Here is a 61,950-nt window from a genome sequence, read left to right on the forward strand (position 1 = left end):
TGGCCCAGAGTCTGCACCACTATTCAATCATAGCTGACATGATTCTCAACCTCATTCTGTCTTCTCTCAGTAACCCTGGATTCCCCTAATCAAGAACCTATCTTGGTCTTAAAGACACTCAATGACTTGGCCTCCACAGCCTTTTGAGTCAATAATTTCCAGATTCACTACCCTGTAGCTGAAGAGATTTCTCAGTTCTCAAGGGTCACTCCTTCACTCGGAGGCTGTGCCCTCAGGTCCCAGTATCTCATACTAGTGGAAATATCTACACATCCACTATTATGCAAGTTTCAAATCAGATCTCCCCCTCATCCTTCTAAACTCATGTATAGACCCAGGCCCTCAACTGTTCTTCATCACAACCCCTTCAGCCGCAGGATCAGTCTTGTTGTGTTTCAACACCCAACCCGATATTGGGCCAAAACTGCTCACAATATTCCAAATTCGGCCTAAACACTCTTACACAACCTCACAGTACTACTGTTCACGTATTCCTAACCCCTTAAAATGAATGCTAATGTTGCATTGCCTTTGTAAATGCCAACTGAAACCACATGCTAATCTTAACAGAATCCTGAACCAGGGGCTCCAAAATTCCTTTGTGCTTCAGATTTCCAAAACCTTCCCCCATTTAGTAAATAGTCTATGCCTCTAAACTTTCTAAAAGTAAATTTACACTTTCCCACTTTGCCCCGTCCTAAACTTTCTGCAGTATCCCCACTTCCAACTCTACTACCCCTCCACCTATCTTTGTGTGACCTGCAAACTTGGCAACAACACCCTTAGTTCTTTCATCCAAATATACAAACATGAATAATTTCGATCCCAACATTGACTGCTGTGGAACTCCATCATCACTGGCTGTTCTCCTGAAAAAAAAAGCCAATTTTCTCCTCCCCACTCTCTGCCAGTCAGCCAATCCTCTATCAAGGTCAGTACCTTGCCCAGAGCATTATGGGCTCTTATCTTTGCAATTCATGGGTACTCCTAATTTTCTCTCCACCCACTCTATTTGCACATTCACTTTTACTATCAATTTTCCTCCAGTGGCCTTGCGTTGCACATTTCAGCATCTGGCAGTTTCATTTATCACATGAATGCCCTGTATAGAATTGCTTCCTTCTAATTGGAAAGCATTTATCCTATAAAATGAACTTTCAGCAGAGCCAAACAAATTTTAAATTGCTGGATCCATTTTTATGCTCCAGATCATCATTACAATTGTTCACCAGACAGGCAATTTCTTAAAAAAGTATTTATTAGTAGGAAACTTGACTGTGCCATGGGTTTCTATTTAACTGAAGAAACTGATTTTATTACATGGTAGGTAACATGACTATTTTAACCTGTCACATAGAAAACTATTCAATATCAAATACCAAAAGGAAAAATAAAAACTTTTAAGTAGTAATTTATTACACAAAATGGTGTATACACTAAAATGAGAACAAAAGCATAAATTCTTAAATATACATCTTCCTGGAATGCATTTACATGCCAAAAAAAGACAAAACCTTGTCCATCAATTTTATTGACTACCTAATTATAGTTCCTTATACAAAAAGGAATATTTTAAACATGCAATTATCAAAATATGCATGAAACATTCCATAAGACCACTCGTACTAAAGACAGGATGGCAGTTCAGATAACTGGCAGTTCTTTGCAGCACTGTATGCAGGGGAAATAAGTCTCCCTCCCCTTTGGCGTCAGCAGCTTTTTAAAGCAGTCTAGAATAATATATCTAATCTTCTTTTTCAGACACGATCTCAGAATTCTCATCGAGAGGTGCTCCTTCTGTAGCCTGCTCTGGCTCAACTTCCTGCTCTGGCACAGCTTCCTGGTCATCAGCACTCTGTGCAGTTAGCTTCTGTTTGAAATTATAGAGAAATGATAGTCAGAATAAAAGAAATTAGCCAAACTAAAGTAGCACTGTTTAATACATCAATCATGCTTGCAGACTAATTAAAGAAGGGGGTAATGCAACTTGTAGAAACATGCTGACAACTAGGACAGTTAATTAATGGAACAGGCACAATTAACATTTCAAAGCAAAAATTTAATTTGTACACAACCCTGGACTTACCAGGACATCCACAAAAATCTCAATAATTAGAGTTCATCATATAATTAATTAGTTTGTGCATTCATGCAAGATGCTCAGTGTAGGAATGAAATCAGTACAAAAAACAGACTGGATATATTACTGGACAAGTAATTCAATGGTCTGCAGTGAATGTTCAAGTTCACGACAACAGTTTGATAATTCAGTTAGTAAACTCAAATCAGGAATATACCAAAATGACTAATGGTGATCATGAACCTAATAACTGCTGTGAAACTGGAACTGCTTCAATCAGATGATGGCCTAGTGGTATTATTGGTAAACTATTAATCAAAAAACTCAGTTAATGTTCAAAGGGCCTGGGTTCAAATCCTGGATGCAACCTGTAATCCCAAGATGTCCTTCACTTTTTCCTCTTAGATGGATAGTAATGATGAACACTAGTTCAATGAAGACTGCATATGAGCTTCAGTATATGAGCTTCAGTAACTCAAAGATCAATGCAAATCTGGCAAAGCTACAACACAGTACTACACTCACTTCAAAAACAAAGTGGGATGCTGTAGATTGAGCTATACAATCACAAAAAAAACCCAACAGACCAGATCAAAACTCTGCAGTCCTAACATAGTTGCAAATAGAAACAGAATTAAACAATCACCTCTATTAATACCCTACCTTCAAATATGGCAAGTTCAAGACAAGTACAAAGAACAAGGCTAGATATGCAGCCAACTTCAACCAGTAGCTCAGTATGTGGCCAGCTTGAGATCCTCAAAAATGTGGTCTTAAAATTTTTTTACTGTGTATCCTTTTTTTACCAAATAATGCAAATATACTCTAATCTGAAGTCATAATAGACTCAAAACATTACCACTGTTTTTCTCTGCAGAGATGCTGCTAGACGTACTGAGTTTCCCCTGCATAGTTTGATTCAGATTTCCAGCATCACAGTATTTAGATCTTACTTACTGCAAATGTAATGGGCCCAAACAATAACCTAGTTGTAGAGCTGGAGATAACTAAATCTGCAATTAACTGCTTCTGGACAGCTTTAATCCTGGCTTTCAGACATGGAGAACTCCACACAAAAGACAGGAAAAATCTAAGCCAACTAATCACCCAATTTTGTAATTAAAAACTTACAGAAGTGATAAAATGAATGGTCTGCAATGCTATCAAAATGATGCTCAGTTTGGATTTCATGAGGACCATCTATCTTTAATATTTCATGAATTCTTGATCCAAACTAGATTTAAAAAAATTCCAGTGAGGTAGTCAACTTATTGCTTTGACAAGTCAGCATTTGACAGGGTGCGGCATCAAGACACCCAAGTAAAACTGAAGTTGAATATGCAACTTCGGGGAAACAGTCGGCCAAGTGGCCTCTCTCACCTGCTGCACCATTTGAAGGTGGTCATGACTGATTGGAGTAGAAGCTACAATCCTCTTTCCTGCTTAACTATTGTATTCTGATGCCTAGCTAATCATGAATCTGACTGTTTTGATCGTTCTCTGGGGAAATGAACTTCATAGACTTGCAACCCTCAAAAGGATTTTCCTCAACTTTGCCCTCTACCAGTCAGTATGGCCATCCTTCTTAGTTCCTTTTTTCATCCTATATATTTTGGTTCCTGCAGCCCCAAGACTTCATCTAACTGCTTCTTGAAAACATTCAATATTTTGGCCTCAACCACTTTCTGTGGCAGAGAATTCTAAAGACTTGCCATGCTTGGAGTGAAGAAATTTCTCATCTATCCAAAATGGCCTTCCTCTTAGCCTTAGACCATGACCCCAGTCATCAGGGATATCCTTCCTGCTTTTATCCAGTTAGATCCATTGTATGTTGTTTCAAATATGATACCTCAAGTTAGAAACAAAGCAGTTTAATAGTTGTAAATTAAAAGTTCAACTGTGACCATATTTAACTTCAATTTCTGGTGAAAATGACGAGGATGGCAAAACAAGATACAAACAAAATGAATTAAGGGTTAATTTGGGTCATTGAGAGACTGAAGAACAGTAACCAAATCATCACTTTCACCACACAGTAAGTCTTCTCACCTCAATCAGATCAGCCATATACTGCACATGCTCTGCTAACTCTGCAAGCTCCTGGTTCTCTTTCTGTAACTTCAAAATGTCTTCATCTTTATGTTCAATTTCTTTATGCAGCTGTAGGGGATGTTCAAAAGGTCACATTTCGAACATTTTCAAGTTTAGTGTTAATTTAAAATAAATAACCTACAATGGTAACAAGGGTACCTACCTTTTCATTTTCTTGTAAAACTTTGAACAGGGCTTTCCTTCGCTCTTCTGCCAACTCCTTCCAGTAGATGGAACTTGGATTAGCTATAAAAATTAGCAGAACACTTGGTTAAATAAGAATTTAAGTTGACTGCACAACGTTAATACCTTAATTTATTTTGAAACAGCTTTGGAAAATTAAGTAAGTATACTTTTAACTAGAAGTTGATATGCTTCTTTTGTCATGGCTTGACTTTCTGAATTCTCATCACTGCATTCTGTGTTATCTTGAGCAATCTGTGTGCGCGATTTCTTGCAGTTCTTTGGTTGATCATCATTCCAGTGTTTTCTTTTGGGAGTGTGCTTGTAGGACTGCAAGAAGAATACAAACCATTACTTGACATCTTGTGCTTTTACTACCAAAACAATAATTCAGACAAGTAAAATATACTGACACAAGTCATCCTTAAAAAGGAATGAAATACTAAAACTGCAATAAAGCATTTCCAAATTTGAACACTTAAAATCTTTGGACAAAGGATCATAATATTGATAACAGTTCTCATCCTCTGTTATATGCCAATTTTACCTAGAATGTAAGTATCAAGCAAATTGACCAATTTACAAAACGGCATAAAATTCTCTGGTCAAGAGACATTGAGGCACCAATGAAGCTATGAACTTCTCAATTATCTCAACATGCAATTCAAGAAGCTTGCTCTGTTGCACGCAGCAGATTTGAGGTGGCACCAATACATGGTGACTGAGGTCTCTACAGTAGGTCTTATTCTTATGTATCTTACAATCACTCTGCTCTTTTAAACCTAAATTCTGCTATACCTTCTCTGCAGCCGTAACATTCTATGTGCTGCTCTGTTCTATTATCCTTCTGTACTTTTAAAGTATGATCTGCCTGTACTGCACAGAAAACAAAACTTTTCACCATACCTAGGTACATGTGACAATAATAAATCAAATCTCCAGGGAGGGTCAGCTAATATAAGTTGGGGTGAGGTTCTGACTCCCAAGGTATAAAGCATTTTCAAAGAAAAAAGTGCATTCCAGAAAGTGGGAAGGGTGGTGAACTCAGTCCGTTCTGCTAGTTTTTTAATTTCTCTGAAAATGACATTGAAAACTGTCCCACTTACTGGCTATCAAGGATGTCTGGACATTAACTTTCAATTTCAGCCTGAACGGCTGGATTTGTATGCAACTGAAATAAAGCCCTTCATTAAAATTTTACAGGCTCAAAATTTAGAAAAACATTTTCCAGAGTATCTCCAACAGAAATATGTTTTGACATAAAGACTGACCAGCCTGACATCCTATAGCCAGTAATCACTTGCAAGAATCTGCATTTAGCATATGGATATTGAGATTTGATGCAAACAAATCTGCCCTTTATGTCACAAATGAAACGTGGATTATCAACTACTCAACCAGATTTTGCAACAGCATTCATTCCATGTTCCTTAAAAGGGCACTGGCCCTCTGCTAATACGTTTACTTACAGTAGCAAGGTTTTTGCAAATGCTGCAAGGTTTCATTTTAATGGAGATTGCAACAGTTTCAGAATACTCCTGGTTTAATATTGCTGTTTTAACATTGAGTACACTAGCAAAGTTTATTGTGGTACTGTTGTTCCGACTTGGCTTCGACAATTTTCAATCCTACAGCTAGGGTCTTACGATGGACAAAAGTTTTGCAAAGCATTGCAAAGAGCTTTAAACCCCATTTAATGTTAAAGCCAGTCACATACCTCATCAGCCTGTGACACCCTTCAAGATGGAGTTACTGAGGAAATGGCGTTTGTGGACAGTAAAGACGTAGAAACTAAAGCCCGTAAGGAACTAAATAACGAAGACAGCGTGACTAATGGGAAGAGTAGGCAGGGAGCAGATCCAGAAGGCAAAGGGACAGGTGGTCTGACATGCATTTGTTTTAATGCGAGAAGTGTACGAGGCAAGGCAGATGAACTTAGGGTATAGATTAGTACCTGAGAGTATGATTAGATTACCTACAGTGTGGACATGGGCCATTTGGCCCAGTAGGTCCATACTGACCATCCAAACTGTAACCCACCCAGACCCATTCTTCTACATTTTCCTCTGACTAATGCACTTAACACCATGGGCAATTTAGCACGGTCAATTCATCTGACCTGCACATCTTTGGATTGTGGGAGGAAGCCAGAGCACCCAGAGGAAACCCACGCAGACACAGGGAGACCGTCTGTGTGGAGTTTGCACAATCACCCGAGGCAGAAATCGAGCCCAGGTCCCTGGCGCTGTGAGGCAGCATTGCTAACCACTGAGCCACCATTATTGCTATTACTGAGACTTGATTGAGGGAAAGGCAAGATTGACAACTAAATATCCTTGGATGTCAATGCTTCAGATGAGACAGAGGTGGTGGCATTACTGGTCAGAGGATATCAGAGCTGTGCTGAAGGAGGCCACTAGGGAGGATTTAAGTAGTGAGGCAATATGGGCACAGCTCAGAAATAGGAAGGGTGGGGTAACAACGTTGGAGTTGTAGTACAGGCCGTCCAACAAGTATGAGATAGAAGTACAAAAGTAGACAGATTATGGAAAGATGTAGAAGCAACAGGGGGGTGATGATGGGAGATTTTAATTTTCCCAACATTGACTGCGATTTACTTACGGTTAGAGGTTTAGATTAGATTAGATTCCCTACAGTGTGGAAACAGGCCCCTGGGCCCAACCAGTCCACACCGACCCTCCGAAGAGCAACCCACCCAGACTCACTTCCCTCTGACTGGTGTGCCTAACGTTATGGGCAATTTAGCATGGCCAATTCACCTAACCTGCATATCTTTGGACTGTGGGAGGAAACCCGCTCAGACACTGGGAGAATGTGCAAACTCCACACAGACAGTCACCCGAAGCTGGAGTTGAACCTGGGACCCTGGTGCTGTGAGGCAGCAGCCACCAAAAGGAGCATCCAGAAGGGTTTTATAGATCAGTGTGTAAATAGTCCAACTCCGGAAGGGGCCAAAGTGGACCTGGCGTTGGGGAATGAGACCAGCCAGCTGGGTGAAGTTTCAGTAGGGGATTACTTCAGTCGGTGATCACTACACTAAAGTTTCAGAATACTCATGGACAAAGACAAGAGTGGTCCTAAAGGAAGGGTGCTAAATTGGGGGTTGGGGACAACTATAGCGACATTTGGCAGGAGCTGGGGAATGTGGACTGGGAGAAGCCGTTTTACGTTAAAACCACATTAGATATGTGGGAGGCGTTTAAAGAGAGTTTAGAGTGCAGGACAGACATGTCCCTGTGAAAATAAGGGATAGAAATTGCAAAAGCTTAGGGAACCATGAGTGACAGGTAAAACAGAGACTAGCTAAGAGGAAAAAGGGCACATACATAAAAGGTCTAGGTGACTGAAAATAGACGAAGCTTTGAAAGAATAATCAGGAAAGTAGGACAAATCTGAAACGGGGAATTAAGAGGACTAAAGGGGTCATGAAATATCTTTAGCAAACAGGATAATCTCAAAGCCTTTTATTCATATACAAGGAGCAAGAGGGTAACTAGAGAAAGTGTTGGCCCACTCAAGGGCAAAGGAAGAAAGTTGTACGTAGAGTCAGAAAGTGGGTGAGATTCTTAATGAGTACTTAGTCAGTATTCACTGAGGAGAAGGGCATTACGGATGTTGAGATTAGGGATAGATTTTTGAATACTCTAGGTAAAGTTGACATAAGGAGAGGTAAAGTTGACATAAGGAGAGGAAATGTTGGGTATTCTAAAAGCCATGAAGGCGGACAAGTCACCAAGTCTGGATGGGATCTATCTCAGGTTACCAAGGGAAGCGAGGGGAGAAATAGCTGGGGGCTTAACAGATATCTTTGCAGCATCCTTGAACACAGGTGAGGTCCCAGGGGACTGCAGAATTGCTAATGGTGCTATCCTTCTTAAACAAGGGGACAAAGACAATCCAGGTAATTATAGACCAGTGAACATAATGTCAGTGATAAGCAAGCTGCTGAAGAACATACTAAAGGATAGGATCTATTTACATTGGGAAGAAAATGGGCATACAGTGATGGACAGATTGTTTTGAGCAGGAAAGGTCATAGCCTACCAACTTGATACAATTCTTCGACGAAGTGACAAAGTTGATTGATGAGGGAGAGCTATAGATGTCACATACATGGAAGGAGTTTGACAAGGTTCCCAAGGTAGGCTGACTGAGGAAGTGAAGTCGCATGTGGTCCAGGGCATCCTAGCTAGATGGATAGAGAACTGGCTGGGCAACAGGAGACCGCAGTAGTGGAAGGGAGTTTCTTAAAATGGAGAAATATGACCAGGGGTGTTCCACAGGGATCTGCGCTAGGACCACTTGTTTACAATATACATAAATGATCGCGAGGAAGGTGTAGGTGGTCTGATTAGCAAGTTTGCAGATTACACAAAGATTGATGGAGTAGTAGATCGTGAAGGAGACTGTTAAGAGAATGCAGCAGAACATAGAATGGAGAGTTGGGGGAGAAATAGCAGATGGGAATTCAATCTGGGCAAGTGGGAGGTGATGCATTTTGGAAGATCAAATTCTGGAGCGAACTATATGTAAATGGAAACATCCTGGGGAAAATTTATGTACAGAGATCTGGTGTTCAGGTCCATTGTACCCTGAAGGCTGCACTGCAGGTCGATAGAGTGGTCAAGAAGGCACAGCATATTATCCTTCAGACGGGGTATTGAGTACAAGAGTTGGTAGGTCATGTTCCTATACAATCGTAACTTGGTTCAGCCACATTTGGAGAGGGTGCAGAGGAGTTTCGCCAGGATATTGCCTGGTATGGAAGACACTATAAAGAGGGGTGGAGTAGATTAGGATTATTTTCATTAGAAAGACAGAGGTTCAGGGGGTACCTTATTGAGGTCTACAAAATCATGACGTATCGACAGGGTGGATAGCAAGAAGCTTCCCCCTCAATTACTAGGAGTCATGAGTTCAAGGTGAGAGGGAAAAAGTTTGAGAGAAATATACGGAGAAAGTTCTTTACGCAGAGGGTGGTGGGTAGCTGGAACACGTTGCCTGTGCAGGTGGGAGAGGCAAGCACGATAGCATCATTTGAGCTGTATCTAGATAGGTACATGAATGGGCAGGCAGCAGAGGGATACAGATCCTTGGAAAATAGGCAACAGGTTTACACAGAGAATCTGGATCAGCACAGGCTTGCAGCAGCAAAGGCCCTGTTCCTATGCAGTAATTTTCTTTGTTCTTTGAGCCTAGCTATGCTCAATCAGTACTATAGGTACTGCAAAGTCACTGGCAGTTGAGGTATATCTAACATGAATCAGTAGCTTGAAGGTTGTACAGAAATTGAAGAATTTTTTAAAACGTAAAAGTGGTACTGTGATGAAAATAATGAAATTATTTTGCATTTGTACACTATGCAAACTAAATTATTAATATTTCAGCTTATTGCATGCCAGCCCTTTTGATCTGTGCAACTCTAATTTAAAGAAACGATAATTAGCAGTTTTGTATTCCAGCTAAACAATTAACCTAAACAGCAGAAATTTACATATCACTTACCTCATTTAGCCTGCCAACAAGTTGATCTGAAGTAGCAAGCGGCTGAATCACTTGTAAAGTTCGCCTCACCGTTGTGTTACTTGCAGCTCCGCTAGTAAAGAAACTCTGAATGGAGAGGAGAAGGAAATTAAAAATATTAACATTTAAGTTTGAAGACTATTCAAAAGTCTATATCACAGAACATTTGCAGGACTCAAATGAAGTTACGTTTAATTGTACATTTTTTCCTACTTAGAATCATTTGAAAGGCTCATGTTACAGGAGCCACAGCAGCCGGACAACCACAAATTCCTTGTTCACAGTGGAAATGAAGGGGGAAAAAAATGAAACACCAAAAATCCCACTTAGTTTCTGCTAAAATTACTTAATATTTCAACAAAGAAACTTATACCTACTGTACTGCAAAGGGTTCATATCTACAGAGCCCATACAGGGAATTCCCAATTTAGGAACAACTTATATCCACCCTCATTCGGGAATATAAATTTTAAAAACCAACACAAACATTTCTTGTACTTTGAATGACTATATCGGCCTGCATGGTGTTCCAACTGGTGTACAAATCAACCTGTGAATGGACGCAACAACTGAACCTGTTAGCATATTTAAGATAATCTGTAGTTAGTAAGCAAACAGGGCAGCACCTTTGTACTATGCCAAGATTGTAATGAAAATCAGCACATCAATTGAGGTCATGGCAGTGGCAGTGTCCCTACTACTTTGACAAATCCCACCTGCCTCCAAGGTGGTCATAACAATCCAAAGAGGCTGAGTTTAAAGAAAGTATCAGCACATCAAGTACATAGCAGAACAGACTATCAGCCTCAATGATCAATGCTGATATTAAGTTCCACACAGGCTTGCTCCAAACCTACTTTATCCAACACCACCTTTACATCTTATTTCTTTTCTCCATTCAGTAGTTATCCATATCCCCCTAAAATCCATTAATTGTATCTACCTTACTCCATCCAAGGAGTAGAAAATATCTCAAGTTCCTCAATGGATTTAAGATGACCATCACATTCATGAGGTTGATCACGAAGAGAATATTCCAGGAAATTAAGTCAGTTTGTGATGGTAAAGTTTAAAAAAAATTGCTGAGACAGATTATATCTGCACTTGTAGAGCTATGGATTAATCAGGGACGGTCAGTCATATTTTACAAATTTGATTTTTTTTTGAGGCAACCAGGATTGGAGGGCACATGTGCTTTACCAAGGTTTTTGATAACAGCTCTCAGGGCAGACTGGTCAAAAAAGAAAGAACTGATGGGATCCAAGGCAGCGTGGCACATTGGATCCAAAACTGGCCGAGTCTGCAGAAACCCTGAAATAGACTCCCAGTTATACATGCATCCCTCTACCATCACCTTTTGCTTCCTGCCCGTGAGACCATGCTATTTGTGGTGTACAAAATGGACTTAAACATGTGGGATTATGATCTGAAATTCATTGATGATGCAAAATTGGTAGTGGCAAATAGTGAGGTTATCAATGGTCCAGTCAGTTGGGCGAAGCAGCGTCAAATGCAATTTGAACCAAAAAGAGGGGTATTGCACTTGGGGGAAGGCCAACAAGGCAGAAAAGTTACTATGAATGGTAGGACCCTGTAGTGGAGATTAGAAGATCTTGATGCACTTATCCACAGACTGCTGAAGGTAATAGAGAAGAGAGATAAGGTGGCATGTAGAATACTTGCCTTTAATAACACAAACAGAATACAAAAGGCAAAGAGGTTATGCTGGAACTGAAGAAAATACTGGCGAGGCCACATCTAGAGTAATGCATGCAGTTCTGGTCATACTGTGGGAAAGATGTGACTGCACCACAGAGGAGGGTGCAGGATTTACCAGGATGTTGGAGGGGTTGAACTGAGCAAAGTTTGGACAGGTTGATGTTGTTTTCTTTGGAGCAGCAAAGGTGGAGGGAAGATTTGACAGAAGTATACAAAATTATGACATGCAGAGTCAGCACTTTTTTCATTAGTAGGGGTGTCAATAATCAAGGGGCATAGACTTAGAGAGGAGGCGGCTTTTAAAGAACGCAAGAATGTTTTCACCCAGCTGATGGTGAGAGCCAGGCACTCACTGACTGAAAAGGTGGTTGAATGAGAAACTCATAACATTTAAGCAGATTTAGATATTCACTTGCACTGTCATGACCTCCAGGACAATGGGCCAAAAGCTGAAAAATGTGATAAATGTGTTCAAACATCTCATGGACCAAATGACGACCTTCCGTTCTGTAAATGCCCAAGTTACAGCATGTGGGAAAGGAACAGAATAAATAGGAAGTAAACAGGCATGTAACAATACTATTTTTCAAACTTGGTCTGGTCTTACTCCTGTAAATGCTTAGGAGCAGGGCACCAAACTGTGACACTATCTAGTTTAAAATACCACAATATGCTTTAATGTTCACCAATGATATTATGTACATCCAAGTACCCTGCTTAACAAAAAACAAAAAAGTTAAGTTTTCAAATACTAAACTAACTTCACAATTAAGTTACAAGATGTACCAAATATTCATTTAAAATAGTCCAAAAGCAATTAGTATCACTAATCTAACCAGAGATTTTGTGGTATAATATCCCTGCCTCTGGGCCAAAAGAATCAGTTTCAAACAAGACTCTAGAACTGGATGGCAAGTTGTGCTATCGTGGCGCCGTGGCTTAGTTGGTTAAAGCGCCTGTCTAGTAAACAGGAGATCCTGGGTTCGAATCCCAGCGGTGCCTAGGTTTCATTCTGGGCAGCACGGTGGCACAGTGGTTAGCACTGCTGCTTCACAGCGCCGGAGACCCAGGTTCAATTCCTGCCTCAGGCGACTAACTGTGTGGAATTTGCACATTCTCCCCGTGTCTGTGTGGGTTTCCTCCGGGTGCTCCGGTTTCCTCCCACAATCCAAAGATGTGCAGGTCAGGTGAATTGACCATGTTAAATTGCCCATAGTGTTAGGCAATGGGTAAATATAGGGGTGCGGGTCGGTGTGGACTTGTTGGGCCGAAGGGCCTGTTTCCACACTGTAATGTAATCTAATAATCTAATCTTATCAATTTGTAAACCCTTTCTACATGTATCATTGGTGAGTTCATAGAATCCCTACAGTGTGGAAGCAGGCCTTTCAGCCCATCAAGTCCACACAGACGCTCTGAAGAGCATTCTGCCCTCACCCACATCCCTTATCCTATCCCTGTAACCCTCATTTCCCATGGCTAACCCACCTAGCCTGCAAACCTTTGGACTGGAGGAAGCTGGAGCACCCGGAAGTGGTGGAGGCTAGTACAATTGCAACATTTAGACAGCATTTGGATGGGTATATGAATAGGAAGCGTTTGGAGGGATACGGGCCAGGTGCTGGCAGGTGGGACTAGATTGGGTTAGGTTGGACTGAAGGGTCTGTTTCTGTGCTGTACATCTCTATGACTCTAAATCCACTCAATGAACCAAGGCGTGAATTGAACTTGGATCTTGGTGCTGTGAGGCAGCAGAGTTAATCACTGAGCCACTGTGCCAACTGTGAACAGCAAAGATGTCCAGTTTCTTTTTGTTACGTGGCTGACTGAAGAGATTCCCAGTCAGCCATGTAACAAAAAGAAACGGGACATCATTGCTATTCAGTTTCAGACTACAATATACAAATCAAAAAAAGTGCATGCAGCCATAACAACTTTGATCCCTTGTGAAGCTGGCAAGCTCAATGTGAATCAAATTAATGGCAACAGCAGGACTTTAATCCACATACCAGGTGAAGTGGATTTGGGTCTTGCTTACTTGCCCTACTCACGTGGGTATTGTGCCACTGCACTGAGCCTACATTTGAACAGAGAACTTGAGGGGGATGAAAACCCAGGTCATACAATTCTACGTGAAGTGCATCACTACTAACAAACCAAACACTTCACAAAATCGAAACTACAATTAGTTCTATCATTTTAAACCAAACACTCACCATAAAATGATAGAGATTGGTCTTCTACTTTACACGGTCATACACTGCAACTAAAGTGCACGACTAAGCCATTTGGCCCAACAGATCCATCTGCGTCACAAGTCTCCTCCTACCCTACATCATTTCGTCCACGTTATTTTCACTTGTATATTTAATGCCCCATTGCATCACAGTTCCAAATGGTTTTAAAATAAAATCCTCCACTCAACTAGCTAAATTTCACAAACCCCAGTGTAAGTTATATTAAAATAATCTTAGACCATTAGACCTAACAGCTGAAATTAGGCCATTCAGTCCATCGAGTCTGCTCTGCCATTCAATCATGGCTTGATACTTTTCTCAAAATCATTCTCCCGCTTTCTCTCCATAACCTTTCATCCCCTTGACAATCAAAAACCTATTTACCGCATCTTAAATATACTCAGTGACCTGGCCTCTACAGCCTTCTGTGGCAGTGAATTCCATAGATTCACCATACTGGCTGTAGATGTTTCTCCTCATTTGTTCTAAAGGATCTTTCCTTTACTCTAAAGCTGTGCCCTTGGTCCTAGTCTCTCCTGCAAATGGAAACACCTTCCCAATGTCCACTCGGTCCAGGCCATTCAGTAGTCTTCACATCAGCAGAGTAGAAAACCTGATTTCACTGGTCCAAGGCAAACACTGCAGCACATTAACCCTAACACTTGAATAGAGCCTACTAAGCTATTTTGGTCTGGATTGCAGGGCTGAGTTTATCACTTTACTTGACCCTAGTACAAACGGCTTTTATTTATTGAAGTTGGAATCCATTAATTTTCCCTAATGATTAATTAAACTTCCACCATTAAAAAAAACTAACAAAGGTAGATTAAAGGCATGATTAGGATTGATGCAAGTTGTATTCATGCATTACACTGCAAGCGTGGGAAAATAATTTATCCTGTACTGTATACGTGTAGCAATAGAATTCCCACGGTAAAGTTGTTTCACTACAGATTGTGACTCCTGTGCTGAACACACCTTACCAAGCGTGGGAAAGTGCTACACAATAGATTACAGACATCATTAAAGATTAAACCGTGCAGATTAGTTATTTCTCTCAAAGTGAACATGTGCCAACAAATGCTGTCTCAGCAGTTAACCATCACTTATAAAACAGTACCTCGAGTACAATAACCTTGAAGTAGTACATATTTTTTAAGTTTTATACATGTTATGCTAGATTGACCTTTGAAGAGATTACATTGAATTTCAACCCTTCATTGCAGGTCTAAATTTAACTAATGGAAGAATGTCAGGCGAATTAAAATGAAGCTCATTACTCACATTCACTGTATATTGGTTTGCTATTCAAACACACAAGTGTGCATTTTCATAATGCCCATTTCCAGAAACCAGACTGTCTTCTTGGAATCTATGTAGATCCTTTAAAATACATTGTTACTGTCCTCAATTTTTGACTTACCTTTATGGTTTGAGTACGTTTATTGACATCAAGTGTGTGCTTCGTATTGGTGGTCATTGTTAAAACTGGAGGTGGGATGGGGTGAGGGGAAGATAGACAAAACAAGTTTAAGCAACTCGGGCAAAAACAGCAACTTTTAAAACAGTCCAGAAATGTGCAAATGCTTTTGATTATTTTTTAAAAAGACATACTCCATTGACAAACAGTACAAAAGAGATGGCTGGCCTTCCTACAGGTTTTGTATCATCGTAACTCTGATAATGCAGAGGGATCTGAATGCCCTCTTGCATACATCACAGGTTATTTTCCAAGTAGAGCAAGTAGTAACTAGGAAAGCTAATAAAATGTTATCGTTTATCACAGGGAAATTGAATGCAAACGTAGGGAAGTTGTGCCTCCGTTACGGAGGACACCAGTAATACTGCATCAGGAGTACAGCGCACAATATTGATCACCTTATTTAAGAAAGCAGGAAATATGCTAGAAGCAGGTCAGAAGTTTTAGTAAACCAACATCTAGGATGAGAAGTTGTCTTATGAGGAACAATTGCATTGGCTTACATGCTCTGGAGTTTAGTAGTTGAGATGACTTTATTGAAACAAGATCCTAAATCGTCTTGGCAGAATAAATGAGACTGGTGAAGAAATTTCCTTTTAATGGGAGAATCTAAAACTGTTTTAAAATCAGGATCATCCATTTAAAACAGAGATAAGGCAGTTTTTAAAAAAAAAATAAACCTTTAGTTCTCTCCAGCTGCTGCCTTTTCAGTAAGGGAGCCCTTGAATATCTTTAAAATCAAAAACAGATTAGGTTTTTTTTGTCAAGCAAGGGAGCAAAAGATTCTGGTTAGGCAGGAATTTGAATTTAACATCTCAATATGGTCATCGTAGATCTGGTGATGGAATAGGATCATGTCCTAAAATAGGATATGAACTGAAACTTCTAACCTAAAGCCAAATGCACTAATAAGACATGGTTGTCATTTGATATGATTTGATGAGAAACCCAAAAAATGATTTGTTTGAGAATTTCAAGGCAAGATTTGCAAAGTGAAATTCAAAGCTCCTGCTTTGTAACAAAGCCTTTTGTTTCTATGACACTATTATATCAAGTATATCCTTGATATTAAAAAGCACACTTCAACCAGTTTTCTCATCTTGGACACATTATGCTAGCTAACTATCAAAAGAGGCTCTGATAAGTCAACTGTAAAGTCTGAAATGTAACTGTAGGAAAACACAAATGAATTTAAAAAATCATACACCATGAAACCAACAAGAATGCAATGATTACAAATATGGAAAGCCAATTTTCTAAAACTAAGCAATGGAAAAGATGCGCTTATTTCAGTTCCACAAACTATGCTGATAGACAATGTACCAATTAATCAGTGGCTTTTCTGTGCCAAGAACACAGGTCTAGAAAAACAAGTAAGGTTTGAAATTGATGAATGGCCCTTATTCCAAGCACTCTATGCAATCATCTCCAAAGTTTATAGGTTCAATGCACCATCTTAAAGGATACTCCAGTGGACTGGAACACCACCGTAAAGACTTGGGTTTGAACTCAGCCAAAGATAATGAACAGAAGGGTCACAAAATTGCTTCAGGCAATCTTGTACCAGGTGGCAATCACTAAGTTTAGAGCCCGGATCTAATGTACTGCAATTTGACACTAATTACTCAGCTTTTCACACAGTGCCTACTAAAAAGGCTGACAAAAGCTGAAATGCTACACAGGTCATAGAAATTAAGCATTGACGCAGAGATCAATGTTTAGCCAGAATAAGAGCAGCTTTGTCCCCACACTACTGAGTTGATCTGCTCATCAAGCAGTCCTAAAAACCTCCACCTTCCAGAGGTTGAACATTTAGAAAGATGGCTCAAGTTTGTTTTTAAAAATAAGTCTGTATTGAAATGTTTTATACTAATCATATGCCAGAGTCTGCACAAAATATTTAATTTCACCTATCTCCCATGGAATATTTAGGTGAAAGAACCCACTTTAAAAATATAGAGATCAAGAAGAAAAGACTATTAGCCCTCAACTGGCAAGTTTGCTACATGCCAATAAGCTGAGAGCACATTAATGCTTCTTCCCCAACCCACATAAAAACAAACTAGCGTTGGTCTCAGAACATGCACTCTTAAGGGTTGACATTTCATATTATTTCACAAGCCAGTGCACATGTGCACCATTATATATGCAAACCATTTTACAAAAAGGAAGGAGATTCAGCAGAGTGATGTATGGAAACAGATTAAGTGTTTCTTTCAGCTACAATAACTAACATCCCCATAGGAGTATTTTTTCAACCTGATTCCAATCATTTGTGGATACACAGATCTATTTTACAGTAATTCACTACATTCACGAGGACAGCAGCTTGCCTTGGAATACTCTTGGCTAACCTGATATATAACCACGAATTAGAAGACTTCCCCCGCCTCACCTCTAGCTGCCGGCTACTGGTGGGTACTCAAGGAGGGACAAAACAGCGAACTTACAGTCAGGAATAGTTAACTGATAATGAGTCACCCCCACCCCAAATACCATGAGAAGCCACATCAGCAAGAACCAGTACACCTGAATGAAAATTAAAAGTACTGGCAGACTACTATCCAGGATTCAGAATGTGGATGCTTTCTTCTTCCTACTCCGCTTGGAATACTGGGAGAGACCCCCCCCCAGTCGCCTCACACACTGTACTATAGTGAGCTCCGACAGGCCCTTGAAAGAGAGAGTCAGGAGCCACTCAGAACAGGACTGCACACCTCAGTTTACACAATGTTGTTACTAATAAGAACAGTCGCCGAAGACTCACCTCCAGTCCGTATTAATTTCCCCCCCCAGGGGGTAGATGAGTGTATGCAGCACAGACACAGCCGTCTCCGGGAGGCAGACGCTCCAACCGCCGACACTCGCGCTCTCTTCCTCCGGGTATTTTTTTGCCGCCTTTGGCTCGAGGTTAAAATAAATCCCTGCGTCACGTGACAGGGGCGGGCGACGCGAAAGGCTTTCTGGGTGCGCTGCGTCCACAACACAAAATAATTTTTTTTACGCCCCCCAAAAATCAGGAAAATAAACAGCGTTGTGTTACCTAAATCGTGTGTTATTAAAACATTTAAGGTTGACTCGTCGATGGAAGGGGGCGACTGGGCGGGAGTGCCGCCGTCATGTCACGTGACTCCCCATCCCAACCAGATTTCATGGAACTTTGCGGTGAAAGTGACAAAAGGGACGTCATATGGAAAATATAGTGCAAAATCGGGACATTAATTCTTATTTAAGGTTTATCAATACAACCCTCTTCTCTAATGCGCTTGTCTAGCCTCCCCTCAAGTTTTCTTCAACTGCCTCGTGGCAGTAAGTTCCATATTCTTGTTATACTCGGGTAAAACAGTTTCGTCCGAATTTCATTTTGGTTACTTGATGACTGAAAACGTCCAGTTTTACTACCTCAAAATTCCTGAACTCCATCATACTCGTTACTCACTGTCCCTCAATAATCTTCATAACCCGTCAACCACATAGATATTTTTCTACCTCATCCTGAAGCATCCTATTTCTACAATAGTATGTTCTATTTTTTTAGGGAAAATAATTCATCGGCTGGAAAGCGGCTGGGAGTTTCATGAAGAAATAATGGAAATACGATAAGAACACCAGATCTTTCCTTCCCAATTCCACCCGCAGCAAAACTTCGTTCGGCTGTTTTTCCACAATAAGTTCCGAAACACCAGCAGCATTGAATATTTAATTGCGAAGTCCCTCTAAATGCAGACTCCTTCCCTTTTGAAATGTTTGGTTGACTATAGTCCTCTCCCCAAACGTTATCAAGCCTCAGCTGCTTTAACCGACAGTAAAATGGTTGAATGCAAGACAATTTTTTTTCCTTTCTGAACGACAGTGGTAGTATAAAAATGACATGTTCTAAAACCACTACTGTTCTCAATGCCTCCAAAATGGCTTGTATTTGCGTGTATCACTAGCCTAAAGGATTAATATAGCTTAGAGAATGGTAAAGCAGAAAGGTCACGGCTCGAGGTTACAAGGCAGGCAGCACGTGATACGGCGTGACGTAGAGAGACATGTTTACATCAACTGAAATTAAACTCGATTTTTAGAAAGCTCTAATCATAATACAAGGTGCTAATGTTGCTAAACTAACGGAACATGACAGGTTTAAAAATGTGTTTTCTGAAAATAGATTATTTTGGGGGCTGTGTGGGGTTGTGACGTCATTGCGGCCATCTTGCCTGGAGAGGTGGCGGTGGCGGAGCGGCACCGGGAGCAGCAGCAGGCTCGAGCTGACAGCAAGTAGCAGAGAGTGGGAGACAGAAAATAGAAACAGAAAGGGCTGTTGTATTAATAGATGAAGGAGTGGGCTGGGGCTCGATAGCTGGACGTCGAGAAGGGAGGGATTGGGAAATCTAGCCCGAGGCAGGCTGTCGTAGCCGAGGGCCAGGCCGCTTCTTTGTGCGGTTTTCTCAAACCAATAGCCCGCTTTTTAAGAGTATGGGTGACCGAGAGCGCAGAGAGCGCGATTCGCTCACACTGACGGGTTTGACCGGGTTTGTGGTCTCGTCTTGACATGGGCGGAGAGTGACATTGAACGTTGGTCTGCAATAGATATATATATATATAAATAAATTATATATATATGTTAAACATAAACAGCTTAGGAAAGGAGGGAAAAGAGAAAACCAAAACAAAAAAAGGCAACAGCAGAAGCTCAACATCTGAGTGCAGGGATCTGAAGGAACAAACATGATAAATGATTTAATTTTTTTTGTTTTGTTTTTCAGTGCAGGGAAATGTCAGGAAACGGGGTAAAGGTTTGCCACCATGGTGTCGATTGAATTCGTCTCTTTGATAAAAGTAGAAATGCCTTTTGCTTGGATTTTTGTTTGTTTGTGCCCAGGTGCCAATGAGCAGCGCCATGTAATTGATGTGCCAGTGCAATCTTCCTCTTTCCCTTTTATTGTCAGACCTTAAAACAACTAAAAATCTAGTCCAATATGTTTGAAGACAGCCATGTCAGAGGCTGTAGGTAGAGTTTTCAGGCAGATTTTAGTGTAAGAAGGCAAAATCTTGGCTAGTGTGTAAACATGGGATCTGGCTGCGTCATTTCTGTGTCATCATTGGGCACACACAAATTACAGTTAGGTGTTTAATTTGTTGGTTAGATTCATTGGCATCCATCATTGTAAACTAGTTTTAGTTCAACAGGTTAAAATCTAGCATAATTTGGATTGCTTTGTTTTGTAGGTTTTATTAATGTGAATTAAAAACACAGTCTAATCCCTGCACTCATGAAACCATGTATATATAGGGACTGTTATCATGATTGGACTCTGGCCTACGTTTATCCTAAGTTTTTGCACAACACAGTTTTAGACTTTCTGGTCTAGTAGTTGTGGTAGAATTTTTTTTTTCAGTTAGCACTACCAGACTTGTTTGTTCTGTTGCGCTGTTTTCTTTTGAGAGAAGTTGCCCCTGCTAGATTTTGTCAGTTTCTGCTAAGCTAGAAACAGGGTTGCCACTCATCCAAACAAAATGGGTGACCCAAACTCTCGGAAGAACCAGACTTTGAACCGACTGCGTGCTCAACTTAAAAAGAAGAATGAATCTCTGGCAGATCAGTTTGACTTCAAGATGTACATTGCCTTTGTATTCAAAGATAAGGTAGGAATTTTATCTGGTCTTAACGCACATGGCATCATCAAAGTTTAATGGTTTGTACCCACCAAACATCAAATTCTTTAACATTGGCATGAGAATAAGTATATTGAATTTTTATTTAAGTTCTACTATTAGACTGCATTTGCCCTGAAGTTTCAAATCTCTGAAAGCTACATCGTTAGTTTCAGGCAGACAGAGTCTCATTGACATTATTTGGAGCTGTGAATTCACACTGTTATATAACATCCAAGTTATGCACTACCTTGTTCCAAAATTAGTTTTTGATTAAATCTAATAACATTCGCATTTCAGCTTCGATCTAATCTTAATGCTTCACCCTTAGCACAAAGTGAGGAATAACCTTTAAATATTGTACTGAGAAAACTTGCTTAGTAGAATGGCTTCCATTTAAGTGACCTATTCCTGTTGTTTTTCCTATTGTCTCCCTTGTCCCTTCGTATGTTCACATGATTACTTTTGTTTTTATATTCATTTATAGAATGTGGGCTTTCCTGGCTGGCCAGCATTTATTTTCTGCCCCTAGTTGCCCTTAAAATGGTGAGCTGCGTTCTTGAACCGCTGCAGTCTGTGTGCTGTAGCTTGACCCACAATGCCCTTAGGGAGAGAATTCCAGAATTATGACCCAGTGATAGTGGACAAACCGCGATATATTTCCAAGTCATAATAGTGAGTGACTTGGAGGGAAGCATGCAGGTGGTCGTGTTCCCATGTATCTTTTGACCTTGACCTTGACCTTCTGGATGGAATTGGTCTTGGGTTTGGAAGTTGCAAATGGTACTGAACATTGTGCAATCATCAGCAAGCATCTCCTGTGCTGAACTTATGATGAAAGGAAGGTCATTGATGAAGCAGCTGAAGGTAGTTGGGCCTAGGACACTGCCCTGAGGAACGCCTGCAGAGATATGTCCTGGAGCTGATATGACTGACCCCTGATAACAACCACCTTCCTGTGTACCAGGTATGATTCCAACCAGCACAGAATTTGATACCCATTGATTCCTGTATTGCTAGGACTCCTTGATGCCACACTCAGTCAAATGCAGCCTTGATTGTCAACAACTGTCACTCTTACCTCACCTCTGGAATTCATCTCTTTTGTCCATGTTTGAACCAAGGTTGTAATAAGGAGCTGAGTGGCCCTGGTGGAACCCAACTGAGTATTGGTGAGCAGTGTGACTTGATAGTACACCTTCTATAACTTTATTGATGATTGAAAGGAGACTGGGGCAGTAATTAGCTCATTTGGATTTGTCATGCTTGTGTACAGGGCATAGTCTGGGCAATCTTCCACATTGTCAGATAGATGCCAACATTGTAACTGTACTGGAAGAGCTTGACTAGGAGAGTGGTAAGTTCTGGATCATTACTTTCTGGCAATATTGAAAACGCATCAGGGGCCATAGCCTTTGCAATATTCACTGCCACCAACTGTTTTTTTAATATCATGTGGAGTGAATTAAATTGACTGAAGACTGCTATCTGTGACGCTGGGGACCACTGGAGGAAGCTGAAATGGATTATCCACTCAGCACTTCTGGCTGAAGATTGTTGTAGATGTTTCAACCTTATCTTTTGCACCGATTTGTTGGGCTCTTCCATCATTGAAATTGGGGTTATTTGGGGAGCTCTCTCCTCCAGTGAATTATTTGATTGTCCACCACTATTCATGACTGGATGTGGCAGAAGTGCAGAGCTTAGATCTGATCGGTTGGATGTGGAATCTCTTAAGTGACAGAGAGAGTTATGTGTGCTGTTTGGCACACAAGTAGTCCTGTTTGGTAGCTTCATCAGGTTGACACCTCATTTTCAGGTATGCTTGGTGCTGCTCCTGGCATGCACTCCTATACTCTCCATTGAGTGGGAGTTGATCCCCTAGCTTGATGGAAATGGTTGAGTGAGGGATGTGCTAGGCACTAGGTTAACGACTGTGTTAGAGTACAATTCTGCTGTTGATGACCCACAGTGCCTTGTGGATGCCCAGTCTTAACTGGAGCGGCAAGGTGGCTCAGTGGTTAGCACTGCTGCCTCACAGCACCAGGGTCCCAGGTTCGATTCCAGCCTCAGGTGACTGCCTGTGTGGAGTTTGCAAATTCTCCCTGTGTCTGTGTGGGTTTCCTCCGGGTGCTCCGGTTTCCTCCCACAGTCCAAAGATGTGCAGGTCAGGTGAATTGGCCATGCTAAATTGCCCATAGTGCTAGGTGCATTAGTCAGAGAGAAATGGGTCTTGATGAGTTACTCTTTGGAGGGTCTGTGTGGACTTGTTGGGCCGAAGGACCTGTTTCCACGCTGTAGGGAATCTAATCTAATCATCTGTTTGAAATCTGTCCCTTTTCATGATGAGTATTTTCAGTGTGAGGGCAGGACTTCATCTCAATAAAAGTTGCACAATGTAGTCTCAAATTAGTGTCAATTTGGCAATTAGACAACCAAATTTGTAGATATCTACTTTGCATTTTTGAACACATGCTTTAATGTACTTGTCTTATTTGAGTGTTATTTCATACTGCGGAGACCACACTACGTACCTGTAATCACTCCGGACATCTCTCTCAGCTTTCATCACCATCTTGGGACATGAACATACCGTTTTGCCAGTCAGGCTTGTTTGCCTTTCAGTGAAATGACTTGCAAAACAGCCAAATATCATTAAAGTGAATTATGTCCATATACCCAGCGCTAACAAGAATCTGTCAAACTGATCTAAAATTAAAAATTGAAATACCTTGAATTGTCATTTTCTGAAGTTCCAAACTTTTCTTCCCTTTGTCTGCAGAAATAGTTCCTAATTTCACTTTTGAGGGGTCTGATGCAAATTTTTTGGGAATGTCCGTTATCATAGATTCTTCAAATTATATTGATTTTTGTCTCGTGTCTGCTTATATTAATGTTGGTCAAAGTCAAATCTTAATAGACTTAATTCCAAGACTTAATTTAATCCTTAGTATCCAGGTATCATTCTCATAAGCCTCCACTCTTAATTCCTCTAAGGGTGGTATATCCTTCCTAAAGGTATAGTGTCCAAAACTAAATACTTTAGTTGTAGAGATGTACAGCACAGAAACAGGCTGTTTGGTCCAACTTGTCCATACCAACCAGATATTCTAACCTAATCTAGTCCCATTTGCCAGCATTTGGCCCATATCCCTCTAAACCCTTCCTTTTCATAAACCCATTCAGATGCCTTTTAAATGCTGCAATTGTACCATCCTTCACTACTTCCTCTGGCAGCTCATTCTATACTAGCTCACCTCTCTGCATGAAAATGTTGCCCCTTGGGTCCCTTTCATATCTTTCCCCTCTTTACCCTAAACCTATGCCCACCCCAGGGAAAAGACCTTGTCTATTTATCGTATCCATGTCCCTCGCAATTTTATAAACCTCTAAAAGGTCACCCCTCAGCCTCCCAGGGAAAAAGCGCCAACCTATTCAGCCTCTCCCTATAGCTCAAACCCTCCAACCCTGGCAACATTCTTGTAAATCTTTTCTGAACCCTTTCAAGTTTCACAACATCCTTCCAATAGGAAGGAAACCTGAATTGCACGCAATGTTCCAAAAGTGGCCTACAATTGCAACACAACCTCCCAACTCAATGCTCTGACCAATAAAGGAAAGCATGCCAAATGCAGCCTTCACTATCTTATCTACCTGTGACTCTACTTTCAAGGAAACCTGAACCTGTACGCCAAGGTTTCTTTGTTGAGCGACACTCCCTAGGACCTGACCATTAAGTGTGTAAGTCATGTTAAAATTTGCTTTTCCAGAATGTAGCACCTCACATTTATCTAAATTAAACTCCATCTGCCACTCTTCAGCCCATAGGCCCATATCATCAAAATCCCATAGTACTGTCAGGTAACCTTCTTCGCTGTCCACTATACCTCCAATTTTGGTGTCATCTGCAAACTTACTAATTCTACTTCGTGTGTTCACATCCAAATCATTTATATAAATGACAAAAAGTAGTGGACCCAGCACCGATCATTGTGGTACTCCGCTTCTCCAGATCCGATTCTGTTGCAACTTTGTATAGCCATAGTCTAACATTTAATCCTCTATTCTATTTGATATAAAAGCCAGCAGTGGAACAGCCTTTCTGATTATTTTCTGTTTCATTTCATAACATTTAATCTTATCTACCTAAACACTCCAATGTCTGTGGACATGCACTGTTTCTAGCTTCTCACCAATTAGAAAGTAGTCTCTTTCCTTTTGTTTTTGATGTTCTCTGACACTCAACCCTACTTCATGGCTACTTCTCTCAAGTTCTCCAGTAGCCTTAAATAGTCAGAATTCTTGTCCGGCTTTAATATTGATGTGCAGAAATTTCTCTCACTTAATATTGGGAAGACTAAAGCAATTCTTTTTGCTCTGAGCCACTGACTTCATCCCTTCTTTTTCAGTTGCTTGTTTGCAACCTTGGTGATGTATTTATTACAAACCTGACTCTTGAACTTGTTCAAACAAAACTCTGCTGTCCATGTCCTAAAAGTTCCATTCCTTCAGCTTCTGTGTTTGCTTAATCCAAACCTATATGTAAACAATGTCTTACTCCTCCCTCTTATCTCCTATAGCCCCATAACTGTCAGATATCTGTACTCTTAATTCTGGATCCTTCTTCCTGGATTTTAATTAGTGCACTGTTGGCAACTGTGTCTTTAGCTGTTTAGACAGCTTTCTGAAGTCATTTTCCTTTTTAAGGTGCCTCTTAAAACCCGCTTTGACCAAGCTTTTGGCCACCTGCCCAAATATCTGCCCTTGTAATAACTTATCACAGGATCATTTGTATTCCTGTTGGAAGTGCCTCGAGTGCTTTAGGGCATTAAAAGTGCTTTTAAACATGTTTGTTTTTCTCGATCCAAAGTGGATTATTTCTTTTATTTCCCTTGAAATGTGTTTTCTATAATTTTATTAATTTAATTTATTAGTATCTTTAATTTTACATTAGTATATACAGAAACAGTGCATGTCCACAGACATTTGAGTGTCTAGATAGATACGATTTAATGTTATGTAAGCAAACTTAGGTATGTGGCCTTCGGTCCTGTCAATTAAGTCATTTATAAAAAATTGTTGAGGTACCATGAGTCAGTCCAGTCTTGACCAAGTACTACCCATTATTTCTTATTTTGTTGCCTGCTGCTCAACCAATCTCCTAACCAAATTAATCATTTGCTTCAATTTTACAATTTCAGCTTTAGCTAACAGTCTCTTCTATCAAATTCCATCTGCAAGTACATATAAATAACATCCATAGTGATTTCCCTGACTCTGGCTTCAGCATTTTTGCAAAAAAGTTTGAAGGTTTTTCAGACATAAACTCAAATAATACATTTTAAGGTCAAGTGCATGCATGTGAAGGGGTCTTGTGGCATGGTGGTATTGGTTCTACTTCTGGGACAGAAGGTTTAGGTTCAAATTCCATCTCTGGATGTGATGGCTATGAAGATAACATAACATGTCTAAACAGGTTGATGAAAATCAGAGAACCTTGCTGGCACAAGCTGAGTGGAATCGGAAGATAAATCTGTAATGTTTCATTCTGTGAATAAGTGTATACCGAGTAAAGACTGGCTATCAAAAATATACATGACTCATGACTTAAGAGTCCATGTTCATTCTCAGCTGAACATTTTCAAGGTGTTCGTTGACCTTAGGTTCCAATGCTTTCTCAACAAATGCTCGGTTAACCTTGTCTGTTTTTTTCTTCTCATCTTTCGTAATAGCTGAATGATAGGCACAATTTTCCAGTCTAAAGGAATGACTCTGAATATTGGAATTTTGGTAGAATATAGTTGGAATATCTGCAATGTTTTCCAACTCATTTTTTTTGAATCCTAGAATGGAAGATATCTGGCCTGGAGATTTGTTATTTATTAGTGCTGTTATTACTGCTGTTTTGTTTAACTTTGGTGTGTCTCTAATCCTACTTCAACATTAGTTACCCCAGGATATTTTTAGGTTCTATGTTCTGTCTTACCTCTTTATTTGCCATTGTTTTTAATGCTCCTTGAGCACTGATCTTTCCTTGTCTTTAACAGATTCACTTAGCTGTTTTGCAGTACTATTTTTCAAGCAATTGGTTGAACACACATAGTATGACTTTGTTGAAATGGTTTGCTTCCACCTGCTGGATTGTTACTAAGTGAAGATTGATGAGTCCACTGTTTGAATTTCTTCAGCCTATCTATTTACAATTTCAGGAATTCATTATAACCTGTTATTTTTCAGCAAGTTCAATGGAAGGGAACAATATGAAATGGAAGCTAATACTCTGGATTTAGGAAAGGCTGACATCAGTGGACTGAGACAGATTCCTGTAGTATCCTGAGCAAACCTGGTAAAAGCTAAAACAGCAGAATAATAGTTGGGTGGTGCATTTTGTGATTAACCAGTTTATACCTCCAGGCACAAGAGGTTTGCATGGCAAAGACATTGGCAAACAATAAAGGGAAGATAATTTTAAAAAGAAACTGGGTGAAAAAGCATGCATAAATAAAAAGGAAAAAAAAATAAATCCATCTTACAATTTTTTTTCTGACCAAAATCAATTTTGTGGCATTCTTTTTGAGTCGAGAGTGTGCTGCTGGAAAAGCATGGCAGGAATTCCTGATGAAGGGCTTATGCCCAAAACGTTGATTCTCCTGCTCCTCGGATGCTGCCTGACCTGCTGTGCATTTCTAGCACCACACTCTCGACTCTGATCTCCAGCATCTGTAGTCCTCACTTTCTCCTCGCGTTCTTTTTGAGTTCGGTATCTTATCAATGATTGATGTGGAGGTGCTGGTGTTGAACTGGAGTGGACAAAGTTAAAAAATCTCACAACAATGAGTTATAGTCCAACAGGTTTATTTGGAAGTACAAGCTTTCAGAGTATTGCTGCTTTGTCAGGTAGCTAGTGGGACAGGATCTTGGGACGCAAAGTTTATAGTAAAGGATCAAAGTTCTAGGATTTGCATATTAATGAATCGAAACCTGCAACCCCATTCTAAGGGATTAAAGACTTAACAGCAATCTAGTTTTGTTCAATGCATTGCATCAGTTGTATGACACTTGGATCTTTTGCTATAAATTCTGTGTCTTATGATCCTGCTCCCACTAGCTACCTGATGTCGGAGCAGTGCTCCAAAAGCTAATACTTCCAAATAAACCTGTTGGACTATAACCTGATGTTGTGATTTTTTAACTTTGTACCAAGGATTGTCATTGGTCACTTTTTAATGCAAATGATTTTTAATGTGCCTTTCTTGAAAGCTAATTTTAAAGTGCAATGCTATTCTATTTTGTTAAGGACCTAACTTTTTTATTTTCAATGGTGACTTCTGTCAATAGGTCACTAGAGTTTTGAAGAATTCTGTGGCTTCTTTGTCTTCTAGCCAAGTCAGTTAAATACTAGCACAACAGATGTGAGCTCAATCAAATTTTATTTTACAAGTATCACCAAGCTTCTACTCCATCTTTATATGGGTTTAATGGGGGTGTTTCACAAAATGCCAGTTAATAATTGGGCTTCAGGTATAGGAGGGCCATTTGTCAACTTGGGTTTTAAAAAAAGTTGGCGGAAGGACCAAAATCAGTTGTGGTAAATGGTTACTTTTCAGACTGGAGACTAGTAGGCAGTGGTATTCCTGAAGTGTTACATCAGATCATTTTTTTCTGACAAATATAGGTAAGTGACTTAGATATTGGAATGTAGCATAAAATTGCAAAACTTACTGATATCAAAGTTCGAGGAGTGGCAAACAATAAAGGTATCATTTTAATGCAACATTGGTTGGCCTGCAGAATGTGTTTTTAGAATTTAATGAAAGGAAGTGAGAGGGAGTTTGGCACATGACACTAATATAGACTTAGTGGCACAGATCTGAAGAGTATGCAGGGTTTAAAAAAGACCCAAGTGTGCATGTACATAAATCTTTGAATGTGTGATTCCAGGCTTTGATATTAGAAGCATTGAGTGCAATAGCAGAGAAGTTATGTTAAATCCTTAAAGCTCTAGTCAGGCCATGGCTGGAGAATTATTTCCAATTCTGGTCACTGTACTCTATCAAAGATGTTGAATCCTTATTGTGTGGAGAAGATTTTCACTCCTTGCTTATCAAGTATCCATTTGTCTGTGCCTGAGACAAATTTAGAGACTTTGCTTTCACTGTCTTTTGAGGAACAACATTTAAAAGGTTCAAATCCTCAAATATTTCTCAGCTGTCATAAATGGGTGACTCCACACTTTTAAATTATGACCTGTAGTTCTGTGCCATTAATGACTCAATATGGAACATTGTATGTAGGATATGATATTCTGGATTGTTTTTTGCCCTTTCTAAGGACTAATCAAATGTGAAAGTAGTCATTGCTAGGAGTTAAGTTGAAGGGATCTGGTCCAGGTGGATTGGAATCGGTTAAAGCAGTAAATGAATAATGGAAGGCTTTCAAAGACAGAATGTTTGGGTACAGACTGGTTATATTCTTGACTTGGTTCTCTGTCTCCCTTTTTAAAAAAACCAAAGGATGTGTGTTTTTTTTTTCTTAACTGCTTTCTCAACTTGTCTTGTCATATTCAAAGGTTTGTATGCAAGCATTTCTTACCCCTTAAGATCTGACTATTTTGGCTGATATCGTCTCCCTTGATTTTCCTGTCAGATGGAGTGGTTTTAAGCTTGGAGAATGAGCAATATAGCATTTGTGATTCAGCTAGACCTTGCAATCAATAGGTTGGCTAGTAACTCCCATATACTTTTGAGTTTGAGCCCATGTAACTAATTCGTATCCTACGTGAAGAATGCATGGAAAAAGAGGGTATAAAACATGGTGTGCAGTTGAAGCTTTACTGGTATCCATGTGATCCAGGATAGGAAATCATTGTGAGCCTAATTCCATGTGGAATTGTATGGAAAATTACAAAAGACAATGAGACGATGTTGGAGAGTGGAGATGAGAAAGTGGTCAGAAAGAGTTGGTCATTGTTCTGTCTCAGACCATGATGCAGGTTTTACTAGATTATGGGTAATTATACATTCTTATGGAAGCTGTAAACTCCAGTTCTTCAATTTTGTATTGGTTGATTTCAGTACCAATGCATTCAGTACCAATACCAATTTTCACCTACAGGGAGGAACTAGATTTAGGAAAGGTTACTAATTGTCTATATTCATAACCATATAAAATATTTATAATTTAGAATTCAGTGATATTATTAGTAAATGATTTGTGCTGTATTGACCTGCTGAGTTTCTCCAGTGCTTTGTTTATTTCCAGCATCTGCAGTATTTTATTTTTATTTTCATTTTTTCCTGTGAAAGAGATTCCTCATGGTATACGGTTTTCCCACTTTAAACATTTGAGCAGGGTAAGAGTATGGCAAGCACTATGTCAGAAGGTGTAGTGACACTTAACCATTGAATTCAGTAACACAAAATCTCATTTCAACTATGTGACTTTTTTTTTTGCCAAGAACTCTTATGTCAATTATGGTCAAAAGCTTAATTTTAGAACTTTTACAACGTTCCAAAAATATGCTATATTCTAATAATATACTGATTCATGTCATGATTAATTGCAATTAAGCTCTATCAGCTAGAAATGCTCTGTTCTGTGACTTGTCCATATTAATATTTCATAATTTAGTGAATTGACTCTTGAAGCAATGTGCTTAATGTTGACTGTTGCTATGGGGTTCTGTTTCAGAAGAGTGCAGAATTTAGAAGTGAAGAGATGGGACTTATACAGTCTACATTTGAGGTGTCAGATGGGCATGCATTTTTGAAGCTGAGAAATTGACAGTTTAACAGATAAATCAATAGATGGATAAAGGAGGGGAAACTAATGCTGTTGTAGTAGAGCAGGCACGTGAAAGCAGAAATTCTGTTTGAATACAAGATAAACATCTGGTAGCGTTGAATCATGCTTCCATGTTGCACTTGCTATTTAATTGTGTAATCTGCATCTCCTCTTTTCATCTTGTTAACATACGCATGCATACTATTTGACTGATTCTTCTGAATTAAATTGATTCCATGTGTTGTTGTTGGGTTCTTTTCATGCTGACTTTCGTTTTACCTCTAAACAAATCATTAGTCCTAGTTTTCTTTGAAAATTATTTGAGTGGAAATTATTCCTTTAAATTCATGATGGCATAAACTAAATTGTCAGTTGGTTTATTTTAAAGCTTTTGTCTTCAAGCTTGAAAATTAAACCTTGTAAACTAACCAGGATTAATATTATAATTTAGTTTTGTAAGCTTTCCCTTGCTTTCAAAGTCTTTGAGGCAAAAATGCCACAATGAATTTAAGTGAATGCCATAAATCTGAAGAAGAAACGTCCCAATGTGGGACAATGTACAACAAATCACTGTCCTTGAGCTCAATAAATAACTAGGCCTTTGTGAAATGAGGTTTTGTTCTTAATGTGTTCTTTTCATCCCTGGTGTGAGAAGGGCTAACTGCTGGATCATCGTTCAGTCTAAATATTACAGTTTCAGTCTAAGACGTTCTGCTTTGATACTTTTAAAAATAGAAATTTGAAAATTGTGTTGGTTCTTTGTGTTTTAAAGAGTTTGATTTATAGTATTTTTCTTAAAGAAGAAAAAGTCGGCACTATTTGAAGTGGCTGAAGTGGTACCAGTTATGACCAATAACTATGAAGAAAATATCCTCAAAGGCGTACGGGAGTCCAGCTACTCCCTGGACAGTTCCATAGAGCTGTTGCAGAAGGATGTAGTGCAGCTTCACGCACCTCGCTACCAGTCCATGCGCAGAGTGAGTAAATGATGCTTTTTATTTAACTAGAATATTTTTAAGAGTTCTGACTTGTTTTAGACCAGAACATAGTCTCACATCTGGTAATGCAAAAAAAAACTTGAAATCAAAAATTGAAATGAAAAATACTAGAATGACATAGTAGCTCTTTACTTTGAGGCTCATGCTTTATTAAACCATCTTTTGTCAACAGAAGACAAACTATTAATGTTCTTGCACATGTATGACCACTGGTTCTAATGCAGACTTTATCCTTATTCTGTTGTTTCTGTATTGCATCAAAGCAGTATCTAGTATCCAGCTTGATGTTGACCTGAAATTTGGAGATGGAATTTGTCTGTCAAAGTGGGGTTTGGCCACTGCAAACTCTGACCCAGAGTGGGGAATGCTACCATTTAAGGCAAATATTTTGCTGTTGTTCAATATTCTTGTACAACTGTGGTTGCTGAAATTGATATTCAATTGTGTTGGGTAAAGCCAAGTACTTTTATTCTGTAGCAGGATTGACTTATTTATACATTTGCGTCCTTCTGTTACCAATTTATCAAACACATAGGTGATGCCAGTAAAACAAAACTAAGAAAATTAGTAGTTCTTTATTAATTCAAAATTAAATTAGTAGTTCAGGAAATCTGAAAAGATTAGGACTAAAAGTTTCAATATTTGATGCTGCTGATCTTGCAATCTAATTAATCAAATGTGTAAAAACATCTACCTTAAATGAGTCTTGTAGATTTTTGTATTGATGCGATGCAGTAATCACAACTTCTAGTAAATCGTTTCATGTTTAAGTTGGTTGATAATTATAGTCGATTATCTTTGTGAATTGTTCAAGTCACTTCACATAGATGCAATCTCAGCATTATAAATTGGCTTTTTAAACCATTCAACAGCCTTATTTCATTTGGAGAGACAGGAATCCCTGAAACTTTTATTCCTAGTGACAAAGATATTGACTAACCATAAAATGTAATCTGGAGAATAATTGAGAACATGTTCATCTGTGGGGAGCAATTTAATTTGGGGAATAACTTTGATACTCATGTTAAATTTTTAACTCACAAAAGAACATTTGGATTGTTGTTATACGTGTAGGCTGTCACTGAAAATAAAAGATGCTTCCAACCTTTTGGATTATAAAGAGTACTGTGATAGGCACTTGAAACTTGTGTTGGAATACATAATGCCTTTGACCTTCAGATTATATTGTAGTTTTGAGCTACACCCAAATTATTGAACGTGATCAGGAAATATGGCTCAGATTGGGGTTACTGAAATTGTAGTGATTGTTTCTGTTAAAAACATTATTTAATGCTTATGTGGGAATTTCCCTCCTCTGTTAGGATGTAATTGGCTGTACACAGGAGATGGACTTTATCCTTTGGCCACGGAATGATATAGAAAAGATGGTCTGTCTCCTGTTCTCCAAGTGGAAAGGTACAGATGGTGAGCCTTTCAGGCCTGTTCAGGTACTAGTTCACTGCACATTGTTACAGTTATGTAGAACTCATTTTGTCTTATGTCGTTTTCCCTCTGGGAAAAATTGATCTTGTCTGTAAATTTCCTGAGCATATTGGCAATTGCTAGCTTTTTTCAGTTGGTTCAATGATTTTTGTACAGATGTTGTAAATTATTTACTTGTGTCTGACTACATGGGATTTATTTCAAACATCACTCATGTCACTTGCATTTTGATGAAATGGATGTCTGTTGTACCTGCAATGTTATTTTGACTGGTACTGTTGCTTTTTTTCCCTCACTTTTCATATTGTCTCTTCTGACAGCATCAACATTTTTCTGGATACAATTTTATAGATGCTAAGTACCACAATCCCTTATTGGATACTTTTTGAATCACACATTTTATCTTTCAGTGCCATTTATTGTAAAATATTTGCTGTTCATGCAGGCCAAGTTTGAGTTTCATCATGGCGATTATGAGAAACAGTTTCTGCACTTACTTAGCCGGAAGGATAAGGCAGGACTCATCATAAACAACCCATGCCAGTCCATCTTTCTGTTCATTGATCGGCAGCACTTGCAGGTGATTATAACGTTGATTTCTTGGTGCTTTCTTTTTCGAAAGTTTTTCAACTTAAACTATTGCTTAACTAAGGGCATGTGAAAATAGTGATATATGGTTCATTTTTAATTAAGTAGTCTCATGGTTGGGTTGTTTTGATTATTATTGTAAATTATGTTTTGTGAATTAAAGTCACTTCAAACAGGTACAAGGTTTGCATTATAAATTGGCCTTTAAACCATCCATCAAATTTTATTTGATTTGGAGAGTCAGGATTACCTAGACACCACAAGGAATTCCTGAAACTTTGAACTTGCTTCGTAGCAGCATTTTGGTGGAATTGTCCAAATCCTAGCAACCGTTCTGTGTAACAGGTCCTCTCTTACCAGCCCATTTAGTTACTCATAGATTTTCTTAGTAGAATTTCTGAGGCAGTTCAGATTTGTGTGAAATTGTTGACTTGTTTTATGAGATTGTTTCTTTTGCAGATTTGTTTGCTGTAAAAAAGCCGTTTGTCTAATTTGACTTAGCAAAATGCCTTTTTTTAAAATACATTCAGATTGGATAATTTCAGTATTTTTAAAAGTTAACTTGGAGATTACCTACTAATTTTGGTTAAAGTTCCACCTAATAACAGACCTTCAGAATTGAAATGCTGCATTTGACTCTGGATGGTGAGGGGTATGAAGAGAATGAGAGAGAGAGAGATTAGGTGAGATGAGATTAGGTATAGTGTACTTTGTATGTTCACCATCTCTTGGGGCATACTGACTGACTATAAGATTTTAAGTGTGAATGGAAACTTGGATGAGCTATCGAAGATTGAATTCAGTCTCTTTAACACAAGCAGTATGGTCTCAGAAGGGACAGAGAAATCTTGCAGAGATGGGGGAGTGAAAGAGAAAGAGACAACTTGGAAGGAATTTTGTAACTATAATAAATGACTCGGGAATTCAATGGACTGGATGGAATTCATTTTTATCGTTTCTCACTATTCAAGCAAATGCTGTCATAAACGTGGTACTGTTGTATTAATTAAATAAGATGAAGCAATTTCTTTAATGAGAAGGAAGCATTCTAATTTGGATTTGTAGCCCATGTGCATTTTCTTCCTCCTGCAGGGAGACTTTGGACTTTGTGCCTTATACTATTTGCATATTGGTCTGAGCTAATCGAAATGGCGATTAGAAAGCTATCATCCTAGCTGTATGTAGAATCAAGAATTTATTTCTAAATGTTTTAAATGTAGGAATTTTTATCCATCCCTGCCAAAAATATTTTTTCCATCTCGAATTTAGTTTAATTTCTCTTCCCTGGTGTAGTAAAGCGCTGCATTATTGAATACTATATGGATGTAATAATGCATTCTTCATGTTCTGAAATCCTGTTGGTACTACCCCAAGACAGTAAATCAAGCTATTTTCCACATCAATGTGCAGTCTTCTGGTTGGTCCCAAAGCTGATAAATACAAAAATTCAATAAAATAAAGAACTGATGCTAAAGATCTTAAACGAAAACAAACATTGCTGATAAAACTCAACAGGTCTGACAGCATCTGTAAAGAGCAAGCAGAAATAAAATTGAGTTCAGTGACCCTTCAAAGGTAATGGCTAGGAAAAGGTGACATTTATGCAGATGACCAGGAGGGGTGAGGGGAATGAGTGGACAAGTCAAGGTAGAGTCTGGAAAGAGAAAGTTGGGCAGACGAAAGGATGGTTGATAGTAAGCAGGGAAAGGAGAAAAGCTGATTCTGGGGACCATGAGTCGGTGAAAATGAGTTTGCTCTGCTGACAGCAGCCCACATGACACAGCTTGGGGTGAGTGGATAGAGGACACAGAAGGAGATGTTCAAGCTTTAAAATTATTGAACTCCATATTGGGTTCTGAAGCCTGCAAGACCCTCAAGTGGAAAGTTAGATGCTGTTGTTTCAGCTTGTGCTGAGCCTTGCTGGTGCACTGCAGCAGGCCTGAGAGACACAAGTTGGCCAGGAAAAATGGTAATGTGTTGAAGTGGTGGACAGAAGTTTTACAGACAGAATGTCAGTGTTCTGCAAAGTCTGAATTTCATCTCCCCGATGTAGGGGAGACCACATTATGAGTAGTGAATCTAGTAGATTAGATTTGAGTAAAGGCCAAGTACATTGCTGTGTCACATGGAAGGTGAATCTGGAGTCTTGGATAGTGAGGAGGGAGGAAGTAAATGGGCAAGAGTTGCACCTATTGTGATTGCATGGGAAGGTATTATTGGGGGGAGGGGTTGGCAGTGAAAGAGGAGTAGACCAGAGGATACTGTCCCTTTTTAAAAAAAAAAGCTGATGGGGAGGGGAATGTGTCTGGTGATGGTGTCCTGCAGGAGATGAAAGAAATGGCAGCTTCTGATCCTTTGGATGTGGATCTGATGGGGTGGAAAGTGAGGATCAGAGGATCCTTTTGGTATTGTGGAAAGGAAGAGAAGGCCTGAGGGCAGAAGCCAGACACCATGAAGGACCCTGTCAACTACGAAATAGGGAAACCCTTGATTTAGAAAAAAAATGAACATTTAAGTCCCCTGAGCAGAGGGTACATCTTCTTAACAGATGTGGCAGAGAAACTGGGAAAATGGGATGGAGTTCTTTTAGGAAACAGGGTGTGAAGATGTATAGTCCAGGTAAGTACAAAAGTCCGTCGTGTTTGAAGTGGCAAGCCTACTCACTGAAATAGAGATGTCAAGGAAGGGAGAAGTCATAAATGGATCAGGTGAAGATGAGAGGGTGGAAGTTGAAAGCGAAATAGATCAATGTTTCCAATTCTGAATTAAAGGGATGCAGAACCGACTATGTCATTGATGTACTGGAGAAGCGTGTGGGGAGGACTCTGAGTAGGCTTGGAACAAGGTATATTCCATGTATCTCACAAAGAAACAAACCTAACTGAAGTCCATATGTGTACCCAAGCCACACTTTTGATCTGAAGAAAGTGAGTGAATTATATGAGAAGTTGCTCAAAAAGTGAATGAGGCAATTTAAATCTGTGGTTGGTCTCTAAGTTCAAAGTAACTTGAACTTACCAAATTCGGCTTTAAAGAATAAAAATACTCATCGCAATATGTTGAAGGTGCCTGGAACACATTTAGATAGATCTAGTGACCCTTGAACTTTGAGTACTTACAGACAATGTGGGCATTCAAAGAAAATCAGTGCAGTTCTTCCAAACTCTGCACACTGACTTTTGAAATAGGTGTGTGTCAGTGATCTAGCTTTGATTTACACTTAAGGCAGCTGTATATTAAATTTGAAGTCACTTATTTTGTAACTGAACAGTCATGGTTTTTTTTTGTTTTTGTTTCTCAGACTCCAAAAACTAAGGCCATAATTTTCAAGTTGTGCAGTGTCTGTCTTTACCTGCCACAGGATCAGCTTACTCGTTGGGGAGTTGGAACCATTGAGGACCACCTCCGTCCCTACATGCCAGATTAGGGGCAGGAGCCAGCAAAATAGGGAAGATCATAAGAGCCAACAACAGTGAACTCACATTTCATCTTTGTTTCTGAGTTTAAAATGCTCCACTCATGAAAAGAACAGTCTGTTACAAAGCATACTCATCTTGAAATTTTTTTTTCCATTATATGTATCTCAGAACTTTATTTCTTTAATGTATTGCCTGCACATTCACTGTAATAGGCTGCTTTGCAGTTAATCTGCATTGTGTCAACTCCACGTGGAAAACAAAAAGGTGAAATTTGAAGAGTGTAATACATTGATGCATACATACCAGGAATGTACATATTAGTCTTCTCGCTTGTGCTGGTTATGTACCCTGACAATTACTTTGGATATTAAGACGTAATGTTGGGGTGGGAAGTGCATTTGACAAGGATTTCAGCAATTAAAAGATACAACTTGTATGTTGTAAAGATGAAGGGCGTTAAAGCTGAATAGCACTATCTTTATGGTCCTGATAGATACATTTATATTGGGCATATACTGATCATAATTTAATGACAAGCAACTGAAGGGGTTGGGGGGGGAAGGAAATCTTAAAATACTCTTAAAAAATTCTTGTGTAATGTATGCCCCTGTACTTTGTGTGGGCTACATTTGCTGATGTGTTCTTTTTGGATCTCTTTCCCTGAGTTGCTATATAAACGTACAAAGGAGTTTTCCTTCTATTCTTTGGAGATTTTAGCAGGTTAACAATGGCCAAACTGCAGATAACAGAACTGGAGTCTCAAGTAGCAAAACAGCTACAAAATCGTCACTAAAGTTCATTGTTACTGGATTTTTTTTAAAAAAGAGCCTTCCTGTGGCTGAGCAGCTTATTTATCTAAAAAGCAAGTTTGGAACTATTATGAAGGTAGAATGATGGTGCAAATATGCTGGTTGCTGATAACGCAACTGTGTAAAAATTAGAATAACTAATGGAGAAATTACCAGTACTTGCATTCAAGAAAATGCAACTAAAATTGCTTCTTTTAAAAAAAATCTTCTGCAGTCTTTCAATTTGGTTAAGGGGATTGTTTATAAGACTTGATTTTGAGCTTGTGCAATTAACATGAAGCAGGCTGCCGAGATGAATTGATGAGGAAATAGCTTTTCTGTGGAGCTGTGAGAAGTCTGAGCTTTCTGGGGTTATTTATGCATGCCTGCCACTTCAGATAAGAACAGCGCTAACCAGTAGCAAATTTGTACTCACCTGTTGAATTGGAAAAATGAAAATAAATCTTTAATCCTTATTCAGAATTGTCTGATGTGTATCTTGAAAGTTGGTTTGACTAGCCTTTGAAATACTATAACTGTTTGGAGATTTACACCATTTTACTGTTTTACAGTTTCTGGTTGGTTCAAAGGATATTATTTTCGTATTGTACTAACACCAAGAAGTTGTTAGCAATAAACATCCATTCAAGAAAATGTAGTTTAAATATTAAGTCAGAGGCAGCAATTGGAAGTCTTTGTTATTATCAGGGTCATCTACAGTTTCCCTGTTTGCCTTTAACAATAATATGAATAAAATTCATGAGCTGGTTCTTAATTTTGACAGTTGCAAGTCTCGTGGAGAACTATCTATCAATATACACAAGTACAAAAGCAAAATACTGTGGATGCTGGAAATAAAATTTAATTGCTGGAAAAACTGGTCAGGTGGCATCTGTTAAGAAAGAGTTAAAACATTTCAGGTTGATCACTTTTCATCAGAACAGATATGCAAGAGATAGTAAGCATGGGACAATGGACTGGAAGAAGAAAAGGAATCCAAGATTAACTACCAAAAGATATCATACCACAAAATAACGTGTTATGTGATGGTGAATTTAACGTAAGAAACAAGAACATGATGACGAGATATTTTGAAGATAATTCTGATTGGATAGAGTCAACATCAATTTATGAAAAGGAAATTGATAATACTGAGTTTTTGAGGATTTTACTAGCAGAGTCATTAGAGGGAACTAATGGATGTGGTATATCATAAGACTTTCTATCAAGGATAATAAATAAAATTACAGCACAGGGCATATATACTAGTATGGAATGATGACTGGTAAACTGGGCACAAGCAAAAACTAGGAATAAATAGGGGTGACCTATAGAGAAGCTTATAAAATCATGAGGGACTTATGGTGAGTAGCCAAGGTTTTTTAGCCCTGGGGTAGGGGAGTTCAAAACTAAAGGACATTGGTTTAGGGTGACAAGGGAAAGGTTTAAAAGGGACCTAAGGGGCAATATTTTCATGCAGAGGATGGTACCTGTATGGAATGAGCTGCTAGAGGAAGTGGTGGAGGCTGGGATAATACAACATTTAAAAACCATCTGAATGAGTGTGTGAATAAGAGTGGGCCAAATGCTGGCAAATGGGACTAGATTTATTTAGATATATGGTCAGCATGGATGAGTTAGACCGAAGGATCTGTTCCATGCTGTGTATCTCTAACAGACAAGAAGGAAAGGTTTGGAATTGTACTGATGAAGGACAATATCAGTATGTTAGAGGGGGATGATCTCTTGGGAACAATGTGTGGAATTTGGGTGGAGCTAAGAATAGGCAAGGGATAGCAGATATTGATTGGAGATATTTATAGGCCATTAAATAGTAGTGGCTAATTGGTCATGATATTAAGGAGATATGCGTGTAGCATGGGCAACACTTATCCTGCTTACAGACTGAATAAACCAATTGACTGTGGAGTATAAGTTTATGGAGTGTGTTCGGGATGGTTTTTCTAGAGCAGTATGTTGAGTCAACTGGAGGATGTGCTATTTTAGATGTGTAATAGAAAAAAACTAATTGGCAATCTTGTGAAATAACCTTTTTTAGCATTATATCCATAATAATTAAATATTATGTTTTAAAGTGAAGTAGTTCATTTTGAAATAAGGGTGTTAGATTTGAATAAAGAGAATTATGAAGACAATGCATAAATTAGCTGAAGTAGATTCAGAAAATAGGCATGACTGTATTGAATTAGTGTTTTTTTTGTCATAAACATACGAATACAGTGAAATGTTTGTCACTACTTAAGGTGGCACCTTGGTATAAAGGTACTGAGGTACAAAACAGGAAAAATAACAAGAATAAAGTTTAAGAAGTTAAACATTAAAGTCCTTCTAACTAAACAGTGGAAAAACAAAGTAACAGTTCAAAGAAACAAAACACAATCAAGTTCAATACCACAGTCCATAAGTGTTTGCCCATGCTGGGCTCACATTCTTCACACTTGCCACTACCATGACCCTGGGCTGCCTGCTCCTGCTCTTGCTGCTGATTGCTGTAGGCTGCCTACACCTCTTGTCACCAGCTGCCTTGGCCTGCCTATCCCAATCTTGCCGCCAACTACCTGGGCTGCCTGCTCCCACGTTCCTGCTGGAGTCCCACTCGGCCTCCTCTGTGCTTCCAAGCTCTGGACTTTGAACAAGTTGCAATGTCATTGACCGCCAAGTGTTATGCTTGGGCACACCAGCCATTTTGTGCTCCTTCCAGAAAGTAAGTGGAGAAAAGGAAAGCTTTAAAAAAACTTGGAAAGAAAATAGCAAGGAAAGAAGAAATAAAAACTGTTAGAGTGGATGAACTCTGGTTCAGGAGCCTTCCTCTGCCGTCGTCTTAAAGTTTATATATTCTTTAATATATAGTCTTGAAAGAACTGTTGCTCTAAGACATGCAATTATGCATTCCTTCAAGGTGCAAAAACTCAAAAGGTCAGTCAACTGTGGCTAACAAAGGATGTTCAGGATTAGATAAAATTAAAACGAAAGGCTTACAACGTTGCTTGAAACAACTAACTGAGGATCGAGAGATTTATATAAAATACAAAGCAGGACTAGGAAAATAAAGGGAGAATAGAATATGAATGCAATCTGCAAATATTATATGAAAGTACTGTAAAAGCTTCATCGGTAGGTAAAGAAGAAATATTTGGCTAAAACCAAACTCTGCCAAGGACCTGCAAATCCTAGCCACCCGATGCCTAGAGGAAGAACACTTCATCTTAAGCCTTGCGTCCCTTCAAATCAACATCGACTTCACTAGTTTCCAAATCTCCCACCTCCCACCTGATCCCAGATCCAACCTTCAAACTCAGCTCCACTCTTGACCTGTCCTACCTATCCATCTTCCATCCCACCTATCTACTCCACCCTCCGCTCTAACCTATCATCTTCACCACAACCTTCATCTACTTATCGTCTTCCAACCTACCTTGACTCCCAGCCCCACCCCACTCCTATTTATCTCTCAGCCCACTTGATCCCCCCCCCCTCCCCCAAACACACACACACATTCCTGATGAAGGGCCCAAAATGTCGATTCTCCTGCTCTTGGATGCTGCCTGATGTGGTGTGCTTTTCCAGCACCAAACTTTTGAGACTAAACAAATATGGGTCTATTAAAAGCACAGTCAGGAGAATTTATAAGGGGAAGAGAGAAATGACAAATTCAATGACTTCTTTGTCTGTTTTCACACAGGAAGAAATCTGATAAGACGTTTCCTCTTTGGGGAATCTGGGAATCCCCAGGTGGCACAGTTTAAAAATAAGTGATATTCCACATTGGTCGGAAATGTGAAATTATTCTACTTGGAGTGTTGTGAACCTTTGGAATTCTCCACCACAAAAAGGGCCGACGAGGCTCATTCTTTGAATATGTTTCAGGTAGAGATTGATATATTGAATCTGTGTTGCAGAAGGTTATGGGCATGGGGTGAGTTAAATAAATGGAAGTGTTTGATCAGCCATGATCATACTGAGTGGTGAGGCAGGCCCAACAGACTGAATGGTCTACTTCTGTTAGCACATTCCTCCCAACTTGGATCCAAAATTCATCAACAGGAAACTAAGTGTTGAACTGTTGTTTTTCAGATTGGAGGAACGTTTATAGTGGGGACATTTATCTTGCAGCCAGTGCCTGGATAACTGATCTCCCTGATATATATGATCAGGACCTTGCTATATAGGGCACAATTTCAAAACCTGGTGGTAAAATACTTGAATGTATTGTGAGCTGTAAAGAGAATATTGAACTTCAAAGAACACAGACATGATGGTGGAATTGGTCGGCCAGTAACAGATGACATTTACTACAGTGAATTGTGAACTAATTTGTTTTGATTGGAAGAATGTTGACCATGTAAAATTTTTGAGACAATTCTAAATTTAGTGGAGGAGCAGAGAGAGCTAGTTGGAAAGGTGTACAAGTCCATTAAAGGTGACAAAACAGGTTGGTAAAGTGGTTAATAAAGTATAGGACATCCTCAGCTTTATGAAAAGTAGCACAGGGGACAAAACCAAGATTCTGCTAATCACGTGATAAAACACTGGTTCGGCCTCAACTGAAGTACTACGTTAAGTCCTGGGCACCAAACTTTAGAAAGTATGTCAAAGTATTAGACAGAGTGTACAAAACATTTACAGAAATGGTTCTGGGATGAAAAATTCGAGACGAAGGAGAGGAGATTTGCTGTCTGTATTCAAAATCATGATCACTGTAGATGAAATAGATCGAGATAAACTATTCCCACCAGTGGAAGGATCAAGTTTTAGATAGCCTAAATTTAAAGTAATTGGCAAAATATGTAAAAGCTACATGAGGAAAAACTTCCATGTGCCAAGTCATTATGATTCAGAATAGACTGGTTGAGTGTGGTAGAAGCAGGTCCAAATTATATTCGAGAGAATTGGATTATTATGTAAAAAGGAAAAATGTATAAAGTTATGGTGAGAAGGCAGGTAAGTGGCATTTAGGTGTTACTTATCTAAGAGAGTGGTGCAGAAACAATCGGCCAAGTAGCTGCCTCCTACACTATAACATTTTAGATTTCACAAGGATCAGTGCTTGGATCCCAGCTGTTTACAGTCCATTTCAAATACTTAAAGCAGATATTTAAATGTAACATACCCAAGTTTACTTGTGATACAGTGTTATCTGTGTGTTTTTGTGCTGCAGTGGTACCGTCCCTAACTCTGAGTCAGAAGACTCAAAGTTCAAGTTCCACCCACTCCAGAGAAATGTAAAAACATTTTGAATAGAAAATATCTATAAAAGGTTAGCTGCATAATTAGATTGAGGAGAATACAAAGACAGTTTAAATGAGTAGGCAGTTGAACACAGCAGATGGAGAATAATTGCAGAAAAATGTGAAGCTGTCTAGGAAAAATAGAAGAAGTCTTTTAAATTGTAAGGAAATGAAAAGTAATATTCAGAGGGACCTGGGCATCTTTCAACATGTATAAAATGATATTACTGTGCAAATACAAAGCAATTAAGAGAGAAACAATATGTTGGTCTTTTATCACAAAGGGATTAGGATATGAAAAGAAAGAATTGGCAATTGTAAAGGGATGGTACAATGACATTTGGAGTACTGCAAATATATTTGGTTTCTTGACCCAGGAAAGAACATAATTGCCCCAAAGAAGGGCAACAAATGTTCACCAGAGCATCTCTGGGATGAGGTTTGTTCTCTTCATTCATTTATTTTGGATTTCCAAGAATGTGAAATGGCCTTATTGAAATAACAATCTTAAAGGATTTGATAGGATCATATAGGAAATATGTTTCCTCCTCTGGGAAATCTGGAACTAGGAAACAGTCTCAGAAAAGGGGGACAGCCATTTAGGACTGTGAGGAGCTGAATTTCGTCCACTCAAAAGTTTGAACTTTTGGAATTATTTATTTCAGAGAACTATGGATTATTGATCAAATATATTCAAATCAGATACTGACTGACAGATTTTTGGACACAAAGGGATAAAGGGCGAGTGAAGGAAAACGTAGCTGAGGTTAAAGGTAGATGATAATCCATGATCTTACTGAATACCACAGCATTATGTTTGTCTGTTTGGATAAACAATGTGCACTTAATTGTTAAATTCTCCTTTTCTGCTTTGCATTTTCAGTTATCCTTGCACACAATCTTCCAGTAGTATAGTGTGGCATACATAAGGAAAGAACCTGAACATGAAATCAGAGTGAATGAGAAATGACATACATGGAAGAATGAAAAGGAGAGACATAATTCAAGCGAAAAAACAGCAAAAATGATGCAGGAAGAGAGTTTTCTTTTTCAAGTTTTGCCTTGAATAATGCCAAAGATAAACTGTAGAAAAAAAGTGACGTAAATCCATAACTGTAAGTCTTAGACTTACTTGGAATTAAGCTTTTTACAATGAGGATTTCAGCACAGGCTTCCATTTTTACTTAGGAAGCATGAAGCATCCCATAAAGCTAGTTGACATATCATTGATATACTCAAACCGCTCTGAAGTACTCACATTGAAACGGTCATATCGGTAGAGTTGGCATTGTTCTAAACGACCATAGGCTGCTCTCATTAGAGGGAAACTGGTAGTGGTTTAGCCTGAGAATCATCAACCCTCAGTTGCGGGGACAGATTGAGAAGGTAAGTCCTTCATGGTAACTTCAGCCAGTGAAGAAGTTGAGCCTACTCTGTAGAGATTGCTCTGCATTGCAAACCAGCTGTTCTAGCCAACTGAGCTAATGTACCCCCTGTTGCATAGGTAATAATTCTGAAAGAGATAATGTTGAAGTTGCATTTGCTCCAACCAACCTGATGACATCACAGCCTTTAGTATTGCATGATATTCTGATGGAGACTTCAGGATACATGTATGTCACATATAGTTAATATAATGTATTGAAGGTGTACTGTGATATTAAGATGGAATGTTATCTGGTAGTTCCAAATTAAAAAGCATTTAGCTTTCAATACAACTTTGTTTTTTTTTTAATTTTCAGCAGTGAGACACAACATGGGCCAAATTGAAAGCAAAATCTACAAAATGTGAAATTTTTCATTTTTAAATTTTTAATTTCGATTACATTTTCTTCAACAGCATAACTCCATACAAATAAAAGAAACACATTTTCTGAAAATCAAAAAATTTGTTCAGCTCCCTAAATGCTTTGTGTGTCGTCCTTGGGCTAGGAGTTTTCCTGTCGCTTTGCTTGTCAAATCCACAGTTGTAAATGCAAGAGATTTACCTTCCTTTAGCACCTGAGCAGTTATGATAACATCCTCTCCCAATTTAGCTGCATTCATGTATCTAAAAAGAGTAATGACAAGTCACACAATAATACATTTCCAGCTATCAAGAAAACTAAAATAGTTATTGGATATTAATGTTAATTTTAAAAAAGTTAAAAATAAATCCTTTTGTACAATTTCGTCCAACATTAATCCCCATTCTTGCTCTTTTCTAGATGGTAAACCAGTGTAATCTTACTAGTAAATATCTGAAACAAGGCTGCATGTTTGTGTTTGCTTGTGATCATCATGAAAGTGGCAATACCACACACAATAGTAGGTGGATTAAAAGGGTTTCTTTTCAGACTGGAGGCCTGAGACCAGCAGTGGGCCACAAGGACTGGTACTGGCTCCACTGATTTTTGTCACTTATGTAAATCATTTTGTCTCGGTACAATAGGACCTTGATTAGATGGGCAAATAGGCTGAGGAGTGGCAGATGTTGTTTAAATTAGGTAATTATGAGGTGGTGCATTTGGGAAGGCAAATCAGGGCAGGATTTATACGTTAATCATAAGGTCCTGGAGAGTCTTGCTTAACAAGGAGACCTAGGTGGTACAGGTACATAGTTCTTTGAAAGTGAAGTCATACTTAGGGTAGTGAGGAAGGCGTTTGGTATGCTTGCCTTTATTGGTCAGTGCATTGAGTACAGGAGTGTTGTGGCTGTAAAAAACATTGGTTAGGCCACTATTGGAACACTACATGCAATGTTGGTCTCCCTGCTATAGCAAGGATGTTGTGAAAGTTGAAAGCGTTCAGAAAAGATTTACAAGGATGTTGCCAGGATAAGAGAGTTTGACCTATAGGGAGAGGCTGAATAGACTGGGGCTATTTTCCCTGGAGCGTAGGAGGTTGAGGGGTAACCATATGGAAGTTTATAATATCATGAAGGGCATGAATAGGGTGAATAGCCAAGGTCTTTTCCCCAGAGTGGGGGAGTCCAAAACTAGAGGGCATAGGTTTAAGGTGATAGGGGAAAGATTTAAAAGGGACCCAGGGCCAACGTTTTCAAGAGGGTGGTGCGTGTATGAAATGTGCTGCCAGAGGAGGTGGCAGAGACTGGTACAATTATAACATTTAGAACATAGAACATAGAACAATACAGCAAAGAACAGGCCCTTCGGCCCACGATGTTGTGCCGAACATTTGTCCTAGCTTAAGCACCCATCCATGTACCTATCCAATTGCCGCTTAAAGGTCACCAAAGATTCTGACTCTACCACTCCCACAGGCAGCGCATTCCATGCCCCCACCACTCTCTGGGTAAAGAACCCACCCCTGACATCTCCCCTATACCTTCCACCCTTCACCTTAAATTTATGTCCCCTTGTAACACTCTGTTGCACCCGGGGAAAAAGTTTCTGACTGTCTACTCTATCTATTCCTCTGATCATCTTATAAACCTCTATCAAGTCACCCCTCATCCTTCGCCTAGCACTCTCAACCTATCCTCGTACGACCTATTCTCCATTCCAGGCAACATCCTGGTAAATCTTCTCTGCACCCTCTCCAAAGCTTCCACATCTTTCCTAAAGTGAGGCGACCAGAACTGCACACAGTACTCCAAATGTGGCCTAACCAAAGTCCTGTACAGTTGCAACATCACTTCACGACTCTTGAATTCAATCCCTCTGCTAATGAACGCTAATACACCATAGGCCTTCTTACAAGCTCTATCCACCTGAGTGGCAACTTTAAAAGACCTATGAACATAGACCCCAAGATCCCTCTGCTCCTCCACCTTACTAAGAACCCTACCGTTAACCCTGTATTCTGCATTCTTATTTGTCTTTCCAAAATGGACAACCTCACACTTGGCAGGGTTGAACTCCATCTGCCACTCCTCAGCCCAGCTCTGCATCATATCCAAGTCCCTTTGCAGCCGACAAGAGCCCTCCTCACTATCCACAACTCCACCAATCTTCGTATCATCTGCAAATTTACTGACCCACCCTTCGACTCCCTCATCCAAGTAATTAATAAAAATTACGAACAGCAGAGGACCCAGAACTGATCCCTGCGGAACTCCACTTGTAACTGGGCTCCAGGCTGAATATTTACCATCTACCACCACTCTCTGACTTCGACCGGTTAGCCAGTTTTCTATCCAATTGGCCAAATTTCCCTCTATCCCATGCCTCCTGACTTTCCGCATAAGCCTACCATGGGGAACCTTATCAAATGCCTTACTAAAATCCATGTATACTACATCCACTGCTCTACCCTCATCCACATGCTTGGTCACCTCCTCAAAGAATTCAATCAGACTTGTAAGGCAAGACCTACCCTTCAAAAATCCGTGCTAGCTGTCCCTAATCAAGCAGTGCCTTTCCAGATACTCATAAATCCTATCCCTCAGTACCCTTTCCATTACTTTACCTACCACCGAAGTAAGACTAACTGGCCTGTAATTCCCGGGGTCATCCCTATTCCCTTTTTTGAACAGGGGCACAACATTCGCCACTCTCCAGTCCCCTGGTACCACCCCCGTTGACAGTGAAGATGAAAAGATCATTGCCAACGGTACTGCAATTTCCTCTCTTGCTTCCCACATAATCCTAGGATATATCCCATCAGGCCCGGGGGACTTGTCTATCCTCAAGTTGTTCAAAATGTCCAACACATCTTCCTTCCTAACATGTATCTCCTCTAGCTTACCAGTCCGTTTCACACTCTCCTCTTCAACAATACGGTTCTTCTCATTCGTAAATACTGAAGAAAAGTACTCATTCAAGACCTCTCCTATCTCTTCCGACTCAATACACAGTCTCCCACTACTGTCCTTGATTGGACCTACCCTCGTTCTCGTCATTCTCATGTTTCTCACATACACATAAAATGCCTTTGGGTTATCCTTGATCCTATCCGCCAGAGATTTTTCATGCCCTCTCTTGACTCTCCTAATCCCTTTCTTCAGGTCCCTTCTGGCTATCCTGTATCCCTCCACTGCTCTGTCTGAACCCTGTTTCCTCAACCTTATGTAAGCCTCTGTAAGCCTCCTTCTTCCTCTTTACAAGACATTCAACCTCCCTCGTCAACCAAGGTTCCCTCACACGACCATTTCTTTCCTGCCTGACCGGTATATACATATCAAGGACACGTCGTATCTGTTCCTTGAAAAAGTTCCACATTTCCACGACATCCTTCCCCGACAGCCTATGCTCCCAACTTATGCTCCTCAGATCCTGTCTTACAATTGGGGGAAGGGTAATTACGATGCTGTAAAACCTACCCTGTTGCACGCACCTATCTCTCTCCATAACCAAGGTGAAAGTCACAGAATTGTGGTCACCATCACCAAAATGTTCACCCACTAACAAGCCCATCACTTGTCCCGGTTCATTACCGAGTACCAAATCCAAAATGGCCTCCCCTCTGGTCGGACAATCTACATACTGTGTTAGAAAAGCTTCCTGGACACACTGCACAAACACCGCCCCATCCAATCTACTTGATCTAAAGAGCTTCCAATGAATATTTGGGAAGTTGAAATCGCCCATGACTACTACCCTGTGGCTTGTGCACCTTTCCAAAATCTGTTTCCCAATCTGTTTCTCCACATCTCTGCTGCTATTGGGGGGCCTATAGTAAACACCCAACAAGGTGACTGCACCTTTCCTATTTCTGACTTCAGCCCATACTACCTCTAAAGGCAGATCTCCCTCGAACTGCCTTTCTGCAGCTGTTATACCATTTCTAATTAGCAACGCCACCCACCCCCCTCCTTTTTTACCACCCTCCCGAATCCTACTGAAACATCTGTAACCAGGAACCTCCAACAACCATTCCTGTCCCTCTTCTATCCACGTTTCCGTGATGGCCACAACATCGTAGTCCCAGGTACCTATCCATGCCTTAAGTTCACCGACCTTATTTCTGATACTCCTGGAGTTGAAGTATACGCACTTGAACCCATCTCTGTGTCCGCAAGTATTCCCTGTCAGTGCTACCTTCTTCACAGCCTCCCCACACACAATCAGTTTAAACCCCCCCGAAGATAGCTAGCAAACCTACCCCCCAGGATATTGGTGCCCTTCTGGTTCAGGTGCAACTGGCATCTGGATGGGTACATGCATAGGAAGGGTTTAGAGGGATGTAAGTCAATTATTGGCAAATGGGACTGGATTGATTTAGGATATCTGGTCAGCGTGGATAAGTTGGACTGAAGGGTCTGTTCCTATGCTGTGCATCTCCCTGACTCTAATTGGTTATACCCATGATTCTCACCCATTGTACATTTCACCTTAATCTTAAACCTTAAGGAGATGGGTTCAAGTCCTACTTCAAAGACTTCAGGACATTATTTAAGCTGACATGCTCAATACAAGACAAGGAATATTACCGTCAGTTTTTGAATGAAACATTCAACCAAAGCCCCATTTGCCCATTCAAATGTATATGATAGATCTCAGGGTGCTATAAGGCAGGCAAGTCATTGAAGAGTGTTTGGCCAGACAAATGCTATCACTCAATCAGCAATATATTTAATCATCTCATTGCTATTTGTGGAAAATTGTTGTGTGCAAATTGGCTGCTGGTTTTATTACATTAAATTAGTGTTGGGGTTAATTAGAGAGCTCTTCCAGGACCCCTGAAAAAAGTATCAATTGACTTTCTCTTCCTTCTGTGTAATGTGACCAACTGTCTTTTTAAAGGTTTAATCATTAGTAATGAATAAACATACATTTTGAAATATCCTTGCATCATTAATATATTTTACATTTGTTAAAAAATTCTGTAATTAAGATGGGGGTTAGTTAACTCCAGTGGTTAAAATGTGCAGAGTAATGCTCTTGGCATAGTAAGTGGTCATTAATCGAGATCTTGCCTGTTTTGCACCATGTGGAGTGGTATCCTTCAGGCAATATACTTAATTCTCCGTCTATTTCTAGCAGAGATTGATCCCTACAATCCCTCATGGACAATGCCTACCTCATGCCTATATAAATTATTGCCACAGAATTTACTTGCTGTGCAACAAGGCTTCAATACTGCTACTATATTATCAATACAGCTATATTACCAAGTTTTGAAAATTGCACTCACGTTATATTCATGTCTACACTAACTCCTGGTAGCGCTCGCTCTGTATTAAGTAAGGCTGTTGTTGATACCACATCTACAAGAGTTGCAGTTAGCCCTCCGTGCAGTGCGCCTGCTCGGTTCACATGTTCCTGTTCCACCTTCATTTCGCAGACTATTTTCCCAGGACAAGCTGAAACCACAGTCATCTAGAAAACACAATCGTAGTTTCATTAAAATTAGTTAATTTGTTAAACAAGAAGTATTATTCGTTAGGGATTTTGACCTTCTCAGATGGACACTAAAGATCCTTTAGCATTATTTGAACAATCTCTGAGAGACCTTGCTGTGCATAAATTGACTGTCTTGTGTCCTACAAGACAATAACTACACTTCAAAAGGTACTTCATTGGTTATAAGTTAATTGAAAGACAATATAGAAGTGTGTTTTTCTTTATCTCACTGAAAGACAGATATACAGTAAGCATGATACTTCAAGTCATGTTCTTTCTCTGGAAATGACCTAAGAATATAATGTCAATAACAATTTATGTTTATACAGTTCCTTTTAACATATTAAAATACCCAGGCATTTAATGGGAGAATTATAAAATTGAACCACAAAAGAGATGCAAGATTTTTAAAAAGAGGTAGATTATATGGTGTGTCTTAAAGGAGAAGAGAGAGATATAGAGTGGCGGCATGGTTTAGGGAGGGAATTCCAAACCTTTGGACATTGGTAGCTGAAACCACAATCAGCATTGATGGAGTGATTATGATCAGGAATGCTGAAGAAGCCAGAATTAGAGAAGCACTGATATCTTGGAAGGTTGTGAGGCTGGAGGAGATTATAAGCATACGCAGTGGTGAGGCCATGGAGGAATTTGAAAACAAGGATGAGAATTGTGAAAAGGAGAAAGTGAGGTCTGCAGATGCTGGAGATCAAAGTTGAAACTTTATTGCTGGAACAGCACAGCAGGTCAGGCAGCATCCAGGGAACAGGAGATTCGACGTTTCGGGCACAGGCCCTTCTTCAGGGCCTGTGCCCGAAACGTCGAATCTCCTGTTCCCTGGATGCTGCCTGACCTGCTGTGCTGTTCCAGCAATAAAGTTTCAACTGAGAATTGTGAAATCAAGGCATTGCTTAACCAGGAGCCAATATACATCAGCACGTATGGGGTGATGGCTCATCGGGATCTGGTGCAAGTTAGGATGGCAACATTTTGGATGAGTTTTCAGAAATAGATGGTAAAACTTTGAACAATCACAAGTCACCCTGAATTCCAGATGGAGTTATAAATCAAAGGAGAAAGTGAGGACTGCAGATGCTGGGGATCAGAGCTTAAAAATCTGGAAAAGCGCAGTTATGCCCAAAACGTCGATTCTCCTTCCCCTTATAAATCAAAGGGACAAGATTTGTACAATTTTAAAAGTTCAACAGTGATTTGAAGCTTAACTTATAACCTTCAGTTTTTTTTACAATTTATGGTTTCGGTTTTATGTGTAGGTTTCTTTGGCTTGTTTACGCATCCAGTTTTAGGACTTCATTTATTCCAATGCTGATGGCTATTAATAATATTACCTTTTAAACAAGATTCATTACTCAGTAAAAGGTGACACCACATGCAGGAGTGATTTTGCCATCAAGACAGTATCTGGTTTCAGAATCTCCACAATGCATTGGCCAACACAGCAAACAAGGCATCAACAGAGATTATTCCAAAGCACCAAGAGACAACTTTGCCCTTCCAGAATTGTTTTGTTCTACGATCCAAAAAAGTGCTCATCCAACTGAATCAAAGACCTATGCAAAGACCTATTCTTATTAGCTCTTGCAAATGGAAAGATATTAATCAATGTACAAATGCAGCAACTTCATGAATCCCATGGGAAAGTAAGGAAAGATGTCTTTTTTCAAACACCCAATGGTGGTATGGCACAAATTTTCCAGCAACTTATTCACAATCCTTCTCTGCTTCAAATCCCATTTTCACATAAATATTGCCATGTGACATAACATGATTTTTCAGCCAATTTCAGCCGATAGGTGGTATATGTTTTGGGTTGCACCTAAACTGGAGGGGTACCAATATCCTGGAAGGGAGGTTTGATAGAGCCACTCAGGAGGGAAACTAGTGTGGCAGGGAGTGGGAACCAAAGCAACAGGTATACAAATTGGGGAAGAGCTTGAGACTAAGGCAAATATAGCCAAGAGGAAGAGCAGTCAGGGAGAGCTTGCTGAGCTCATTGGAACTGGAGGCTTGGATTGTAATTGCTTCAATGCAAGAAGTAAAACAGGTAAGATGTATGAACTTTGAACCTGGATTAATGCATGTAATTATGATGTTGTTGTTATCAAGGAAACCTGGATGAAAGAGGGACAAGTTGGCAGTTAAACATTCCAGGATATCAATGTTTTAGACAAGACAGGGGAGGAAGCAAAAGAGGTGAGGGAGTTGCATTACTTGTTAGGGAGCATATCACAGCTGTATTGAGGGTGTACACCCTGACGAGATCTCGCAGTGAAGCATTACAGGTAAAACTCAGGAATAGGAAGGGTGCAATCACACTCCTGGGATTACAGTTGACACTTCCAGTAGGAGATAAAGGAATAGATATGTAGTCAGATTCTGGAAAGATGTGCCTGGATTTGGTCTAAATATCCAATTCCCTCTGCCAATAGTCAAGCCTCCAATCATCCCAGTGTGGCTTCAGCCTCCCTCATGGACAGTGCCAGTTTCAATTCCTCCGCCATCTGCTTCATCTCGGCCAGGCGCCTTTCAACCTCTTCTGTCTTGACTTGATGCTTGTACTGTGGAAGTCTGGCCACTACATCAGAAATGTAATGTTAGATTTGAACTCACAGAAGGCCCCAAAGAACACAAAGCTACCTTCATTATTTCTGGCCATTGCAAATATGAAAGGGTTGTGGCTAAATGGGGAAGTATTACATGGATGGGGCCTTTCTGGTTTACACTGGGTTGAGGAATTCTTTGACTGCTCCTTCCTCCCAGTAGTTCTCCTTCCCTTCTCCAGAGGATTTATTTAAACTGCTCTGCCCAGCCATCGCCATCTGCTGTTGGAATTTCCATTATACTGTATACTCATTCATTATTATGTCCCTACGCTGTGGCTGCTCAAAGTCAATTCTGATAAAAGGTTACAGATCTGAAAGAGCAACTCTGTTTTTCTCTCTGCATTTCATTTTTTTTTTGTTCTTATTTTTATTGCTATTCAAACCTAGTGACCTTGCAGCCACCAGGAAGAGATTCCTGTTCCCAAAGGTAAAAGGTCATTATGTTCCCTAATGCATAAACATTGCGATGGTTTTTAAAGGTGATGTTTGCACTACCTTTCAGTGCTGGGGAACAGGTTTTGTTAAATACTCCACCGCATAAAAAGCAGACCGTGAACGTAAAGAAACTGCATCCGTGTAAATGTTTCAGACATTATGTAGTAAAACCTTGATCATTTCTCCCCAAATCCTGTCAATGCAGACTGCTCGCAACTCCAACAATTTTCGATCGAACAGTGTGAGGAGGGGGGGGGGGAATTAAATCGTGGCGTCCTGGGTCAGATCTTTATAGATAGGGTTAGGTGAGGGTGGTTACTGTTAGCTTACAAAATACCCCTGCTCAGACTCTTGCTTTGACAGACTCCAAGGCTGTTTTTTAAAAAAAAAATCGATATATTTAAAGTAATATGCAAGATTTAAAAATTGCTTTGGAATCTGTGTAAAGCGAGTGAATGTGTGAAAGTCCAAAAACGAAAGTGCAGCTAGGACCGAAATGTGAGCAGAGAGAGTACTCAAGAGTACCTTATTCAAAACCCGATCAAAGCCACTTCCTCCGGTCAAACCCTGGACGACCTGCCTTAGAGCGTTCAAGGACGAGGCCGTCATGGTTTCAAACCTCTTCCCGGTTGAAGTTGCAACTTCACTGAGCAAAGGGAAGTGTTACATCGAGGCCTTTATTTACAGCAGCTGGTTGACCAGCTCCTCCCCTCCACCAAATCTCACACAGCGCCAGCACCAAAACCTTCCTCAGCTCATGGGCTTGAGTACTCTCTCTGCTCACATTTCGGTCCTAGCTGCACTTTCGTTTTTGGACTTTCACACATTCACTCGCTTTACACAGATTCCAAAGCAATTTTTAAATCTTGCATATTAATTTAAATATATCGATTTCTTTTTTTAAAAAGAGTAACAGTTTTCTTGTCCCATAAAATTCTTGAATCGTCTGTTTTGTATTGCTACCTGCAATTTCACCAGTCACCAGAGAAACTTAAATAGAAACCCTATTGTCCTCATTTTTCCAATCCCCAGCTGAGATGGATGTGAGTGCCCTATTCACGAACCTCATTACAATAAATGTGCTAACCCAGTGCTTCCTAAATGTTTCACCATTGTTGCCTCATTTCAAGGATTGAAAATAGATAAGCCTTGGGAGGGCCAGGTAGTGAGAGGGGAATGAGAAGACACAGGAGGGCAGGCAGAGAAGACTTCAAACATGGGGTCCCATTCCTCACGTTGGGAAGTACTGCCCTAACTGATCCACATGGGCGCAAGTCGGGAGATATGTGACTTTCAGCTGGCCTGGGGTGATTTAGTAAAGAGGGTGGAGTGTGTTCCAACGCGTGATCAGGGTGTTGAACTCCTGTTTTTGACTAGTAGAAGGGGCAGACTCAACCAGGGGCTTTGTCATATGTAGAGGTAGTACTCAGTTAGCACAGCTCAACATCTGTAGCCCAACCTCCATTGATTTCCCGACTCCATAGATTGTGTACAATTTTCCTGTGAAGTTTGGTCGAAGAAAAAATCTGGTTGACTCTTAATTTCGCCCTGAAAGATCTAGCAAGCCATTCAGTTGTACCAAACTAACTACAGAAAAGTTTTAAAAAGGAATAAAATAAAAGAAACATAATACAAAACAAAAAAACTGCAGATGCTGGAAATCTGAAACAAAAATAGAAATTGCTGGAGAGGATCACTGGACTCAAATGGAAAGAAACACCAAGCATTGACCGAAGCACTAGAAGTGACAGGAATGGACAACCCAGTAGCCACTGCAAAGTCCTCCTCAACAACATTTGGAGCTTGTGCCCTAACTGGGAGAGCTATCCCACAGGCTGGGTTCTGGCAGCATCCTAACATAGACATACGTACCAAATCATAATTTACAGCCCAGGTTCAGGCATCTCCATCACCACCTCTGAGTAGGTCATGTCCTACTGGCAAGACAAACCAACATGTATGGCTGCATAGTGAGTTTCCTTGGGAGTCCACAACATGGCTTCTAGATCCTATGAAGTAGAAATAGAAACATGGGAGCAGGATTAGTCCAATTCAGTCTCTTGAACCTGCTCTGCCATTCTAGATCATGGTAGATCATTCAACTCAGTAGGCGAAAATGAGGACTGCAGATGCTGGAGATCAGAGTCAAGATTAGAGTGGTGCTCGAAAAGCACAGCAGATCAGGCAACATTTGAGGAGCAGGAAAATTGATGTCTCGGGCAAAAGCCCTTCCTCAGGAATGGGCTTTTGCCCGAGATATCAATTTTCCTGCTCCTCAAATGCTGCCTGACCTGCTGTGCTTTTCCAGCACCACTCTGATCTTGACTCATTCAACTCAAAATCCTGCTTAGTCTACTATTTAGTCCAGCGAAATATCCTTTCTGCATTCACCTCGTCAATCCTTATAAGAATTTTGTAAATTTCAATGTAATTACTTCTCATTTTTCAAATCCCTGAAATATACACACCCAGTCTCTTCCTCATAGGAGAGGCCTGCCATCCCAGGAATTAGTCGGGTGAACTTCTTTTGCACTCCAATGACAAGTATATTTCTCCTTAGGTCAGGAAAGCGATACTGCACAAGATGCTCTCGATGTAGTCTCACCAATGTTCTATGCAGTGGAAACACCCATATCTTTACACCTGTATTGAAAGCTTATTATGATAAAGGCCAACATATAAGTTGACTTTCTAGTTGTTTGTTGTACCTGCATCAGGTGGGCAAAGAAACCTCACGCTGAGTAATTTCTACTGCCGTCCCTCAGCTGATGAATCTATACTCTTTCATGGTGAATGCCACATGGAAGAATCATTGAAGATGGCAAGGGCATAGGGTATATTCTAGATGTGAAACTTCAAATGTCCATCATCAAGCATGCCTTGGTAGCAGTGCTACTGATTGAGCTGGCCATGGCCTGAGGGATTTATTTCTGGGTCTGTGGCAGGTAGTGAGGGAACCAACCAGTAAGAAAATTGTACTTAGGAACGTAGAACCATAGAATATAGGAGCAGTATGATCATGGTTGACCATTCAGCACAGTATCCTGTTCCTGCTTTCTCTTCATACCCTTTGATCACTTTAGCCCTCAGAAATATATTTGTCTCCTTATTAAAATTTTGACTTCCCTGTTGTAAATGCATCTATCCATGGCAGTACTGGTAGGAATGATGGCCATACAGTTTTGTGAAGACTCAATCCCAACTTCAAACTGCCAATATTCCATAGTTACCACCATACTAAATAGGATTGATTCAGAACAGAACCAGCAATTCCAAACTGGACGTCGTGAGGCACTGTGGCTCATCAAAAGCAGCAGAACTGTTTTCAACACCAATCTGTGACTTTATGACCTGGCATATCTCCCACTCTACCATTACCATCAAGCTAGATGATCAAGTGTAGTTCAATGAGGAATGCAGGGGAGTTTCCCCTGTACCTAAAAATGAGGTGTTTACCTACCAAAAATACATAATAGACCACTCGTGTTCCAAACAGAGGAATGACAAATTACAGGCAGAGATAAGTAATCCAACAACAAAAGGATTAGATCAGAACTCTGCAGTCTTGCCACATCCATGTCAATAGTTGTTAAACAACTAACCTGGTACTGAGATTCCAAACATTCCCATCCTCAATGATGCATCAGTGTAAAAGACAAACTTGAAGCATCTTCAGCCAGAAGTTCCAAGTGGATGATCCATTTCAACCTCGTCCTGAAGTATCACAACATCACAGATACCAGTGTTTAGCTATGATTCATTCAATGTGCTGTCAAGAAATGTTTGAAGGCACTCGATGTTGAAAAAGCTGTGGATTCTGACAACATTTCAGCAGAGGTACTGATCACTTGACCTCCAAAACTACCCACAATGCTGACTTGTGTTTCAAGTGATTACACGACTTCAAAATATGCAGTTAATCGAGTGTGGCATCATGGAACCCTAGCAAAGTTGAAGTGAATGGGAATCGGGAGAAATCTCTCATTGTTTGGAGTCATATTTTGCACAAATGAAGATGGTTGTGGCTGTTGAAAACTGATCACCACAGCCTCAGGACATCACTGCAGATGTTTCTCATGGTAATATCTGAAGCCTAACCAGCTTAGCTGCCTCGTCAGTGACCCACTTTCAAATATCAAGTCGGAAGTGGGGATGTCTGCTGATGATTACATAATGTTCAGTGCCAGTCAGGACTCCTTAGATTCTGAAGAAGTTTATGTCAATATGCAGAAAGACCTGGAAATATTTACAGCTTGAGCTAATTAGTGGCACAGAACATTTGTATCACAAATGATCAACAATGATCATTTCCAAGAAAAAGACTCTTAACCATCTCTCATTTATATTCAATAACATTACCTTGCTGAATTTCTCCACTATCAACATTCGGGGTATTAATATTGACCTGAAATTTACAGTGGCTATAAGAGGATAGGGAGGAGGTTGGGGATTCGATAGTGAGTAATTCACCTCCTGCCTCCTCGAAGTCTGTCTACCATCCACAAAGCAGAATGTTGGAATACTCCCCATTTGCTTTCATCACTATGACCCAACAAACACTCAAGAAGTTTGACACCATACAGGCTGAAGTGGCCCACTTGATTGAAACTCCATCCACCATTTTAAACATTCAGTCCCTCCACCACAATGCATTGTAACAATAGTTTTTACAAGTTGTACTACAGCCAATAGCCAAGACATTTGGAAAGTACCTTTCACACCCACTCCACTAATCAGAAACTGTTTTCCTCCTGCATTTTCTACTGATAGGCTCACCAATGAGAAATAACCTTGCATTGGAAAGGGGTAAAGTGTCCATAGTCCTACTGGACAATAAGGCTGCTCTCTCTTAATAGAAGACAATTGAATACAAAAGCAGGGAGATATGCTTCAGTTATATAGTGCACTAGTTAGATCACATCTGAAGTAAACTGTACAGTATTGCAAACGCATTGGAAGCAGTTCAAAGGAGGTTTACCAATTTAATACATGGACTCTAGAGGAGAGGTTGGACAGGTTTTGGTCACATCTGTTAGAGTTTTGAAGAATAACAAATAAGGTGGTGAAGGATCTTGGCAGGATGGATGTGGAGAATATCTTTCCTCTTATGGGGCAATCTAAAACTAGGGATCACTGTTGTTTACACAAATCGTTCCAGGAATGAGATACTTCAGTTTGGAAGAAAGACTATATAAGGTAATATCAGGATAAAAGGAACAACTGAATATAAATAAAGTGCTCCTTATCCACTCTGTTAAGATCCCTTATGATTTTGAAAATTTTTATCAAATCTCCTCTTGGCCTTCTCTTTTCCAAAGAAAACACTCCCAATTTGAATAATCTTTCAAATTGGAACCATAACCTGTCCAACCTTTCCTCATAAGACAAACCATACATTCCATGTATTAAACAGGTAAATCTCCTTTGAACTGCTTCCAATGCATTTACAATATTGTATACTTTACTCCAGACATGATCTCACAAGGGCACTATACAAATGAAGGATAACTCCCTCCCTTTGAATTTAATTGTCTTCTAATATGAGACAGCAGTCTTATGGTCCAGTAGGACTATGGTGACTTTACCCTTTTGTCTCCAATCCCGAGGTCATTTTTCATTAATGAGCCCATCAGCAGAAAATGCAGGAGGGAATCAGCTTCTGATTGGTGGAGCAGAATTGGAAGGTGCTGACTATCGGTTGTACTACAACTTGTGGATGATAAAACTATTGTTACAATGTATTGTGGTGAAGGGACTGAATGTGTGCAGTAGTGGATAGAGCATCTATCATGTGGGCCACTTCAGCCTAGATGGTGTTAAATGTCTTCAGTGCTATTTGGGTCAGAGCGATCAAGACAATTTGGGAATATTACATCACGTTCCTGCTTTGCGGATGGTGGACAGACTTTGAGGAGGCAGGAGGTGAATTACTCACCATCGACTCCCCAACTTCCTGCCTATCTTCTTATAGGTACAGTAAGTTTCAGGTCAATAGTAATGTCCAGAATGTTGATAGTGGGGAATTCAGCAAGGTAATGTTATTGGATATAAATGAGAGATGATTAACAGTCCTTTTTTGGGAAATGGTCATTGCTGATCATTTGTGATGCAAATATTATTTAGCGCTTATTAGCCCAAGCTGTAACATAGAACATCGAACAGCTCTATAGAACATGGCCAGTCTGAAAACTGTCTTGTAAGTTCTTCCTTTCAATTTTGGCAATACTTTTCTATTACCTAACATGCATCACACTTTTTCCAATTATTCCATTGCTTTTGTTCCGCTATAAGTGTTGCAGTGTCAAGTGCTATCAGCTTGTGGTTGAAGTAGTTAGCTGCCATCATCCCTTTCCTTATCTAAGACTAGGGATATAATTTGTTCAGAGCTGAAAATGTGTTGCTGGAAAAGCGCAGCAAGTCAGGCAGCATCCAGGGAACAGGAGAATCGACGTTTTGGGCATAAGCCCTTCTTCAGGAATGAGGAAAGTTTGTCCAGCAGGCTAAGATAAAAGGTAGGGAGGAGAGACTTGGGGGAGGGGCGTCGGAAATGTGATAGGTCAGACTGGGGTGGGGGCGGAGAGGTCAGGAAGAAGATTGCAGTTTAGGAAGGCGGTGCTGAATTCGATGGATTTGACTGAGACAAGGTGGGGGGAGGGGAAATGAGGAAACTGGTGAAATCTGAGTTCATCCCTTGTGGTTGGAGGGTTCCTAGGCGGAAGATGAGGCGCTCTTCCTCCAACCGTCGTGTTGTTGTGGTCTGGCGATGGAGGAGTCCAAAGACCTGCATATCCTTGGTGGAGTGGGAGGGGGAGTTAAAGTGTTGAGCCACAGGGTGGTTGGGTTGGTTGGTCCGGGTGTACCAGAGGTGTTCTCTGAAACGCTCCGCAAGTAGGCGGCCTGTCTCCCCAATATAGAGGAGGCCACATCGGGTGCAGAGGTTGCAATAGATGATGTGTGTGGAGGTGCAGCACCGCCTTCCTAACCTGCAATCTTCTTCCTGACCTCTCCGCCCCCACCCCAGTCTGACCTATCACCCTCACCTTGACCTCTTTCCACCTATCACATTTCCGACGCCCCTCCCCCCAAGTCCCTCCTCCCTACCTTTTATCTTAGCCTGCTGGACAAACTTTCCTCATTCCTGAAGAAGGGCTTATGCCCGAAATGTCAATTCTCCTGTTCCCTGGATGCTGCCTGACCTGCTGCGCTTTTCCAGCAACACATTTTCAGCTCTGATCTCCAGCATCTGCAGACCTCACTTTCTCCCCATATAATTTGTTCATGGTGGTAAAGGAAAAATAGTAGAGAGTTTTATTGTGAAAGGTCTCTTGTCCTAAACAAGATGTAGTTTATTGCATGACAACAATCAGATATGAGTTATATTAATAACTTAAGTATTATTACTAAGACTATTCTATGACTTATTGGAGACCAATAGCTTTAGGTTTTCAACCTCCAAAATCCTAAGATACTTTGCCATTTTCCCATTCAAATCCTTATGGTATCATCAAAATGGGTGGAGCTTAATGCAAGATATAATATTAACCCTTTCAGGTCTAATCCAATAATCTCTATTTCCATACTCTCATCCTCTGGCACCATTGATTCCAGGTATTTGATGTTGCTTACTTTTTCCAAGCCATCCATAATCACTACACCTTCACTTTGTCAGTTTGAGCCCAGGCAAAAGGATCAATCTATAAATTGGACTTTGTTCTGCTTATTTTCATACTTCCATCTCCCAGTGCTTTTCTCTAGTTACTTTCATTATCATTCACATTTTCCAATATTACTAGAATTGAATATCCATGTGATTTAATGTGAGGATAATTTAAAATAACAAGCTTATTCTGAGATATTTGGATTATCTTTTTTTCTTTCTTTTTATCAGAGGAGAAATAAACGGAGAAAGGGAACAGAATTCCAACAATGTGTACAGGACAGCCATTTCCAGCATCACCTTTAAGGCTTATAAGGGAGAGGAGTTATTAAATGTGGCTATACATAATGGATTGGATAGGTAGATAAACCAAATGTGATAAATATGATGACAGATTGTTTAGCTTTAACATTTAACTAGAAAATGATCAGCCTTTACAGAAACAGAAACTCCAAAATGGATTCAGGCATACTTTAAAAAGGAGTGAGCTAACTGAGGTGATATAGGAGATGTTTGTACATTGGAACAAAAACAACAATAGAATGTTTTAAATAAAGAGTTTGGAAAAGCGCATGATCCTCCATTACGAATTATGACAATTACAAGTAGTCTTCAGATAGGTGGATAAATAAAGATTTTAGAAGCCAACTAAATCTGTAAAATAGGTCTTTAGGAATAATACTGAAAAGGGAGATCATAAGAAAAT

At 39.9% G+C, this 61,950-nt stretch overlaps 3 protein-coding genes and 1 non-coding gene across 5 annotated transcripts; 2 read left to right on the forward strand and 2 right to left on the reverse strand.

Annotated features, from left to right (window-relative positions):
* Positions 1 to 1,395: 1,395 nt before the first annotated feature.
* Positions 1,396 to 18,255, reverse strand: gmnn (geminin DNA replication inhibitor). The gene is made up of 7 exons (XM_043719186.2): positions 18,102 to 18,255; positions 15,278 to 15,342; positions 9,881 to 9,985; positions 4,525 to 4,684; positions 4,335 to 4,417; positions 4,130 to 4,240; positions 1,396 to 1,870 (listed from the first exon to the last, which is right to left on the reverse strand). The coding sequence occupies exons 2-7, from the start codon at positions 15,332 to 15,334 to the stop codon at positions 1,745 to 1,747; spliced, it is 642 nt and encodes a 213-aa protein (XP_043575121.2). The 5' UTR covers positions 15,335 to 15,342; positions 18,102 to 18,255; the 3' UTR covers positions 1,396 to 1,744.
* trnat-agu (transfer RNA threonine (anticodon AGU)) lies at positions 12,546 to 12,619 on the forward strand. The gene has a single exon. It is a non-coding gene; the product is annotated as a tRNA-Thr (tRNA).
* A 1,301-nt stretch (positions 18,256 to 19,556) lies between the features above and the next one.
* cunh6orf62 (chromosome unknown C6orf62 homolog) lies at positions 19,557 to 38,469 on the forward strand. 2 transcript variants are annotated; one of them, XM_043719183.2, is made up of 5 exons: positions 19,563 to 20,965; positions 31,558 to 31,734; positions 33,078 to 33,203; positions 33,644 to 33,778; positions 37,088 to 38,469. In XM_043719183.2, the coding sequence occupies exons 1-5, from the start codon at positions 20,837 to 20,839 to the stop codon at positions 37,211 to 37,213; spliced, it is 693 nt and encodes a 230-aa protein (XP_043575118.1). In that variant the 5' UTR covers positions 19,563 to 20,836; the 3' UTR covers positions 37,214 to 38,469. The 2 variants fall into 2 exon arrangements, with proteins under 2 accessions (XP_043575119.1, XP_043575118.1); XM_043719184.2 differs by lacking the exon at positions 33,078 to 33,203 and having other exon boundaries at positions 19,557 to 20,965.
* Positions 38,470 to 45,031: 6,562 nt separating this feature from the next.
* acot13 (acyl-CoA thioesterase 13) lies at positions 45,032 to 54,322 on the reverse strand. Its single transcript, XM_043719182.2, has 3 exons — positions 54,113 to 54,322; positions 50,320 to 50,504; positions 45,032 to 45,292 (listed from the first exon to the last, which is right to left on the reverse strand). The coding sequence occupies exons 1-3, from the start codon at positions 54,194 to 54,196 to the stop codon at positions 45,136 to 45,138; spliced, it is 426 nt and encodes a 141-aa protein (XP_043575117.1). The 5' UTR covers positions 54,197 to 54,322; the 3' UTR covers positions 45,032 to 45,135.
* Positions 54,323 to 61,950: the final 7,628 nt, after the last annotated feature.

Source organism: Chiloscyllium plagiosum, unplaced genomic scaffold, assembly GCF_037043375.1.
Source record: "Chiloscyllium plagiosum isolate Xiang-an unplaced genomic scaffold, Cpla_swu_hap1 HiC_scaffold_34, whole genome shotgun sequence".
NCBI lineage: Eukaryota > Metazoa > Chordata > Chondrichthyes > Orectolobiformes > Hemiscylliidae > Chiloscyllium > Chiloscyllium plagiosum.

Coding starts and splice junctions, on each gene's coding strand:
- gmnn (XM_043719186.2), bottom strand. CDS start 15,334: ATGACCACCAATACGAAGCACACACTTGATGTCAATAAACGTACTCAA. Junction 9,986..15,277: donor AACGTACTCAAACCATAAAG/GTAAGTCAAAAA, acceptor CTCTCCATTCAG/AGTTTCTTTACTAGCGGAGC. Junction 4,685..9,880: donor TTGTTGGCAGGCTAAATGAG/GTAAGTGATATG, acceptor TTCTTCTTGCAG/TCCTACAAGCACACTCCCAA.
- cunh6orf62 (XM_043719183.2), top strand. CDS start 20,837: ATGGGTGACCCAAACTCTCGGAAGAACCAGACTTTGAACCGACTGCGT. Junction 20,966..31,557: donor CCTTTGTATTCAAAGATAAG/GTAGGAATTTTA, acceptor TTTTTCTTAAAG/AAGAAAAAGTCGGCACTATT. Junction 33,204..33,643: donor AGCCTTTCAGGCCTGTTCAG/GTACTAGTTCAC, acceptor CTGTTCATGCAG/GCCAAGTTTGAGTTTCATCA.
- acot13 (XM_043719182.2), bottom strand. CDS start 54,196: ATGACGGCCTCGTCCTTGAACGCTCTAAGGCAGGTCGTCCAGGGTTTG. Junction 50,505..54,112: donor TTGATCGGGTTTTGAATAAG/GTACTCTTGAGT, acceptor TGTGTTTTCTAG/ATGACTGTGGTTTCAGCTTG. Junction 45,293..50,319: donor AGTGTAGACATGAATATAAC/GTGAGTGCAATT, acceptor TACTCTTTTTAG/ATACATGAATGCAGCTAAAT.